Source organism: Miscanthus floridulus, chromosome 5 (assembly GCF_019320115.1).
Source record: "Miscanthus floridulus cultivar M001 chromosome 5, ASM1932011v1, whole genome shotgun sequence".
Taxonomy (NCBI): Eukaryota; Viridiplantae; Streptophyta; class Magnoliopsida; order Poales; family Poaceae; genus Miscanthus; species Miscanthus floridulus.
The window spans coordinates 12,938,260-13,010,348 of record NC_089584.1 but is presented as its reverse complement, the minus strand read 5'-3'; the positions used below and the strand labels follow the sequence as shown (position 1 = coordinate 13,010,348).

The window sequence follows — 72,089 nt, the reverse complement described above, 5'->3', positions numbered from 1 at the left end:
GTGGAGGAGTGCTAGCAGAATATAATATTCATAATAAAAGGCTGGCAACAGCATTTGATAAGTTGCCACAAATTATGCACCAAATGAAGTTGCACGCACCAAAGTATCTTTTGGAATTCCTACCATTTTCAAAATGACGCACAAAACAGCATTTTTCCTTAGGACAGGTGTAGTTCAGAATATTCAAAAACTAGGGGGTGAGGTGGGGTGGTGGTGGGGTGTGTGTGTGTGGGTGGGGGGTGGGGGGGGGGGGGGGGGGGGGGTTAGCAATACAGAATTATGACGACCTGACTGGTCTAGACTATATTACCTTATCTAGCTTGTCCTTCATCGGTTCAGGCACCACTATCTTCTGAACACAAAGCCGCTGGAGAACACGTTGCTCAAGCATAAACTGATACTGAACATCACTGTTGTCAGGTGACACGCTCGCTACGATCTTCTTCTCAATCCCCATCTCCTCTAAATAGCAGCAAACATATTAATCACATGGTGGTTGTTTTTTCCTTTTTGATTTGAGTTGACATACGAAAGAGAACAGGCAATTGGGGAATGAACGACGAACCTCCAATGAAAGGAGACTGGAACATAGCATTTAGTTTAGAATGATCTCCAACATCGTGAATCTTGTTTCTCGAATGCATTGTAGCATCGAAGCTAACACCAGGATTATCTCTAGTGATGGACAATGAGAGAAACTCCAGTAAATATATGAAACAAACAACACTTTAGAAGAATGACAATTGAGGGACACACTACTTACATCTTTTCCCTCTTTACAGGTATGACATGATTACGAACTTGGAACAATTCTGCTGAGGTTCCTTGAAGACAGCTTAAGTTTGCAGGAATTTGTGTTGCTGCTGCTGAAGTTTTCTTCTGTGCTTCAGAACAATTGAATGCTTCTGAGCCACCAGAACATGTTTCAGTCCCATTAATCTCATTCCTGTGATCTGCAGAGAGCCGACATGTTTCTGTCAATATCTTAGTATCTGGTTTCTCAGACGCCTCAATCTTGACTTCATTCTTATCACTATCGTTTCTTGCAAGCACACCACTGAACGCAAGACCAGCCTGAAAAGTGCCATTGCAAACATAGCTATCCGCCCAAAACGTGTTTGGTTCTGACTCCTGGAATTTGAAACCAGGACTGAACCTGTGCCTGAATGAATCCCTGCCAGAAGGCTGTGAGGATGTACTGTCTCGATCAACAGCTTGTCTTACAGAATTCGCTGCTTTCACTGCATGGAAGGTGTCTACACTTGGAAATTTATCTTCTTGATTCTTCTCCACCTTCTGTCCAAAGAAAGTGCTCATATCAATGTCACTGTGGAGATTCTTGGTCTGAAACGGGTTTGATAATTCAATTTTATCATGAAACATATCTGAAACAGGCTGCTGCATGTGAATTTCATCTTCAAAAATAGGCTTCTCAGGTCCATGATAAATAGAATGAACTTTTGAAGCAGGCCTCTTTTCAGTTGACTCCACAGTTTGATACATGTTCAAATCTGGAGCAGCATTGAAAGAAGATTTATCCTTACGCATCATGGTGCAACTCGATTGATCAGTCAGTCCAGTGGTACTCTTTAAATGGGAAGTAGGAGAATCCCAATCAGAAAATTTCTCGTTAAGTGATAAGCGACAGCTTGGTTCTCGAGTTCTTGGCTGCCCAGTAACACCTTGTGACCAATAATTTGTCTCAAGTTTGTTCTGAGGTGCTGTTTCTTTCCTATCCAACTTTTCTGGACTGTTAAATAGTGACCTCCCATGAAGAGGTGCATCCATGTTTGGAATATCCAGCTTATCGAATCTTATATGAAACTCATCATTCTCGTTCATCTCATTCTTCATTGATGGTGATGGTTTCTTGCACGTTCTATCCTTCATTGCTTTGATCCCAAAAAAGGGGGGAAAGATCAAGATATAGCTTTTGCATATATAATCGCTGGTCTGCTAGGAAATGCACCCTATAAAGACTAGAGTCTAGTCTTTGATGAGATAAAAGAAGTCAATAGTAAAAATGACTGACCTGCAGCAGATGTGCATGATTCTTCACTGCAAAGAACAATTTGGAAAGGATCAGCATCAAATTCCTAATAATTTTGCATGACATAAGAACAATAAGGAATCAGGAGCCTAGAACTCATTCAGACACAGTTACAAGTAGATCCTCTGATACCTTATTGGGCTCCGTCTTTTCTCTGAATCATCGGCCATGTCAAAAGACCAAGCAGAAGGACCAAAAGTGCTATTTGAGTTGGATATTTTCTTACTTGGTGGGTGCCTGACAAGAATGACAGAAAGATCAGAAGTATTGTATTGACAGGATATGCATGAGGCTTCATTAGTTCATTATGCTTTACCTTTCCCACTTGAAAAGGTCAGTGCCCTCATCATCCATCAATGAATGATCAGAAAAGAGATCGTGTGAGGACAGAATTCCTTCAATGAAAATTGAAACACAAAGATTTCAGACCAATGGATGAGGTTACCAGGAACATACAAGGGGATATCCCTTGGTGTATGTTGTTCGCTGATGATGTAGTGTTAGTGGACGAAAGCCAGACGGGAATAAATAGGAAACTAGAGTTATGACGGCAGACCCTTGAGTCTAAAGGTTTTAGACTGAGCAGAACTAAAACCGAATACATGAAATGTGACTTTGGTGGAGTTGTACAGGAGGAGGGAGATGTGAGTTTGGAAGGTCAAGTAGTGCCTAAGAAGGATACCTTTTGGTATCTGGGATCGATGCTAAAGAAGGATGGAGATATTGATGCGGACGTTAGCCATAGAATCAAAGCATGGTGGATCAAGTGGCGACAAGCTTCTGGCATTCTCTGTGACAAAAGGGTACCACAAAAGTTCTATAGAACGGCGATTAGACCGGCTATGTTGTATGGAGCAGAATGTTGGCCTACAAAGATTCGACATGTTCAACAACTGAGTGTTGCAGAAATGCGTATGTTGCGATGGATTTGCGGTCACACAAGAATGGACCGAGTTCGGAACGATGATATACGTGATCGCCTAGAGGTAGCACCAATTGAAGAAAAGCTTGCCCAACATCGGTTGAGGTGGTTTGGCCATGTCCAAAGGAGACCTCCAGAGGCACCAGTGCATTGTGGAGTCCTAAGCCAAGCTAATAATATGAGGAGAGGTAGAGGAAGACCGAAATTGACATGGGGGAGGCAATAAAAAGATATTTGAAAGCTTGGGATATACCTAGAGATCTATGTTTGAATAGGAGTACTTGGAAAGCAGCTATTGAAGTGCCTGAACCGTGTGGGTTTCAACACTAGCCTACCCCAACTTGCTTGGGACTGAAAGGCTATATTGTTGTTGTTGTTGTAAAGATTTCAGACCAGAAAAAGGCTAGTCATAAGTTAATAGCAGTAAGACAAGTATGCAATGCAATCATACTGCTAGGTTGACTTAGTCCACAACATAAAAAAAATACAAAGAGAATACACAACTAATTCCAAGAATCTCATAGATATCAGAACAAAAACCGAACGACATGAATTGAGAACACCATTTTACAAGTATGCTAGGTGGTGGACTAGTGGCTGACAAGCTAAGAACTGGTGACGCAAGTTTCAAACCCAAGTGTGGCACCTGGTGCACAAATCCAACGACTAATTCAGCTGCCAATATATTTCTGAAAAGCATTTCAGAGATATCACTAGAAAAGAAGAATTGCATGACTGTGGGACACTGTTTTACAGCCTACTTCAACCATGCTAGGGCCTGTTGCTGATGAACTAAAAAAAGGTAAGGCAAGTTTTCAGAAGTTTGGCAACATACCGGAGATAAGTAATGTTCTACTAGTATTGAGAACCTAGGAGAGATGAAATCTTGATTACTTCAGCATCACAGAATAAGTGCACACTAGCTAGAAATCAATTGATAAGGTTGAGCAAAAATAACAGGGAATGCCCACTTTTTTTCATTACAAGAATGTCACTGATCTGTGAGATATGGGAAACAAAGAACATAGACAAAACTCTAACCTGTATTCTCAAATACTGTGCTAGATCTTGTTGAGTTTCTGCAAGAAAAACTATATTATTTGTATCCCATGGAACATGTGAGGCCTATTAGTCAAGCCTATGTAAATGTGGAGGAGTTACCTTCGCTCTGGAGAGTATCCATCTTTAAATCCATAGCCACTTATATCAAAATGTTTCTCTCTTTGAGTAGGAAGATGATCCTCTGAATTAAATTGATCTATCCTCCAGAGTCCATCATAATTCTCATCAGCAAGATTGCCATCTGATCTACTATGCTTTGCTGTTCAGAACAAAAAAAAAAAGTAGAATCACGAACATATAGAGTAATATTTTCTTAGGCCACAAAACCTGTGTTGCAATGTTTTCAAGTCGTCCAGTCGAACCTAGTCGCCATGGGACCGATCAGGAGACTAATCACGATTAGTCGAGCCTAGTCGACCACTGGTCGTCCTATATATCAGGACATATATACCTACTATATATATACCTATATATACTATATAGTATACACAATAAAGCAAGCATCAAGACTACATTAGTGTTTAGCTGGTGACTTACTTGTGGGAGTTGTTTTCTTCTCTTTTCTGCCATGTCCAGAGGTCCATATTCCTGTCCCAAACTCCATTTCTTTGCTGACTTGCTGCTGGAAGCCTAAATACCAAAGAAGACCATAATTAGCAACACTAATGTAGTCTTGATCTTGACACAGCTCAACAGCAGCACTGCTGTATTAACAAGCACTGCTGCAGTAGCAAATAACTAGCATTTAGCAGTTAGCACATAGCAGACCATAGCAGCCACATAGCCACACAACCAGCATATTACATAACTAAACAAGTTCAGTACACATAAGCTAAAGTGTTCAACACAGAGTCACAAACATTGACATTTAACAGTCCAACAAAAATAAACAACTAGCCATCTAATTAAGCAAATCAACATTAAAATTGAAGCCTCCATCTCCATCTCCAGTTGGTCCATCTCCAGTTTCAGTTGGTGCAGATTCTTCATCCTCCTCCATTGCTATTGCTGAATCTACATGCTGATCTTGGTCTTCATCATCAACTTCATCAATATCTTGAGTCACTGTGTTCCTTGGACGCTTCCTGTTCCAAGCATAAGTACGCCTCACAGGGGCAGCAACAGCAGCATGAGTAGTAGCAGCCCTAGGCAAGTTACGTCCCTCTAGACCCTGAGTTGCACCAATAGCCTCATCCACAACAGCCCAAGTCATAGCATCGCCACCACCTTCCTAAACTGGTTCTGGTTCACAATTTTCATTGACCCATTCATTTTCCCAATGAATTCATCAAGCAAGAGTGGATTGCATCTCTTTTCTTTGGAACCTAGCTCTCTAATTTTTTTAAATCTGTTTTCCATCTTGCGGTTGTAACTGACATATACCAACTTATTTAACCTTTGGTGCTCTAATCGGTTTGTCTTTTTTGTATGGACCTACACAAAATATAATGCAGAATCACATATCAATATTACTATCATACTTAATTACTCAGCAGTAGTACACTAGCACTTACAGCAGAAAAATCACTCCAACTACGCTCGCATCCAGATGCAGCGCAACAAAGGCTAACAATCCTTTTTGCTAAACATTCTAACCCTAACAGGCCAAACTGCAAGCCCAGTAGCCCACATGTCCGTCCAGTTAAACAGGCCCAAAAACAGAGTAACCAAACTGGTCGTCCCTGTCCTAGTTGGACGACTAATCGCGATTTCTCGTCGACTAATCGGATGACCAGCTTTCTGGTCGAGCTAATCGAGTCGGACCTCCTAATCGAACACCAGGGACCGATTAGGACGAGTAATAGCGATTAATCGGAGGACTTGAAAACATTGCTGTGTTGTCACTCATGAGACTTCGTAATAAGATGGTACAGCAGAACTTACATTGCCAATCTTTTTCAGCTTGAGGTTCATAAAACATGTCCTCGTCCTCAACATAGAGGTCAGCATTATGGCTCTTAGATGAATCCGGTAAATAACAGTTAAACTGTTCCCTCCTTTCATAGCCAGTTTCCTCCAATATGCTGCCCATTTTGGCTGATGGTCTTCGCTCCTTCAGCATCTTGATACTGGTAATCGAATCCTGTTAAAAGTGGTACACGAAAAGTATTTGCATTACTACATTGAAATGGTCCAATTCAATTAACATCTGGATTCCATAAGAAATTGGTTCTGAATTTGTCATATAGTCTAATGAGAAATGACAATCGTATAAGCTCTATAAGGAGAACTTTCTTCCAAGAAGCTTGGATCCACCTTAATTACCAAGACTACATTTTTTCCACAGGCATTAAGGGCTTGCTTGGATCACCTTTGGGTTATTAGAATCTGGATTGCTAATGGGATTATAATAATCTAGATTACAGATTATAATAATCTAGGTTGTTTGGATCCCTGGATTAAGATTTGGTCTTTCGAGCACCTATAATCTCCTATCAGAAGGTTTGAGATGGATTATAGGATTCCAAAAATCTGTTGGTTGGATCACCTACAGATTATGTTATCTGATTACTACAATCCGAAGGTGATCCAAACAGGCCTCAAACATCTCTTAAGATTCTTGCCTGCCTAAACTCCCCCCCCCCCCCCCCCCCAACCCACAAAAAAAAAAGATATGATTTCAAGGAGTAAGGCATTTGAAGCCTCACCAATGCCTTTGTGACATCAAATGGGATAGACCGCTTTGCTTTATGTAGGAACCGCGTGGGCTTTGGAGGTGAAGGTAAAACCCTGTGTAACCACATTAAATGCAAAATAGTTTAGATTTGGATATAGCACTGCACCTGTGTGAAAGCCATGAGCATGACTTGTATCACATGATAAAAATGTTTGTTGTTCTTGAATGTCGAGACATTGTGGTTTACCTTAGCTATAACCAATGTGGACAAACTAGACCATTTAGACAAAAAAAAAACAATCTGAACTGGACCAGTTGATTGTTATTGTCTGCCTTAAGGGTAAGATATGAATACTGATGGGCTTGATTTCAGCGACACAAATGAGCCTGTGAGGATAATATCTTTAATTGCAAGAAATTTGTTCCTTGAGGCAAATAAAATAGGACTTGTCACATGATTATGGCACTGTTTGCACCTATGGTTACTTTGTTTTGGAGAAGTCTCAAACCAACCATTGAGACATATCCACAAACAGAAACCATTTTCTGTAAAACTAAACACTGCTTATTATTTCAACTTCATCCCACCAGATTAACTTTATATAGCTGAAATATTCATATTAGGCATGTACTACTTAATAGTTTAAGTTTTATCACTCAACCTTTTGGCTGGTTGCGGTGAATGTGGAGGTGTTTCCATCTTGATATGACCAAGGCCTGAAACAGAAGTAGATGGATGTCTAATGAACCATTACAATATGTTGTTAAAAGAGAAAAAAGGCAGTGAACTAAGGTTGATCAGGGACAATAATAACAACAGGTGGACCACACAACTCATACAAACTTCACAACCAAAAACATTGGCTATCAAATCCTACTATGATGAATGAAACAAATGTCAACATAAGGATGCAGTTTAGGTGCAAATCCTTGCAGAATAAACATGTAACAATACATCAGTATATTAAAAGATATACAAGCCCACCAGAATTTGAACTTTAACTGTGAAGTGACCTGCAAGCCTGCACAATATTTCTTCCAGTAAGCACAGCAAACTGTTCATTTTCATTTCACAACCACTAACAATGATAGGAAGTAAGCAGTTAAACAAATAACGATTGTTCTTGAATCCAGACAATATGTCATTGAGACATGCACCTTTAACAGAAAATGAAACATGAGGCTCATGGACAGGTCGTGCGGTAGACGTATTCTTTGATCCCTCGTAACTGACCAAATCAATAAGTGAAATTTCTGCAAGTACAAATCAAAGTCAAACCTGAGTTTCAATGATATATAACAAGTTGATCAATCTCAGCAATGCAACTTACAAATCAATACAAAGCAAAAATGATGTTTACAGAGAACCGAGCGATAGCTCGGGTGGCAAAGGCTCGGTGGCTGGAACCTTGCCGGCCAGGGATCGAGCCCCAGTGGCTGCGATTTTCTGGTGTCTCACCGGGGTTCGCCCCCAAATAACTATGTTGCCTCTCACGCGTGGAACCACACAGGGAATGCGACGCACCTCGTCGTCTACGGATCCATGGACCCGGTGATCTCACAAAGGACGCGATCTTAGAATCTAGGTGTAGTTGTAGGATCTGTTTGTGTACTTGTGGTGTGAGTGAGTGTGGTGTGTGTGGCGTTGGTGTGTCTGTTCACGAACAGATACTACAATTGTACCTAGATGAGAGGCGCAAAAAAAAATGATGTTTACAAATAAACTCTTCAATTCCACAGCTACAAACATGATCAACTGCTCCATTCTCCACTAGTTCCAAGCAATAACTGCTAGCAAAACTAGGATTTCTACCGGACAAACTTTTATAACTTTGACCACGAATACATAAAGACTTACGCAAATTCATGACGCACAATAGATTCATCATGAAAACTGATTTTATAATATATAATCATTATTTTTTTTAAGATTCATATTCTTATAGAAATTCCTAGTCAAAGTGTTGTCTCGTAGACCATGCCAATGTCCTAAATGTAATACATTTGTGATTGGATGGACTACTATTTAAAGATTTTTTTTCAAAAAGTTGGACAGACTTAAGCGGTAATTAAATCAGTAGGAACAATACAGATGATTTGTAATAGTGAAGGAAACATCACCACTTTGGAGTTCCAGATTTTGATTTTTCTGCCTAGTGCTATAGTTTATGGATGGGGACATTTTACAACCAAGAGGATCTTCATGATAATTAACAGCTGCTGCAACATCTTGATGACCAAAGGGTGAAGACAATCTGCCAATCCACAATACTGACATTTCATAAAACAGGCCAAATGCAGGCACATTCTTACCATACTGTGTGGAGATACTGACCTTGGCTGAGAGCCTGCAGAATAGAAGAGAATTAATAATTTATGATAACTTTAATGTAACCAAAGGGCTCGTTACACACTTCACAAACTAATATTATCATAAAAGCTCAATCTTCTTTTAGCAGCTAAAGATTCAACAGAGGAAGACATATATCTATAATTACCTCCAGTACAAATTAGATGCCATCCTATAAACTGTCTAGCCAACCTTTTAAAATTTAGGCTATGAACTATTTTGGGGAAGAAAAAGTTCATCAACATTTTTAGTACCTTTTGCTACCTTGTTAAATACAGAGATAGGAAAAATTGTTGATCAAAATTACTTTCTGAAAACCACAACAGATTCCTATTCAACATGTAGAAGAGACTGGAGGGACCGAGGGAGTAACTAGTCTGTTAATTTTATGGATGCATATGTTGTTGCCAAAGTGCCTACGTCGAAAATTTGAAATACCGTATGCACAAGAAAGTAGTATATTCTTAATTAGTTTACTTGACTATTTCTACAGAAATGGCACCCTCACCTGCTTCCGTCATGTTGATATTGCATAAAGAAGTGATCTTCATCGCCTCTTTAGCAGAAGCATCTGAAAGAGTGCAATCCACTTGTGGAATAGCTCCTTCTATATCTGATATGGTAATAAAACAATTATACAAAAAAATCTGTCGAGTGAATGAGTGATATTACTTGTTCTACTTAGCCAGACATTACAGATATTATGCTAGAAGGGTAAAGTGATGAACCACGAAAATAAAGTGCTCCACTGAGACCTAAAAAGTTCAAAAGGATATAGGAAACTTACTTGTGGATCCATTATGATGATTATCTGGAGTTGCCAGATCATTGATGTTTAGAACATCAAGTGATCGATACTGTTGACCATGTGAAGCTTGACCCCCTGCTACGCCATCCTGGTACTGCAGCTCTGGCCGCTGCTGTTGCCGTCGCTTTTGTTCGAAGTATTGCCTTTGTCTGCCACACATTTGTTTGATCAAGGATGATGCTCAGTTCCATCGATGTAAAAAAATGAGTAACACCACAGTATGAACTTTTACTAACTGAAATCAGTGAAAGTACCAAAATTACCTGCTCTGTGTTGACTTCCTGGACTGCTCAATTTCAGAGCCAGGCCAAACAAGCAGAACGCAAAACCACCCAAACATAACCAAATGTTAGCAGCATGTTACAGATTGTTAAAAACACAGCTCCACGTAATGACCATTCTAGAGTTTGAATGCCAACCATCAACCGCCAGTTACAAAATTGAAGCACAAAATAATCGAAATCGTGCTGTTTGCCCAAATTAAGTGTCGTGAACCGTAAATTATAACACAAATTTAAGGTAGAAATGTGGATACTCACAGCGTACACCTTCCTCCTCGAACCGCCCGTCCATTGCAGCATCGCGAGCAAGCGGTGAGAAATCCCACATCTGCGAAATCAGAACGGGGAACAAACTCAGAACGCGAAATCTCAGCGGTTAAATGATCCAAAGGCAGGGGCGGGCCCAGTAAAGGGCGTGTACATGTAAACCCGATAACTTTTGCAAAAAAAAACAATAATCGAAGCATACGCTTGTAATTAGTTCAGATTCGAATGCAAATAGCCAAATAGCTTAGGTTAGGGTTTGTGTGCTCGGTTTCGCACAGCAGGAAGGGAAAATAAGGGATGGGCATACCTGGTGGATGCTCGTCGCCGGCAAAGGGCCCGACGAAGACCTCGGCACCTGGCGTAGGGAGGCGCGGCGGTCTCCCACGACCCCAGTCGTCGCCACTAGAGAGAGTGAGCGCGCGCGCGCGCGCGCAGAGTGAAAGGGAGAAGAAAGGGCAGTGGTGAACGCGGTCCAGTCCTGTACAAATTTGACGGGGCCTGAATGCTGCTTTGGTTCTGATCCGGGCAGCCTGTCCAGGCCCAGCCGTCCAAAAACACGTTGCCTGCCTCGCGCTTCAGTTTTTTTCCTTATTTAATTTTTTTGAAAATTAAAAAATACGGCTGTTGCTTGCTAAAAATATTTCAATTTTATAGAATTTGAATATATTGAAAAAAATATAAATAAAACATTTGAGTAGTCAACAAATTAGATGTACAATCATGAAAAATCATAAATAGTAATAATATTGTGATTTTTCTATCATGGGCATTCTCAAACCGAGGTACTAATAATAAGATCCCTCTACAAGGAATAAATCCCTGGGTCCTCCGCGCTTCATCTATTGTACCATACACGGTTCTACGCTATTTGCCACTGTACAGCCATTGTGGCATGCTGTGTCCTACTGTCCACTTGCTGTTGACACATCTTCTAACCGGCGCAGCGGGGCGCGCCTGCTCGTGCTAGTAGACATAACTTTTCTATGGTTGTCTGGTCAGAAAAATCATCAACTTCACAAGCGTTTTTTCATGCGTAATGTCTAGGACACCAACCAAATAAGCTCTAGAACTAGAGGACAAGCATAGGGCTGATTTTTTATGAGCTAATTTCACAAAATTGTAGCTACTTGCGAGATGTGACACTATAAGTTGGTACTACTAGTACAACTCGTAGCGACTATTTCGCAAGACTTAAATTAAGTTTGGGCCTGCTAACAAGAGACTATTACGTCAACAATACTTGTCACATCTAACTCCTGCGATGTATAACCACTAATATATTCTAGACTTTTGTTTCAACTAGAATAACCCGCTTGCCGCACTTTATTGACTTGGATACATAATTTCCCTAGGACCTTTAGATGTCTCTTTACCTATTCTACCATTCACTTGTAACTCAAACTCATTGCACAAGTAGAATTAGGCCTTAATCCTAAAAGTCATTGCTCACAAGAAATCCAAAAAAGCAAAAAGGAGCAAGCGCAAGTTGCTCACAGATGGCGTTGGGTTAACCGAAATCGATCGGTTCGGTTCTTCGGTTCTTCAGCTAATTCGGTTACCTGAGAAGAAGAGACCGATCGGTTACTTTGAAAATGCGGAACCGAGGAATTTCGGTTAATTCGGTTCGGTTTCGGTTCTAACCGATGGAACCGAATTTTTCAGGAACCAAGAAACAACACATTCAATTGCAAATTTCGGCAACATTTTGCCTGATTTTCATGCAGTCAAAAGGGACAATTTAAACAGCAATGCAGCATAAAACAACAGTACAACACATATATGTTATTGTTCTCTCAAATATTTAAGCATAGAGCAATATTCAAGCCTGCAGTAAAAAAACAAGAGGTCCAACAACTTAGTTCGGTTATTTTAGGTCAATTCGGTTAACCGAGTGCTGGAACTGAATTAACCGTAATAATTTCGGTTCCTGGGAACCTGGAACCGAACCTGGGACCGAATATTTCGGTTTCGATTACTTCGATTTCGATTCAGATTAGCTCGGTTCAGTTCTCGGTTCTCGGGTTTTCGTGCCCAGGCTTACTCACAGATATATCCCAGGGATCCGGTAACACCACCAAGGAATATGCCTACATCCTCATTGTTGAGGAGGCCACCTCTTCCAACCTTATCATCTTGTCAACTGACCACAAAACTCGGGTTTGAGCTTTCCACGGCGTGAATTCCGTAGACGTGGGTGGACGACGAGCGGGGCGATTAGCTGGGCAGATGACGACAACAATTCGTATTTCTTTATTTAGGTGTAGAGATACCGCTTGTGGTCTTTTGGGCCATAGTCCAATCCAAGCAGTTTTTTTTGGCCCACTACAACAAACTTGTGACCACATGACAAAACTAGCTCGATGTTCAGAACGAATGCCTAAGTGAGAAGTATCTACGGATGCCATCTTGGCTCTGCAACAAATGGCGCCTTCAAATTTGGGAAGGACAGGATTTGGAATAAGGATGGATGGAGCCGTGCTTGTCATCTGGCGGCAAGAAAGTGCTCATCAAATTCGTCGCTCAAGCAATACCCACCTATTCAATGTCATGTTTTAAATTGACTAGAGACCTATGCAAATATATCAATGGCCTCTTGACGAATTTCTGGTAGGGAAGTAAGGAAGGAAAGAGGAAGACATGCTGGGTTGCATGGAACGATATGATCATGCCAAAGTTCCTTGGTGGAATGGGTTTCCGAGATATAGAGCTCTTTAATCTTGCTTTGTTGGTGAAGCAGGCTTGATGGATCCTCTAGGAACCGGCATCCCTAAGTGCCCAGATTTTAAAGGCGGTTTATTTTCCATAAGGTGAGTTCTTGGGGGGCAATCTTGGCTCCGCCCCTTCTAAGATTTGGCGATCAGTGTTGGATGGTAGGGAAGCGCTTTGGCTCGGCCTAATTAGGAGAATCGACACAGGTTCGATTACATCGTATGGAGTATGGACTAGCTACCAACCGACAGTATGTGGCGGCCAGTCCCTAGCCCAACCCCACATCCACCACAGTTTATGAGCGTGATCGATCACACATCGACAGCTTGGGACAGGGCAAAGCTTCAGGAGTTCTTCACGCAAGTTAATATAGATGTGATGCTCAATATCCCTTGTTTGATTTAGTTGGACCTATCCCATTTTTATTCAACAATTAAATAAAAGAATAATTCCAAGAATATGGTTAATGCTAGGTGTAATACGCATGGTCCTTTATGCCGCTGGTGTAACTGACGGCTTGATGAGTGTCAAGTGCATGATGACCATTATATGCTAGCAAGTCATGATGTCTTAGTGGTTTCCGTTAATAGTAGCAGACAATTGATTTCTCAGTTTCATAAGTTACTGATAACGAACGTGCTATGATGACCACTATCTCTTCATGTGTCTGGCTCTTTATCTTCATCTGTGTTGCATAAAAAGGGGACTGCTTCTCTTGTTCACGAGGGAAGAACACAGAGCCAAGAGCAGCATCACGATGCTGTTGTGTTTCTCTCTGCCATCCCCGTCTCGGTTCCTGCGCGCATGGGAATAGGGAGACCAAGCTTTTGAAACTGGCGCCGATCGTGAGTTCATCTGCTCGGGAGAAGACCGATAATCAGATTTTTGGAGAGCGTCTTTCACGTGACTTCTCGTTCGTTGTTCTTCCTGTTACTTCTCGACAACTTGGACTCTTCTTACGACGGAGGAGGTGATCGGCACTGCAACCTTACTGCATGACATCGAGTGGGACGACTACATCGACAAATGCTATGTCAACTAGCGTTGGCTCTGGTGCCGCTGGGTATGCTATTGTTGCAACCCATCTTTTATTTTCTATGATTAAAATCATGATCAGTATCATGTTTATTGCGCTTAGATCACACATGCATATGTCTGATGTCACAAACAAGGTGTTAATAATTTTTTTGATTAAATTGGTACTGAATTTGCCTAAATTTCTAATAATTCAAAAGCCTGATAGGCATTTTTCGATAGCTGGCTTTGCGCATGCACTGAAACCAAATGTTTTTAGGGCACACATTACAAGAGGTGGCGTCGGAGATGCATATTGTGGTTGACCAGTATGCATTGCTATTTTGTTGTCGAACGTAGATCAATAGGACCACATACCCCTGATGAGGAGCGTGTGTTCTAGGAGGCTGATACTACGTTTGACGGGGCAATAATCAGCATTCTAGGGGACACCATAGTTGATGCATACATGACTCCCTCCACTGGAAAAAATGTGGGATGCATTCAGGCAAAATATGGAGTTTCTGATGCTAATAGTGAGTTGTATGTCATGGCGTAGTTTCATGACTATTGGATGGTTGATGGTCGTTCTATAGTAGAACATGCTCATGAGATACAAACACTATTGAAAATTGAAAGAACTCGAGAATTTTGGTTGTGTGCCGCCGCCGAAGTCTGTAGTGGGCTGCGCCACAGAATTGGACCGAGTTTGCTACTTCTCTAAAACATAGAGACAAGAGTTTGGCATTGCTGATCTCATTGGATCTTTGGATATTGAAGAGGAGGCAGAGCAAAGATGTCCATGGTAAGAAAGTTGTTGAGGGAATTCTAGCATCCATGTGGTGCAGAAAAATCCTCAAAATTACCACAAGAAGAAATTCAGGCGAGATCTTAAACAAAAGACCACTACTCCTTTCAAGAAGAAGAATAAGGAGAAAGGCAATTGCTACACCAGTGGCAAACTTGGGCATTATGCTAAGGATTGCAAGGAGAGCAAATGGAGTCCTAAGAAAAGTCTGCAAATGTGATTGAGGCTGATGAAGGAACATAGAGGTAATTTCTTACTTTCTGTTTGTCGTTTACCTGATTGATGGGTTGACACATGCACTAATATTCATGTGTGTGCTAACATTTTCTTGTTTTCATATTATTAGGTCAGGCGGACTTTCTCCTTGCTGATGGGGAATGGAGCGGGTGCAGTTGTTTGTGGTGCTGGTATGGTTGATCTGAAGCTTACTTCGGAAAAGATTGTGCAATTAAAGAACGTGCATCATGTCTTCTCAACAAGGAAGAATTTAATTAGTGGCTCATTGCTAAGTTGAGATGGCTATAAACTTGTGTTTGAGTCCAATAAGTGTATATTTTCAAATTATGGAACCTTTGTGTGTAAATGCTATGAGAGCGGAGGCTTGTTCCACTTGTCTTTAACCGATGCTTGTTTTCATTCTATGAACCATGTGAGACATGATAATGAGACAAATGTTTGGCATTCACATCTCTATCATATAAATTTTGGTTGTATGACTCGCTTAGCTAGTATGGATTTAATCGCAAAATTTGATTTGGCCAAAGGTTCTAAATGCCACGTATGCGTGCAATCGAAGCAACCTCACAAGTCTCACAAGGTTGCTGCGGTGAGGGACTTAGCACCTTTAGAACTAATTCATTCCAATTCGTGCGAAATGAATTGTGAGTTCACCAAAGGTGACAAAAAGATATTTCATGACATTCATAGATGACTGTACTAGATTTTGCTATGTGTATCTGTTAAAATCAAAAGATGAAGCGTTACATTATTTTAAGATCTATAAAATTGAGGTAGAAAACGAACTTGAGAAGAAAATTAAACAGTTGGGATCTGATTGCGGGGAGAATATTTCTCAAATGAATTTCCTGAGTTTTGTGTGGAGCATGGTATTATTCATGAGAGGACACTGCCATACTCACCATAATTCAATGGGATTGTCGAGAGAAAGAACCACACTCTAAGTAAGTTGGTTAACGCCATGTTAGAGACAACGGGACTATCTAGGGAATCATAGGGAGACCAAGCTTCTAAAACTGGCGCCGATTGTGAGTTCAACTGCTCGGGAGAAGACCGATAATCAGGTTTTTGGAGAGCGTCTTTCACGTAACTTCTCGTTCGTTGTTCTTCCTGTTACTTCTCGACAACTTGGACTCTTCTTACAACAGAGGAGGTGATCGGCACTGCAACCTTACTACATGACATTGAGTGGGACGACTACATCGACAAATGCTATGTCAACTAGCGTTGGCTCTGGTGCCGCTGGGTATGCTATTGTTGCAACCCATCTTTTATTTTCTATGATTAAAATCATGATCAGTATCATGTTTATTGCGCTTAGATCACACATGCATATGTCTAATGTCACAAACAAGGTGTTAATAATTTTTTTGATTAAATTGGTACTGAATTTGCCTAAATTTCTAATAATTCAAAAGTCTGATAGGCATTTTTCGGTAGCTGGCTTTGCGCATGCACTGAAACCAAATGTTTTTAGGGCACACATTACAAGAGGTGGTGTCGGAGATGCATATTGTGGTTGACCAGTATGCATTGCTATTTTGTTGTCGAACGTAGATCAATAGGACCGCATACCCCTGATGAGGAGCGTGTGTTCTAAGAGGCTGATACTATGTTTGACGGGGCAATAATCAGCATTCTAGGGGACACCATAGTTGATGCATACATGACTCCCTCCACTAGAAAAAATGTGGGATGCATTCAGCCAAAATATGGAGTTTCTGATGTTAATAGTGAGTTGTATGTCATGGCGTAGTTTCATGACTATTGGATGGTTGATGGTCGTTCTATAGTAGAACATGCTCATGAGATACAAACACTATTGAAAATTGAAAGAACTCGAGAATTTTGGTTGTGTGCCGCCGCCGAAGTCTGTAGTGGGCTGCGCCACAGAATTGGACCGAGTTTGCTACTTCTCTAAAACATAGAGACAAGAGTTTGGCATTGCTGATCTCATTGGATCTTTGGATATTGAAGAGGAGGCAGAGCAAAGATGTCCATGGTAAGAAAGTTGTTGAGAGAATTCTAGCATCCATGTGGTGCAGAAAAATCCTCAAAATTACCACAAGAAGAAATTCAGGCAAGATCTTAAACAAAAGACCACTACTCCTTTCAAGAAGAAGAATAAGGAGAAAGGCAATTGCTACACCAGTGGCAAACTTGGGCATTATGCTAAGGATTGCAAGGAGAGCAAATGGAGTCCTAAGAAAAGTCTGCAAACGTGATTGAGGCTGATGAAGGAACATAGAGGTAATTTCTTACTTTCTGTTTGTCGTTTACCTGATTGATGGGTTGACACATGCACTAATATTCATGTGTGTGCTAACATTTTCTTGTTTTCATATTATTAGGTCAGGTGGACTTTCTCCTTGCTGATGGGGAATGGAGTAGGTGCAGTTGTTTGTGGTGCTGGTACGGTTGATCTGAAGCTTACTTCGGGAAAGATCGTGCAATTAAAGAACGTGCATCATGTCTCCTCAACAAGGAATAATTTAATTAGTGGCTCATTGCTAAGTTGAGATGGCTATAAACTTGTGTTTGAGTCCAATAAGTGTATATTTTCAAATTATGGAACCTTTGTGTGTAAATGCTATGAGAGCGGAGGCTTGTTCCGCTTGTCTTTAACCGATGCTTGTTTTCATTCTATGAACCATGTGAGACATGATAATGAGACAAATGTTTGGCATTCACATCTCTATCATATAAATTTCGGTTGCATGACTCGCTTAGCTAGTATGGATTTAATCGCAAAGTTTGATTTGGCCAAAGGTTCTAAATGCCACGTATGCGTGCAATCGAAGCAACCTCACAAGTCTCACAAGGTTGCTATGGCGAGGGACTTAGCACCTTTAGAACTAATTCATTCCAATTCGTGCGAAATGAATTGTGAGTTCACCAAAGGTGACAAAAAAGATATTTCATGACATTCATAGATGATTGTACTAGATTTTGCTATGTGTATCTGTTAAAATCAAAAGATGAAGCGTTACATTATTTTAAGATCTATAAAATTGAGGTAGAAAACAAACTTGAGAAGAAAATTAAACAGTTGGGATCTGATTGCGGGGAGAATATTTCTCAAATGAATTTCCTGAGTTTTGTGTGGAGCATGGTATTATTCATGAGAGGACACTGCCATACTCACCATAATTCAATAGGATTGTCGAGAGAAAGAACCACACTCTAAGTAAGTTGGTTAACGCCATGTTAGAGACAACGGGACTATCTAAGGAATCATAGGCTGATGCAATTTTGATGGCGTGTCATGTCCTGAATAGAGTGCCCACAAAGAACAAAAAAATTATACCATTCGAGGAATGAGAGAAGAAGAGATCAAATCTTTCTTATCTGTGACATGGAGTTGTTTGGCAAAAGTGAATATGCCAATTATCAAGAAGCGAAAGCTTGGACAAAAAATTGTTGATTGTGTCTTTCTCGGTTATGCTATTCACAGCGTGGGTTATAGATTTATAATAATAAATTCTGGAGTACCTAGCATGAATATTGGTATAATTATGGAATCTAGCAATGCTACATTTTTAGAGTGAATTTTCTATGAAAATACACCTAGCACTTCTAGTGATCATTTTATAACACTTCCACAGCTGCATGAACCGATAGAACACGCTGATGTTGAAACCCATGTGGAAAATCATGAGGATAATAATATAGTCACTAGAAAGAGTAAGAGATAGAAGACTGTAAAGTCTTTTGGTGAAGACTATATTATATACCTCATGGATGACACTCCTAAAACCATAGAAGAGGAATATTCATCTCTTGATGCTAACTTATGGAAGGAAGCTATTCAGAGTGAGATGGACTCTATTATTTCTAATGGAACTTGGGAGGTTGTTGATCGTCCTTATGGGTGTAAACCTGTAGGATATAAATGGGTGTTCAAGAAAAAGCTTAGGCCTGATGGTACTATTAAGAAGTATAAGGCGAGGCTTGTGTCTATACCCAGAGAGAAGGCAAAAGATTATTTTGATACTTATTCGTCAGTTGCCCATTTGATGATTATACAAGTGTTACTTTCCTTGGCTGCCTCACATGGTCTTCTTGTTTATCCGATGGATGTTAAGACAACTTTCTTAAATTTGGAGCTTGAGGAGGAGATCTATATGGACCAGCCTGATAGATTTGTAGCAAATGGTCAAGAGAGAAAGGTGATGTAAATCTTATGGCCTAAAGCAAGCACCTAAGCAATGGCATAAAAAGTTTGACAGAATTTTAATATCAGCCCGCTTTAGTGTGAATGAAGCTGATACATATGTTTACTATCGGTATGGTGGGGAGAATGTGTGATCTTGTGCTTATAAGTTGATGATATACCAATATTTGGAAATAATATTAATGTGATTAATGAAGTGAAAGACTTTTTGTATAGAACTTTGAAATGAAAGACTTGTGAGAGCCTGATGTTATTCTTAACATAAAGCTACTTAGAGTAGGAAATGGTGGGGGTAATACTCGTGCAATCCCACTATGTGGAAAAGGTGCTAAGTCGCTTTGGATATAGTGACTGCGCACCTACTCCAACTCCTTATGACCCAAGCGTGCTATTAAAGAAAACCCATAGAATAGCACGGGATTAATTGAGATACTCTTAAATTATTGGTCCAATTATGTGTTTAGCCAGTGCAACAAGGCATGACATCTCGTTTGCTATGAGCAAACTTAGCCAATTTATTTCAAATCCGGGAGATGATCATGGGCGTGCTCTCAAGAGAGTACCGTGCTATCTAAAAGGGACTGTGAGCTATGGCATCCACTATACCAGGTATCCGAGGGCACTAGAGTGGTATTGTGATGCAAACTGGATATCTGATGCTGATGGGATTTACGCATAAGTGGATATGTGTTCTCACTTGGAGGTGGTGTTGTTTTATGGAAGTCTTGCAAGTAGACCATCTTAATGAGGTCAACAATGGAAGCAAAACTCACAGCATTAGATACCGTCATAGTTGAAGCTAAGTGGCTTCGTGAACTCCTTATTGATTTACTGGTAGTTGAAAAACCAATAGCGTCTATTTCTATGAACTATGATAATCAAAGTGAACAATTCTAAGGATAACATGAAGTCAAAAAGACATGTAAAGAGGTAGTTAAAATCTGTTAGTAAATTGAGAAACTCTAGAGTAACAGCGTTGGACTATGTCCATACATCTATGAATCTGGTAGATCAGTTCACAAAAGGGTCTATCACGTAATATGATAGATGGTGCATCGAGAGAGATGGTCTTGAGATCCATGTGAAGTCATTTAATCATAGTAACATGTACTATGTGATCAGAGATCCTGTAAAGTAGGATGGTGAAATAAGCTAGTGGTTGACTGTGATGGAGAGATCCTTTATAATAAGGTCCATATGTTTACAATATGGCAGGTTAGTTTATACCTTAATGTGATCCGAGTGGCTTATTTAAGTAGAGATACGTCGACCTACAGGACATCTTAGTAGAAACACACCTATATGAGTTCCACTACTAGTCATAGTCTATGAGATGTGGGTAATCTCTAGGTACTCATGAAAGGCCCAGGAGTTAACTCATATGCTCCAACCAAAGGGGATGCTTTAGGCAACTTTGTATCAGTAAAGGACTTAGGTGAAAATTATTTCGCACAAAACTATCAATTCATGGCATAGTCCACTGTTTAGTTGTGAAAAAACTGTAACCTCTATTCTAGATGGATGTTCAACTTAATAATCTCCATTGAAAAACTAGTATATCAAACATCAGCAGAACTGAGAGCAGTTTTCTATGTCTTGGAATTTGGTGGGGATTGTTGGATTTAATTAGACCTTCCCATTTTTATTGAATAATTAAATAAAAGAATAATTCCAAGAATATGGTTAATGCTAGGTGTAATAAGCATGGTCCTTTATGTTGCTGGTGTAACTGATGGCTTAACGAGTGCCAAGTGCATGATGACCATTATATGGTAGTGAGTCATGATGTCTTAGTGGTTTCTGTTACTAGTAACCAACAATTGATTTATCTGTTTCATAAGTTACTGGTAATAGATGCACTATGATGACTGCTATCTCTTCTGTGCCTAGCTCTTCTTCTTTGTCTGTTGTTGCATAAAAAGGGGACGGCTTCTCTTGTTTGCAAGGGAAGAACACATAGCCAAGATCACAACCACGCTGTTGTTGTGCTGCTCTCTGTCATCCCCATCCTGGTACCTATCTGCATAGGAGTGGGGAGAGCAGACCTCTGAAACCGGCACTGATCACAAGTTCATCTGCTTGGGCGGAGATCGACAATTAGGTTTTTAGGGAGTGTCTTCCACGTAATTGCTTGTTCGTTCTTCTTCTTCTTTCCCAACAATTTGGCCTCTTCTTCCGACAGAGGAGGTGATTGGCACTGCAACCTTACTGCATGGCATTGAGCGGGATGACTACATCACCAAATGCTATGTCAACTAGCACCGGCTCTGGTGCTGCTGGGTATGCTACTATTGCAACCCGTCTTTTATTTTCTATGATTAAAATCATGATCAGTATCATGTTTATTGCACTTAGGTCACACATGCACATGTCTGATGTCACAAACATGATGTTAATAATTTTTTGGATTAAATTGGTACTGAATTTGCCTAAATTTTGAACATCCCTTTGTGTAATCGAAGCCAACTGAATTCTTAGGCTTGGCATCATGACAAGATGGGAGTTTTCATGGTACATTCTGCATATAGGATTCTCATTATGAGGCGTGCTTTGTCGAAGAATGCATCAAGATCAAATAAAAGAGAGGAATAGAAGGAGTTGTCATCTTTGTGGTAAGTCAAGGTTCCTTCAAAGGTGCGAGTTTTTCTTTGGTGGCTTGCAAAGCACTCATTGTTGTTGGTAGACGTTCTTCACCATAGGAACATGGTGGACCATGGCTGGTGTGCTTTATGTGGAGCCCCTAATTCTTGGAAACACTCCTTGCTTGAGTGTAACAAGGCGAGATGTGTGTGGGCATTGGAGAGCGAGGAAATCGTTGCACACCTTAGTGAGATGCAAGAGGAGAACTCAAGAGGATGGTTGGCGAATCTAATAGCAAGAATGCCCCATGTTGATCTCATACAGGTGTTGGTGACTATGTGGGCAATTTGGTATGCAAGAAGGAAGGCAATCTATGAAAATATATTTCAAAGACCGCTATTGGCACATAGTTTTGTCAATAAATATATTGCTAAACTTCAAGTGTCGAGCTGACCCAAGCAGCAAAGGCAAAAGTTTAGACTCGAAGTCCTTAGTGGTTGCCACCACCAACATGATGCATGGAGGTGAATGTAGATGCAGCTATTTTCTAAGAACTTGAGAAGGGCATTAGTGGCAGCTATAGCTAGAGACTCGACCGGCAAGTTTCTAGGAGCACAGGGAGTGGTCCTTGATGGAATCACTAAACTAGAAATAACTGAGGCGTTGAAATCCCTAGTTTGGTTTTGGCTAATTGATGAAACCTATTGGACTAACCCTATGTCTAAGTGTGTAGATGAGATAGGTTTGTCCAAGTCCGGAGCTAGATGACACTCATGTGGTGGAGATGGCCAAAAGATTGAAATCAAGTGCTCCAACTTGATAAAGGAGAAAGAGAAAAACAAAATAGGCTCAAGGCAAAAGGTATATTTGATAGGACCATTTTGTTTTGCCAGTCAAGACGCAATAGTGTGCGTGACCGGGTTTAGGATAGATAGTCATACTATAAAGAGGGGAGAATTCATGGTTGATGCAGTTATCAAGTGCCACTAAGTGATCTAACTCGTTGCATTTGCATTTAGAACCCAGCGAGGTAACACGCCCTTGAAAATTGTTTTGAAAAATGCAAACACACGTGCACAAGTGTTTGGGACACTTTGGTGTTGACACATGAGAGCAAGGATGTTGAGATCGTGCTCGAATTTGAGGTAACAGGGGCGTCAGACTGGTTTGATGTAGGCATCAGACCAGTCCAACAACTAACCCTAGTTGCATGATAGAGAGAGAGAGAGAGAAAGAAGTGTCGGGCCAGTTGGTAGAAAGCATTGGACCAGATGCAATCACTACTCATACGAGCGAGTGCATGGGCTGATGAGATAGCCATGAGGGTCAGACCATGACCGGTTTGACAGGGGGGCGTCGGACCCATCTAATGTTGGAAAAACCTCTCTAGAACCTTAATGGAGTGCGTTAGACTGGCACGAACTATTCTGATGCTCACATTGTTGTAGTTCGATGATGGTGACTAACACAAGGGAAAGAGCTATTGCGCATGACAATGGTTGGATTCAAAGGTTGGGACATGTGGAGGCTCGACGTTGGACACGACAGGGCATTGGACTAGACCCCAAGTGGTCAAACAGTTCCGCTGCCTTGGTTCGACGACCGGTTTACAGAGTGTAATGGCTAAGAGCTCCTTGGGATGGCTATTAAGTGTGTTGGCAAGCTATGGGAGGTCACTCTTGGCACTTTGACACACTTTGCATACCATTGAGCTAAGCCAAACACCTCCCTCTCATCTATTTGATCTTTGCTTCATCAAAAGGGAGATTGGGAGTGTTCCAAGTGCATTTGCTTTGAGGTATTGCATCTAGTGGCACTTCGTGATTGTGTGAGCTGCAGATTCTCTTGTTACTCTTGTTGGTTGCTGCCACCTAGATGGCTTGGAGCAATGGTGATCGCTGAGTGGAGGGTGGTGATTGTCTCCAACTCTAATCGGTGATTTGTGAGGGGATCTTGTGCCTATTCCCTACAGGAGCCGCTAAAGGCAACTCTAGTAAATTGCTCATGGGTTGTGTTACCCTCTCTTGTGGGTGGTTCTTATGGCACCCTTGTGTAGGGCTAGGTGTGTAATGCCTATTAGTGCGTGAACCACCAAGTGAGTGTGTCACCACAATGTGGAGTAAGATGCAGGCAAGCAACCAAACCACAGGATAAATCTTGGTGTCATCTTGGTATTCATATGGATTGATTTATCTCTTGCCCGATTTGGTATACCTCACTACCTCTCCTTGTATTACTTTCTTTGATATATTTGTGTATTAGTAGCTCGCCTTCTTGTGTAGCTAGTTGGGTAGCTTATAGCCTTTTTGTTGTCTAACCAAGTTTGCTCTAGTGAGTTTGTAGATTTTTAATTAGGCTATTCATCCCCTCTAGCCATTTAGGACCTTTCAGGCATTCACCTGCAGAGAAGGCCTAGCTTTGGCTTTTGACCTCATGTTGATCTCCATCTATTTTGCATCTGATTGTGCCAATGTTATTAGAAGCATTGTAGGAACAGGCATGGGTCTGTATGGCCAAGTCATGGAGGAGATTAGGTGTAGGGCTCATGATTTTCTTTATGTTGATTTTGCTCATGAGAATAGAAAATCCAATGTTGATGCTAGGAGTTTCATTTCTTTTGATACAAGCAGGCATGTCTGGCTGTTAGAATTGCATTTTGTCTTTTGTAACTACTATGACCAACTCCATCAATAAAGAGTGTTGTTTTCCCTAAAAAACATGACAAAACTAGCCCAAGTGGCCATTGAAGCAGCCGAAAACAAAACAATCAATACATGCCTACATAGTACATCCACAATCTTTGAAAGCCTTGGATAAGAGCATCTCCAAGACTCTTTCTAAAATTTACTCTATAAATCATCATTTAGAGAGTCATTTGAGTAAAAATCACTTTGTATATCTTTGAAACTGCCAACAACTTTTTTATATCTTGTGCGCACTCTAGAGAGCCATTATTCTCACTCTGTCTTTAGCTAGCGAGATATCCAGAATAAATGATGCCTATATTTGAAAGATCCAAATAAAAAGACTATTGGAGGATATTTTTTCATCAAAAATTCTATTCCTGTAATTGGGAAGGATATAAAGAGTCTATTGGAGTTGTTGTAAAGTGAGATAGGGTGCATCTTCATTTGGTACGCCCAATCGATATAGTGAGTCCTACCAAAACAAGGTGCTTTACCGAAAGCTCCATGTTTGGTTTTGGCTAATTGAGACAACCTAGTGGACTAACCTTCTGCTCTAAGTGCTTTGATGGAGATAGGTTGGTTCACAACAAGGTGGAGCTAGATGGCATTCATGGTGATGGAGATGGCCACAAGATGGTGATAAAGTGCTCCGACTTGGAAAAGAAAAAGAGAAAAACAAAACCCTATGGAGTTCAAGGCAAAGGTATAAATAGAGATTTTGTTTTGTCAATAAAGATGCAATAGAGTGCGTGATCGGATTTAGGATAGATAGAGTACTATTAAGAGGGGAACTCTCATGGTGAATACGGTTATCAAGTGCCACTAGGTGATCTAACTCCTTGCATGTGCATTAGTACCTAGTGAGTGCTAACATCCCTTGAAAATTGGTTTGAAAAAATGATAACTCACATGCACAAGTATATGACATACTTTGGAGCTAGCGTTTTTCACAAGGGATGAAGGAAAGAAGAGAAGAAGCTGCTCAACCCGCATCAGAGAGAGTCATGAGCATCAGACAAATGGATGTTTTGTTCGATGGCTTCATGCTAAGTCAGGTGCGGCATCCGAACTTGCATCAGACGCTAGCTACGTGTGCATTAGATGAAATTGAGTTACTATTCACATGAAGACTATGGTCTGTGGAGTCAACGCCATTATTGACGGTAATTATCACCCATCATGAACCGTCAACGTAACTTGAATAAATGGATGAAAATGATCACCAACATAGACTTAGGGGTTTAAATTGATAATTTTACACGAGCTTTGGTGAATCTGTGTTTTCAATAGGGTTTATCCAGAAAACCATCAAGGTGGACCCAATCATCAGAATTAAACTATATTTATCCATGATGAAAATATCACCAGAAGGTTCCAAAGAACACTAGAAGGCATCCCCCCGAAGCAGACCTCAAGAGGATGACAGGTGGGGCTGGCTGGCCCCTTGGCCCCACAAGTCAGCCCCAGCTTCAAACGTCGGTTCGCCACTGCCTTAGGGTTTGCATCTCCATCGTTCTTTCAAGTTGATGTGATCAAGGGTCCAGAATTGGCACTACCCCCTATATATCTGCCCCTACCCCCTCCCATAGGCATTTATCTTCAATTCAATTATCAGATCAGAAATTAGGGTTTCCACAGAGAAGAGAATGGATCTCCAATTTCTCAAAGTTCTAGTATGGGCTAGCTAGCAAGATTCAAGTAGAGTTGGGCAATTGCTCAGGATTCTGGATCCACCGTTTGGAGGCTGGTAAAGCCATTGTATCTTCTATATTTTGACTTTATGCTATTTCAATACTATGTTTCTATTTATTATGCTCCTAGTTTGCTTTGGTAGTATACTTGATATAGTCATGATTGATAATGAATTTATGCATATGTTTTCAAAGCGCTTAGCTCAGTACTCGAGTGAGTTAAGTGGTCGACATTTATGTAAGCGTTGTGCTTAAATATTGTTTACCTACAGATGCACTCTACATTCCGGGCCATGTTGTAGATTGCGAGTGTGATACTCTCGTTGAGTCCTTTGTAGTACACTCCCCGGTTGTAGAATAAGTAGAACCCGGTTGCGAAGGAAATCAAGCTCTGTCCTTGATCTTCCTTAGTAATGTTCCTTATGCCTAGATACAAAGTTAGTTATGCTATAGATAAAAGTATATATACTAGAGTGTATGAAAGACTTAGTAAATAAGAAATGACTTTGGAATCTTTTCTCTTAATTAATCTCCTGCCTAGCCATACTACATTTATGAGTATCTAATTCTATCTTTGGATTACTATCAATGCCTTACACTTATCATTTATTTATCATTTGGCTTACCCCAGTTAAAGCATGAGAGTTGATGATCTAATCATAAGTATTCATATTTGTCAATATCTCTAGCCACCCATCGCTCCTCCCTGTGGTAAAATATAAATAACGATACCTGGTATACTCCCGGATGAAATGCTACAATGGTATATTATCTGTGCGCTTGCGGATTACTTTAACATAAATGGTTTTCTCTGAGTTTACAAGTGTCATTAATAATTACCAACAATGCATTTCTGGCATCATTGCTAGGGATGACAACCTAGTAAAAGGTGATGCTAAGATATGCCAACAAGCATTTTTGGTATCGTTGCCGAGGAGGGGCACAAGGCAAAGAGAATTGATCAAACAAATACTTATTGATGAAATCATAACTAAGCACCTCTACTTTAGTAGGCTTACCCTTTTTTGTCTTTGTTCATATCTTATACAGGGTATTGCAGGATTGGTTTTGTTCCACCAATAAATTCCTTCAATCACAATCAAACCAATCAAGAGGCAGCTCAACACTAGTTTCTGAAAGCTATGACTGACAAGACTCTGCGTGAGTTCTCTGCTCCAAGCACTAAGAACATTCAGCACTGGACCAACACTTAAAACCAATAACCTTGAGTTTGAGCTCAAGCCAAGCCTCATCAACATGGTGCAAGGTACCCCATTTAGCGAAAAGGCACACGAAGATGCTAGTGCTCATCTTCAGAATTTTCTAGAGATAAGCAGCATAATCGTCATCAAGGACGTTGCTCAAGACATCATACTACTCCACCTATTTCCATTCTCATTAGTGGGAAGGGCGAAGCAGTGGTTTTACACCAACAAAGATAACATCAACACATGGGCAAGATGTTCAAAGGCCTTTCTAGCAATGTTTTTCCCTATAGGCAAGACCAATGCCTTAAGAGAAAAAATTTCCAACTTCCAACAGTAGAAAGGAGAAACCATTCCAGAAGCATGGGAACATTTTCAAGAATACATTTTAGATTGTCCTCATCATGGGATGGAAGATTGGTTGCTCATGCAAGGCTTCTACCATGGATTAATTTAGAAAACTCATGAACAACTTGACGCAACTGTTGGAGGAGCATTTATGTCACTCACCCTTGGAAAAGCTGAAACTCTCATGGAAAATATAGCCTCTAATCAAAGTTGGTCTCAATGCAATATTCAAGCATGTAATAAGAGTGAAGAAGTACCAAAAGAGGTGTGTGCACTTTCAACTAAGATGGACGTACTATTGAAATAGCTCGAACAGCGAGCCAATTATAAGAAAGATTGTCAGGCCATTCAAGATGCTTATAATTCCCAAAACATATGTGGAGAATATTTAGGGGTTGATTTCCCTGAATCTTAAGAGGATGTAAGCATTGTCATCAACAATTCTATTCCACAACAACAAAGGCAAAACAACAGTCAAATTACCAAGGTAAGTACCCAGGTAATTACTATAATTCTTCTAATAAAAAACAACCATCCTTGAGAGACCTGATCTTAGAGAAAGCTAAGATTAATGAGAATATTTCTAAAAGGCTTGCTTTTAATGATAAGGTCCTAGAAAACATAAATACTAAAATGGATAGTTTTTCTTCTGCCATAGAAGACCAACTTAGCTATAATAAAAACATAGAATCATAATTAGCCCAGTTGGCCGCTGCTTCTGCCTTTTGCCACTAACCTTGAAAAGGTCAACGCCATAACTACAAGAGGTGGCAAGTCTACTCGTGATCCACCGTATCTGACAAGGACGAGTAAGACACCAGTAGCAATACAAGAAGAAGAAAAAGAAGCCGAAGAATCTAGACCACAAGAATAGGAGATGATGTAAGATTTTCATGACACCAGCCTCCTACCGTTTCCACGTAGAAATCAAAAGGCTAAAATGGATGAGTAGTTTGATAAGTTTGTAGAGGTAATTCAAAAGTTATATACCAATATCCCTCTACTACATGCCATATATGTACCTATGTATGTGAAGTACCTCAAAGACATTCTAAATAACAAAAGACCACTGCCCACCACTAAAGTAATCAAGTTAACATAGGAGTGTAGTGCAGCTATCCTGAACACATCACCTGTGAAGAAGAAGGATCCAAGATGTCCCACTATCGATTGTTCGATCGAAACCAAAATTTTGAGAATGCGCTATGTGACCTAGGCGCTAGCGTCAGTGTCATGCCCAAGATGGTCTTTGACAAGCTCAACTATTCAACACTCACGCCAACATCGATGTGCCTACAACTAGCCGACCAATCGGTTCGCTACCCTGTAGGAATCGCCGAAAATATTCCGGTAAAAATAAGAAACTTCTTTGTTCCAATAGATTTTGTAGTACTTGACATGCAGGAAGACATGAAGACACCCCTCATACTTGGGAGGCCATTCCTGAGCACTACAAATGCACAGAGCTGGAGAAATCTGATTCCACATCAATGGGAAGGAACAACAATTCGCCTTCAAGCCAAGACTGGAACAATGCTCTCAATTGGATTGTCAAGAGAAGCAGGTGCAACTATCAAGGTCTCCATCTCCGGGACCGACTGATGCACCCGAAGAATGAAGGACTTCTCCCATCAAGTCTGATTCGGTGGACTTAAAATTTCGAACCCTCGCCGTGAGGTAAAATCGGTAGTTATCCATATTTACTTTTTCGATTGCATTATTACTGTGGCATTTTTACTTTTCATCATTGCATCGGAAAATATTTTCAAGCCCCACGTAAATAATTTTTACAGTGTGCAAAAACCTGTAAGAAAGATATACCAGTGGAGGCGTAAAAATTTAAAAATACCATCAACGCATACTTATATTTCATAATATCATTTTGCATTGCATATATATACATGTGTATACAGTAGAAATATAGGAAACCAGGACCCACAAGAGACACCGGAGACCCACTCAACTACCACCAAGCACCATGCACTGAATTTTCAGATCGTATCCACCAAAAGCAAAGAGATATTGCTTAAGCACGAAGCATTGCACCATCTGGAGAGCCAACTCAAGTGGGCCCAAGGGGGGCAGCAGGCCCCACCACTAGGTCGGCTGGCCTGCTGCTGCGCCGCCTATAAAAGGGCACCATTCCTAATTGTTTATTCATCCACACACACTCACAATCTAGCATCTAAGTTCAAAATTCCAAACTCCAAGTTCGTAGTTTAGAAAGCCACTTAGAATGAAGTATTGTTGGAATTAGGAAGAGTGAGAAAGATTAAGCATAGAAGTGCTGCCAAAATTAGTAAGAAAAATTAAAGAGATTAAGGGTACAAGTTTTGTCCAAATTCTGATTAGAAAAATCATTAGGCAATCAAGAACGACTAACCCTCGGACGACTGACTTTTGGACGGTTAACCGCTGATATTTTATTTTCTAACTCATTCCATGAGTTTTGTTGTTTGTTGATTTTTGCAGGAAGATGAGCAAGCTATTGGGCAAGCTCGAGCGTGCAGGATCGTCCCGTTCTACAAGAAGCTCTTCTTCCAGGGCTGAGCACCGACATGCAAATCTACGTTCCATCCTCCACTGTCGGAGCGCCGCCTTCGATCGTCATCAACTAAGAGGAACATTCTGCTAGAGGAGAAGCACCTCAAGTTGCGGAACAAGATAGAGAAAGATGCCTTCAAGCAGTTGAAAATCTGAAGGTTCATTCGTAATTCTGCCTATGATCCAGCCATTCAGCACGCCACAGGTATGGATGTTGAATTTGACTTTATATTTAGAGCTGTTGGATGGGAAAATGTTTGGAATATTCATGAGCAAGGGTCTAAACTCTTAACGGCGGAATTTCTATGCACTTTGCAAATCACTGACACTGAAGTTAAATTTAGACTCTTTGGGAAAGAATATTCTATCCCCTGGAAGGAGTTTAGTTTGCTTCTAGGTTTTAATGCACAATGCGTAGTTGACATAGACTCTGCTCTGCAAGATTTTGATAAGATGAAATTCTGGAAAGTAATTTCCAGAAAACCTCACATTTACCATTCTCGTACTAATGATATCCATCACCCTACACTGCAGTTTATGCACAAGTGGATAGGATTTTCTTTGTTTCCCAGACCTGACTTTCGCACCGTAAGGGTAGATGATCTTAAGTTACTTTATGCTAGGGTGAAGAGGAGGAAAGTTTCACCTGTTAAATTTATGATGAATCAATGGAAGGAAGTTTTCGAGCTCAAGGGTGATGTTGAGTGTATCTCTTTGATCACTCACATTGCCTAGAATTTGGGTCCGTTCTTTTCCCTTCTTTGCGGGGTACCCGGGGACTATGTCCCACAGCAACATGCGTTTTTCACCATTCTTCCATACAAGGCAGTGCAAGCAGGGGATGGACAGGCGGAGGGTAGCACTATTGCGGCCCCTTCTGGAGGTGAGTGGAGGGGGTGGCGGGGACAGGCCGCCAGCGAGCTTTGGCTAGGATGCAGGCTGCCGCCGTCGCAGGTGGGAGGAAGGGAAGGCGGGGACAGGCCAGCAGGCAGCGGGCTCTGGCCGGGAGGAAAGGACAGGCCGCAGGCACAGGTGGCTGCCGACGAACTCTGGCCGAGTGGGGTTGGGAAGAAGGGGCCGACAGATAGCTTTGGTTGGGCAGGGGACGGGAAGAAGGGGCCGGTGGCGGGCTGAGGCGCTGCGAGGGACGCGCGGGGAATGAAGAGCGGATGAGGATTTGTTTTAAGGGAGCATGTCCAGACGGGAGTCACGGGACGGACGTCCTCGTCGTATCATTATCGGAAAAAAGATGAGCAAAATTATAGAGAGTGTACAGAACTTTGCACAACTACCAGTTCTCGATTGCTCCTACAGTTTGTAATGTCACAACATTATTTTTGGTCACATAAACAAGAACACGGATTCGATAGACTCGTAAACGTGATTCCACGCCAAATGCACTGGACGAGCAATATATGTATACAGTTATGAAGCACCGTCTGGCAGCAGTTGTCTAGTAGGCGAGGTAAGTGGGGAAGAAAGAAGCCGAAGGAAGAAGAGGAAGAAAGGTTCTGTTCTAAATTATAACCTATTTTGACTTTTGCACATACAGCGATTTTATATGTATCTAGATATAGTGTTTATCTAAATATTTAATAAAAATATATAGAAAAATTAAAACGTCTTATAATTTAAAATATGAGTAATAAACAGTGACCACTAGATAATTATCTAGCGGTTGACCACCGTGTAGCCTGCCCCCTGAAAAGACCTCTCTCGTGTATGCGGGATAACGAACTCGGAGAAAATCGATCTCTGTTTTTTTTTTTACTTTCTAACTTTTGGCTCCTGTTACAAACTAACGCATGGATATTTTTTTTTTGCGACGCAGACGCTCAACACTTACACACACTCATCTCTCTGAACATAAGTACACAGACTCTACCTCTATGAGCATCTCCGAAAGATTTATATATATATGCATGGTAATGAAAATCTAAGCTACTCTCTCTGTCCTAAATTATCTATCGGTTTTGGTTTCCGTGCCACAAGTTTAACTCCATTCGTACAAAATACGTGCAACATTTATATTTCTAAATAAATTTATTAAAAAACTAGATTCAAAGATCTTTCATACGATACTAATTATATCATAAATATTAATATTTTAATATATATTTTATTAAAGTTATTTCTCGAAAAATAAAAACGATAAATATTTTGAGACGAAGCGACTAGCTAAATAAGCTGATGGATGATCTCTGCTAGCTAGGTGTAGGCGCGAACAAGGCAGACCCAGAGCGCAATGACAGCAGTGAAGAGAACAGCGAAGACGAGAGCCAGGACGACGCACATCCAGGTGTGGCCACCAACGCATGCCGCCAGGATGACGATCCACCACAGTGGTACGCCGACGCAGCCCACGCCGACATTGACGATAGCGTCCCGCAGGGCGACGGGCGCGCGGGGCAGGAATAGGGACATGAAAAAGAACAGCTCCATCACCAGCGCCATGTAGACGCCCCACGCGACGACGGCGGGCGGCCGCCACGGCGCGCTTCTGGGGAAGATGTGGTCGTTCCTGTGGAAATCGTAGGCCAGGAACGAGGCGACGCCGATGCAGAGAGGCAGCATGTAGACGGCACAGAACCAGAACCCGGCGCGGCGCATCCCCGGCTTCCTGTTCGCCTCCTCGATCGTCAGTGCCGGCGGCGACGACGAGGACGCCGCCATTATCCACTGAAACGCACGGGGAAAAAATAATCTGCTTGTTCCTCTTCTCCTCCTCGTCGACCTGCGGCTTCAACTTCATCGTCGCTTCTTCTTCGATCGATGATGCCCGCCGGCCCTGCTGCTGCCACGGCTAGTCGTCCACCGTACGTGTTGTCGTGTACTCAGATGCTGTAGATCAGATGGATCCTAGTCCTAGTCCTAGCTAATATATAATTGGCCTCTGCTCCGCTCTTTATATACGGAGTAGTAGCTTGCTTCTCCTTCCTTCATCGATCGGCACACGATCGAATAAAAGGCAATTAATCTTCTCGATCAAAATGTCGAACATTTGCTACCCGCAAAATGCCATATATATAACAATCAATTCCTATCCACGGAACGCCATATAAACAAAACTATCTGTATTTCTATATATACTCTTGTCTTGGTAAAAGATGCGGATCACTAGGGATCCATCACCAAGCAGAAAAGGAAAATGCTCCATTTACTAGAGAAAGGATCCGTGCAACATCACGACCAGCAATAGGAAGTCCAACAATCATTGCAACATCCTGTAGTGTGATTGTGACCTCACCACAGGGCATGTGAAAGGTGTGAGTCTCGGGTCTCCACCTATCAAATAGTGCAGAGACAAGTGCAGGATCAATGGAGGGCAGTCCAGCCTTACAGAAGTTCACCAGCCACATTAGCCCACTGGCCTAAGGTAACATTCATACCTTTTGTCAAACCAAAGAGGCTCACGAGTACGAGGATTGAGCTCAGTTAGATTCTGTGTCAAACAACCGAAGATAGAAATCAGTGGTTTGTTATTATTTATTAGATGACAATAACATACAGTACAACAAAAATGCTATAGATTCTCTTTGATCAACCTGGCCTGATGCTAAAGCACGAGCACGATGATCTGCATCATACAACCCAATCAAAGGATAAGGAGTTGTGTCAATGGTCTCTGAAGCTCCATTCTGATCTTGACCAGACTGAACTTCTGCACTTCCAAACTGACCAACATTGTTTGCATAGGTCCTGGTGCTCCTTCTAGGCTTTTTCAGTCGAGCACAATGAGAATGCTCATTTGGTGGACTGACCGTTGCCATCGAAGGAACAGCAAAAGAACCCTGTTCTGGATGTTGAGGTTGGGCATTTTGGTATTGAAAATCTGCTGGTTCAGTAGCCACTAGTGCCAGCTCTAAGGAAATGGCCTCTGCAAAGCAACGCCTTTCTGCTTGAACATAAATCTCCAAGATAATTCCACTCAGTCCCATTGAAAACTGCCTTGACATAGCTACTCCAGGACATGTCGTCGTTGATAGGAACCATGATGAAGTGCCGGTGAGTGTTAGCATCCAAGGGGAAGGATTGGGGAAGAAGAAAGGGAGCAGAGAGGAAACTCGTCAGATAACTGGAGAAGGAAGCTTCGTATTGTTTTTGGTTCAGATATGTCTGTCCTCTCCTCTGTCTCTCTCTGTTCGTATTTATACAGGGCCCTGACCCATGGCGTGAATCACACAGGCACAGTTGTGTCTAGTCTATGATTCACGCCCACTCGTGTCCACCGAACCGCACACTGGCGCGTCGGACTCGGCCGCTTCTCCTTGGTTCAGGTTTGGTCTGGTTCGAGGAGCCCATGACGTGTTCAGGTCCCGCGTTGTCCTCTTGGCTGGTGGCTGACTCAGGTTCCGCTCCCCTGGCGATGTTGACATTCCCTCCTCGACGAAGACCTTTGCCGGAGAGCTTCAGTGTCTTCCCAGGTGGCTAGTGAACGCGGTAGATTTGACCATTGCACAAGCACCTGTGGCAGGACGTCGTGGTCGGTGGTGTGGATGCGCTGCTGGAGGACCTTCACTGGTATCTACAGCCCGTCGAGAGTGTGGGGAAGATCAGCCACCGAATGAGATGTACGCACCGCCGTCTTGAGCTGGGACACATGAAAGACGGGGTGAATAGCTGAATTCTCCGGAAGCTTGAGCTTGTACGCGACGTCGCCCACATGTCCGATGACCTGAAACGGGGCAAAGAATTTGAAAGCTAGCTTTTGATTAGCGCGTGGAGCCAAAGATGTTTGGACATATGGCTGCAACTTGAGGTACACCCAGTCGCCGACTGTGAATTGGCGTTCAGAGCAAGATTTGTCAGCTTGTGTCTTCATGCGCTTCTGAGCCCGAACAAGGTGCTGCTGAATGAGTGTGTTCATCATGGACTTTTCCTTCATCCAATCATCAAGAGGAACCGAGAAAACTGTACTGTCTTCAGAGATCTCGAAGTGTTGAGGGTGATGACCATAGAGAACAAAAAATGGTGAATAGCTCAGTGAAGAATGCCATGTGGTGTTGTACCAATATTCAGCCAGATAAATCCAATCGAGCCACTTAGCTGGACAGGAACTGACAAAGTAACGCAAGAATGTTTCCATGCATTAATTCACGCGCTCCGTTTGCCCGTCGGTTTGAGGATGGTAAGCTGAAGACATCCTGAGAGTGACACCGGCCAAACAGAAGAGCTCTTGCCATAGCTGACTGGTGAAGACCTTGTCTCAGTCAGAAACAATGGACAATGGTAGACCATGGAGAGGTACACATTGGTGATAAATGTCTTGGCCACTGTAAGAGCAGTAAATGGATGAGCCATTGGGATGAAGTGTGCATACTTGAAAAAACGATCCACAATCACCAGAATACAATTATTGCCCCCAAACGGTGGAAGTCCCTCCACAAAGTCCATCGAAATGCTTTGCCACGCCATAGTGGGAACCGGTAAAGGCTGAAGTAGACCCGGGTACCTGGCGTGATCAGGCTTGGCCTGTTGACAAGTAGGACATGCAGCCACAAACTGGTGAACTGAGGATTTCAGACCCGTCCAGGCAAAGAGAGGCTTGATGCGTCGGTAGGTTGCAAGAAATCCCGAGTGACCACCCACTGGTGAAGAATGGAAAGCCTCAATAATCTTGTGTTGGAGAATCACATCAGTCCCAACCCAAATACGTCCCTTGTACCAAAGTAGCCCTTGGTGCATAGAGAAGTGAGGTTCAGAGTTTTCAGAGACAGCTAACTTAGTCATCAGTTCCTGAGCCCGAGCATCAGAGGTATAACTATGGATGATGGCGTTGAGCCAGGAGGGCACTGGAGCTGACACGACAGATAGCTCCTCTGGATGGCCAGGGCGAGAAAGTGCATCTGCAACTCGATTGTTAGTGCCTGGTTTATATACTATTCTGTATTGCAACCCCAACAATTTAGTGAAAACTTTTTGTTGCCATGCAGTGTGAAGGCGCTGATCAGTCAAATGGATGAGGCTCTTGTGATCGGTAAAAATGACAAACTCACCCAGCTGCAAATATGAACGCCACTAATCAACAGCAATGATGATGGCCATGTACTCTTTCTCATAGGCTAACAACCCTTGATTCTTGGGTTCGAGAGCTCGACTAAGGAAAGCGAGTGGATGCCTGTCGATACGGGACCCACAGGATATCCCGCAAGGGAGAGAGAAGATCTAGTTCAACTAGGATTCTTCCCATGTAAATCTTAGTAGTAGAACTATCAAGTAATCCTACTAGGAAATCTCATTGTAAACCGACTAGGACTCTGGCCTCCTGACTATATAAAGGAGGGCAATGCTCCTGTCAAAAGAGAGAATAGAGCAGATCATAATCAATCCAACGCAAAGGCTAAGGCCGACTGGACGTAAGGTTATTACTCGATCTACGATCGAGGGCCTGAACCAGGATAAATCGGCTGTCTCTTGCGTAAACCATCGAGTTCGGCATATGTCGAAGCCCGAACATACTGCCCCGGGTACCCCCGTGGCAGGCTATCAGTGGTAAAACATCGACAGCTGGCGCGCCAGGTAGGGGCTTTCGGCGACTTTGCTTCCGAGAGCTCGATGGACCTCGACAACATAATTTTCCCGACGGGATCAACTTTCATCTTTGGCTCATGGATCTGCGAGGCAGACAACAACGGCAAGCTTCAAAGCCATCTCCTCGAAGATCCAGATCATCTAAAAGAAGTTCCTATTTCAACAACTGCAACGGATCAGCTCACCAGAAGATTCACGCAGCTCATAGTATCCGAGTCAAATCGGATTTCACAACCACTCGTATCCGATCCGAATTCAAGCTCCAAGGCGAAGTTTTATCCGAGTGCTTTCAAGAAACCGAGTTCTTTTTTGGCAAGATTCCAGAGCACAACCCAAAACAACTCGGATTACCCCCAGAATTCTCTCAAGAAGTCGAGTTCTTTTCCATTTGGGCTCGACAACATGACAAAATCCTATCAGGGACAGGTCGAAAGATTTTTCAATCCAAGATTCGGGATACCACTGACAGGAGCTCAGGAGGGTCTCGTGCTAACGATAACATCGCAGGACTGTATCATCCACTGGCCGAATTCCGTTCCTAAGGGTAGCGGAACCCAACTAGTCGGCACAACAACAACAGCTATTTTACCTTACCAAGAAGGAGACTCGATCTACGACACCGAGGCATCCACTAAAGTTATTAGCGACTCCGACAGCATGAAAACTAACGCCAATAACAGAACGACTCATGCACGAGAAGTGCTCATGGTTCGACGACCGCGGTCACCATTAAATCCCCCAGAAGCACCCGATGTCAGATCATCAGATGAATCAGAATCCAACATATCACCCTTTGCCCAGGGCTACGACGGAGAAACAGATAGTTAGAAACAAGCTAGAGAAAGAAAAAACAAGTTGAAGCAAGGGCGCCAACACCGTGCTAGGCAGCGCAGGGAAGCTTGGATCAGATACGAGTCAGAATTGGCTGAGTACGACAAAAGAAAATCGCAACGAGAAGTCGAAGGAAGACGCACGGCGAATACGCCTTACAATAAGATTCGAGAAGCATTAGAAGAACTCGGAGCAACTTCGCATCCTGGTGAGAAGTATAAACAGCTCCAGGACTTGCTCCGATCGACAATCCCGAGAACGCATGAAGAGAAAGCTCGATCAAAACTACCCGCCAAATCGACAACCCACCGGCAAGAAGATCAAAATCAAAGGAAATCCGCTTTCGAAAGACTTGGGCCGGGTGGAAGCCATGACGGAGGAAGTAGGAAGGAACATAATCAATGCCACCGATTTGAACAACTAAGGAAGACTAGGAGCAGGGTACCTACCCAGACAACCTCGCAAGATTGTTCCCATCAGAACAACAGTTGGCCAGAGGAAGGCGCCGAATCTGAATTCAAAGAAACCAAGGCACACAACAGGTTCCCCTGCTTCACGAACAGGCTCGCATTGGTGCGATTACCTCACAAATTCAAACCGTCTAATCACTCCAAGTATGATGGCAAAACTAAACCAAAGCAATGGCTCAGAATATATTCACAATCAATTGAACTAGCCGGAGGAGACGACGATATCAAAACCCTTTTCTTCCCCATGGCACTGGAGGCCATGCCCCTCCAATGGTTCGATAAACTAAATCCAGGATCTATCAGAAATTAGGAGGATTTGCAAAGAGCTTTTTGTGAGAATTTCGTAGGAATCATTACACACCCAATCACTCATGCAGAACTAAAAGGACTCAAGCAAAAGGGAGGTGAAAGTCTTAGAAACTACTATCGACGATTCGGCGAACTACGAGCTCAAGTGCATGACATAATCGAACGAGAAGTAATTGAAGCTTTCTCTCACGGAATCATGGCTAGATGGCAATTTCAAGACTTCTGCAAAGAAAATCCGAGAAACAATGAAGAATTCAGACGTACAGTAGAAAAGATGATTACTGCAGAAGAAAAAACACGAGAGAGGTTCCCGGACAGAAGCAACCAAGACAACCCGGACAAGCAAAATCACCGAAATAGCAGACATCAAGAAAGAAAACGTAGACCAGACAATACTGTGGCAATGGCCGACAAATCAAAGAAGTTTCCCAAACCCAGAAGATATGATGACATTGAAAACATACGTTGCCCATTGCACCCTAGTGGGAGGCACACCATCGGAAATTTCTACACTTTCAATGATCAATACACAAGAAAAGATAGTAAGGAAAACACCAAAGAGGACAATCAGAAAAGAGAAGAATACAACCACGAGGACAAAGGATTCCAAAAACCCAGGGGAACGGTAGCAGTGATTTTCTCAGGGGCTCCGGATTGCAGAAGCAAACATCAAGAAAAACTAGCACTGCGGACCATTATGACAGCAGAACCGGCTACACCAAGATACCTCAATTAGTCACAGTATCCTATCTAATTTACCAGAGAAGACCAATAGACTAGCGTGGGAAACGCAGGCCATTATCCATTGGTTCTAGATCTGACTATTGCTGGTATGACCGTCACCAAAGTACTAATCGATGGAGGAGCTAGACTTAACATCATCTTTTCAGAAACTCTAAGGAAAATGGGACTACAACTCGCCGGGATGATTACGCCAACAAGCACACCTTTTTATAGAATAGTACTCGGCAAAGCAGCCATGCCACTCGGACAAATTACTTTACCTGTTACCTTTGGAACTCCTTCAAACTACCGAACAGAGTTTATCAAATTTGAAGTCGCCGACTTCGATTCATCATATCATGCAATCCTCGGACATCCAGCACTGGCCAAATTCATGGCAATACCACATTATCCGTACTTACTGCTTAAGATGCCAGGACCCAATGGTATCCTTTCTCTTCGAAGCGATTTAAAGCGCGCTTTTGACTGCGACGTTCAGGCGATCCAAATTGCAGCTAAAGTGCAAGCCGACAATGGAAGAAAAGAAATAGCCGCAATCGCTGCAGAAACAAGCCAAGAAGAATTAGAAATACCGGCTAAAAAGCCCAGCATCATCGCACCACCAAAAGAAGCCGACGTCAGGCAAATCGACTTAGGCACAGGCGATACCTCCAAGACAGCAACTATCAGTGCTCACCTCTCGGCAAAATAGGAACTCGCGCTCACCAACTTTCTTCGGGACAACAAAGATATCTTCGCTTGGAAGCCAGCCGACATGCCAGGAGTCCCAAGGGAGTTGGCTGAGCACAGAATTGATGTTAACAAAAGCTCCAAACCTGTAAAACAACGGCTACGACGATTCTCACCCGACAAGAAGGCAGCAATTAAAAAGGAAATAACAAAACTGATGGCAGCCGGATTCATCAAGGAGATCCTTCATCCAGATTGGCTAGCAAACCCGGTCCTTGTACAGAAGAAAAACACGGACAAGTGGCGTATGTGCGTCGATTACACAGATCTCAACAAACATTGCCCAAAAGATTCGTTCGGGCTACCATGCATTGACCAGATAGTTGACTCGACAGCAGGATCTGCGCTATTATCTTTTCTCGATTGCTATTCAAGATATCACCAGATCACACTAAAAGAAGAAGACCAGAGCAAGACATCTTTCATCACCCCATTTGGTGCCTACTGCTACAAGACCATGTCGTTTGGACTAAAGAACGCTGGCGCCACGTACCAAAGAGCTATCCAGACTTGCCTTGGGAATCAAATCGGTGAAAATGTGGAGGCATATGTGGACGATGTGGTGGTGAAAACAAAGAACCCAGACACTCTAATTGAAGATTTAAAGCAAACCTTCGAAAACTTGAAGAAATGGAGATGGAAATTGAACCCAAATAAATGTGTATTTGGAGTTCCCTCAGGACAACTACTCGGATTTTTGGTTAGTCAGCGCAGGATCGAAGCCAGCACCAAGCAAATTCGAGCTATAACAGAAATGGGCCCACCTAGAAGTGTCAAAGATGTGCAGAAACTAACAGGATGCATGGCGTCCCTCAACCGTTTCATATCAAGACTCGGCGAAAAGGGGTTACCTTTCTTTAAACTACTAAAGAAGACAGACAAGTTCGAGTGGACAATAGAGGCCGACGAAGCTTTCAAAAAACTTAAAGAATACCTCACTTCATCGCCTATCCTAACACCTCCAAAGAAAGATGAAGATATGATGCTATATATTACGGCAACTCCTACCGTAATCAGCACAACAATAGTCATAGAAAGAGAAGAACAAGGGCGCGTGTATAAAGTGCAACGTCCCGTATACTACATTAGCGAAGTACTGTCAGAATCCAAAATCCGGTACCCGTATGTACAAAAACTACTCTACGCTCTACTCATTACCTCACGGAAGCTTCGCCACTATTTCGAAAGCCACAAGATTACCGTGGTGACAGATTTTCCACTCGGAGACATCCTACACAATAAAGATGCCACGGGGCGCATATCCAAGTGGGCAGTTGAAATTGGAGCTCTTGACATCAATTTCACCCCACGGAAAGCCATCAAATCTCAAGCCCTCGCCGATTTCGTGGCCGAATGGATAGAGATTCAACAGCCTTTATCAGATACAATCCTTGACCACTGGAAGATGTACTTTGACAGATCACTCAAACTAGGCGGGGCCGGTGCAGGCGTTCTCCTCATTTCTCCAGAAGGAAAACAACTCAAGTACGTCCTTAAGATATTATGGCAAGCTACAAATAACGAAGCAGAATATGAAGCCCTCATCCACGGGCTACGAGTGGCGATTACCCTCGGAATAAAAAGATTACTCGTATACGGCGATTCAGCAGTGGTCATCAACCAAGTCAACAAAGATTGGGATTGCACCAAAGAAAACATGGGTGCTTATTGTGCTAAAATACGGAAACTTGAAAAACATTTCCAAGGATTAGAAATTTTACACGTCCTACGCGATTCCAACAATGCAGCAGATGTCCTTGCCAAGCTCGGATCAGACAGAGCAAAAGTTCCACCCGGCGTATTCATAGAAGAGCTATCAGTTCCCTCTATCAAACAACCCGGTGAAACAACACATGAAATTTAGGCTAAAGGCATTCAGATCTTGATAATCAACACTTCATGGACCCAAGTTTTCATTGACTATATCAAAGAAAATAAACTGCCAGCAGATAAAGCAGAGGCCACACAAGTTGTTCGCAGAAGCAAAAACTACGTTCTAGTAGGGGATAAACTCTACAGAAGAGCAGCTTCATCAGGAGTACTACTAAAATGTGTCTCATTTGAAGAAGGCAAAGAAATCCTAGATGAAATACACTTAGGTTGCTATGAAAATCATGCCGCTTCAAGGACACTGGTTGGCAAAGCATTTCGCACCGGATTCTACTGGCCAACCGCTTTGAAAGACGCAGAAGAGCTTGTCAAAAAATGCAAAGGTTGCCAAATGTTTGCAAGACAAGCCCACGTACCAGCTCACAATCTTATCTGCATCCCACCCGCTTGGCCTTTTTCCTGCTGGGGGCTAGATCAAGTAGGACCCCTGAAAAAAGCAAAAGGCGGCTTCGAGTACATCTTCGTAGCAATCGACAAATTCACCAAGTGGATTGAATACAAACCACTCATGAAGTACAGCGCAACCAAAGCGGTCGAGTTCATCCAAGACATTATGCACCGCTTCGGCATGCCCAATCGAATCATCACAGATCTAGGCTCCCCTTTCACAGCTACAGAATTCAAGGGCTGGGCACAAGACTGTGGTTTCAATATAGACTATGCGTCTGTTGCACATCCAGAGGCCAACAGACAAGTAGAAAGGGCTAATGGACTCATACTAGCCGGATTAAAGCCAAGATTATACGAAGAACTAGTGGACTATGGGTCCAAATGGATTGAAGAATTACCGAAAGTAGTATGGGGACTACGAACTCAAATAAGCAGAGCAACAGGCTACTCACCTTTCTTCCTAGTTTACGGGTCAGAGGCCGTACTGCCCGCCGACTTGATCTGGACATCCCCAAAGATAGAGCAATACGATGAAGGAGAAGCGAAACACACAAGAAGATTAAAACTCGACAGCTCAAAAGAAATCAGAGTAAACGCTACCCTCCAATCAGCCAGATACCTACAAGGTTTAAGACGGCATTACAACAAGAGTACCCAACCTCGATCACTACAAGTCGGAGACTTAATACTAAGAAGGATACAGAAGACTGACGGATGACATAAGCTACTCAGTCCATGGGAAGGTCCCTTCATTGTCACAAAAGTCACCGGACCAGGCACATACAAGTTAATAACCGAAGATGGAAAAGAAGTCAGCAATACATGGCACATCAGCCAGCTAAGAAGATTCTACGCGTAGAAACAACTCAAGAAAAAACAGATATGCAAGCCACAAGGGACCAACGTTCACAATCGACGAAAAGCAATACTCTTCAACAACATATGTAGTAGTTTATACTCATGATCAATAAAGATGGCATTCATCCACAGCATGTCTTGTCATGACCTTCAACGAGTTGTTTTCACGAAACAAAAAGCAAAATGGCTGAAAACATGCCTGAGCATCCCGGCCGAGAGCAAAATAGCTGAAAAAACGCTTGAGCCCGCCGATGAGGGTAGCTAAAAGCTAACACCTGAAACAAAAAAGCAAAATGGCTGAAAACATGCCTGAGCATCCCGGTCGAGAGCAAAATAGCTGAAAAAACGCTTGAGCCCACCAATGAGGGTAGCTAAAAGCTAACACCCGAAACAAAAAAGCAAAATGCCTAAAAACATGCCTGAGCATCCCGGCCGAGAGCAAAATAGCTGAAAAAATGCTTGAGCCCGCCGATGAGGGTAGCTAAAAGCTAACACCCGAAACAAAAAAGCAAAATGGCTGAAAACATGCCTGAGCATCCCGACCGAGAGCAAAATAGCTGAAAAAACGCTTAAGCCCGCCGATGAGGGTAGCTAAAAGCTAACACCCGAAACAAAAAAGCAAAATGGCTGAAAACATGCCTGAGCATCCCAGCCGAGAGCAAAATAGCTGAAAAAACGCTTGAGCCCGCCGATGAGGGTAGCTAAAAGCTAACACCCGAAACAAAAAAGCAAAATGGCTGAAAACATGCCTGAGCATCCCGGCCGAGAGCAAAATAGCTGAAAAACGCTTGAGCTCGCCGATGAGGGTAGCTAAAAGCTAACACCCAAAACAAAAAGCAAAATGGCTGAGTCGACCAAAATTTAACTTCAAAAGACCCTCTAGCACTTCGTCATCCAGATAGGAATACTTTTTCCTCGGAAAAGCACAAGCGTCACTCAAGAAAGCACTCGGATGCCGAAGTTTGCCAAGGCAACATTCTATACCGAGTCGTTTTACATAGCACAGGCGAAAGGTTGTTAACGCAAAGATCTACATCTAACAAGTCATAGCACGGACAAAGCACTCGACGGATCACAAAGGAGGAAGAAAAGAAAAGTACTCGACAAATTGAGGGGTCTCGTCAGAATAACGCACAGAGTTGTTTTGCGGAGCAGAGACGGGAATAGGACAAAGTACTCAGCAAGTCAAGTAACTTCAACCGCACCCAAGCAAAGAATACATCAACAAAAATAAAGAATCTTCATTTAAAAAGGAGTGTAATATTACAAGGGGATGCTCAATCGAGTCAGGCGTTGTCATCAGAAAGGGAAATGTCAATATTTAGACTGTCTACAACCCTACTGGCTAGACCTTTGACCTCAGACTCCATCCTCTCAACGGCGTCAAGATATTCTTGGCTTTCAGCTTCTTCTGCTATCTTGGAGAGAGGCGCCTCTGGAGCAAGGACCCGGACCTAGGCCAGCACATTCTTGGTACATACTTGGGCACACCTCTTCACGAACTCTTGGAAACGAGTCGGAATCCGGGGAATGAACTGCGCCCAAGATTGCCCGTCATCCGCTGAAGTCCGGAGGACATCGGCTACTGAACGAAAAGATTTCCACAAAACATTCCAATTCTCAGTAGCCGTCGCCAGCTTCCCGGACAAGCCTTCAATAGTTTTTTGGGCCTGCACAAGATCTCTGTCAGCTCCGCGCCTAATCAGCTTAGCAAGGGCGAGTTCTTCCTCAGCATGAGTAATTACCTCCTCAGCTCTATTATGACTAGAACGGACAAGGGCCTTTATTTCATCAATACTCTCCGAGAGCTTCTGCTTCTCAACTCGGAGAGCTAGACAGGACACCCAAGAACAAGTCAGCGGAAAAAGAAGTCAAAATACAAGAAGAAACAGGCAGAACCCGCGGCACCTTTGCATTCATTCTTCGCAGACTCCACCGCAGCATCTCTCTGTTTCTCTGTCTCCATTACCCGGGCGCGAAGGGCTTTCTCCTCCTTTTGGTGCATTTGATGCTCCGTCTCCAACTCAGCCCGGAGGAGGTCAAGATTGGCTTTCAGAGCGTCCACCTCCGAAGACAACTTCCTCTCATTTTCAGATGAGAAAAAGAAGCCAGAATGATCACGAGAGAAAGACTAAGCAAAAAGAGGCAAAGAGAAACAAGGCGTAAGGATAGAAGAAAAACAAGCATGCAAAAGAGGAGTGGCAGTAAAACCTACCTGGAGCTTTTCACCAAAAGAAGTCGCGAGGGCCGACAAGCTCCCCCAGGCTGCGGTCAGCTCCGATAACCGATGAGTGGCATCGAACTGTTGCACCACGTCACCGGAAAAGGAGGGGCCGCCAGAAGCAAGAGAAGGGGAAGGAGAGGCCAGCTGGGGCAAAGAAGGAACGACCAAAGCAACCTCCAGGGAAGCCGGAGCCAAACCCTTAGAAGGACCCGGTGCGACGGCCACAGTTACCTCCGGAGCGACCAAGTCCGCAACTCCACCAGGTAGCTCTGAAGCCCCCACGGCGACTTCATCAACAGAATGTTGTGAGTCTCGAGGTTCAGAACTCGTTGGCACGGCAGGAGGCAGAGAAGAAGTCGATGAAGAAATTAGAGAAGACGAAACACTAAAAAGTGATAAAAGGAAGCACCAATAAAAACCAGAGGAAGGAAGATAAAAGCCAAAAAGATAAAGCTAGAATCTACTCACCCGACTACTTTTTTCTTCGCGAAGCCAAGAGAAAGCCTCGCAGGGGGAACCACGACGGCGAAGACGTCCCCGCCACCCGGCGATGGGAGCGGGACAGCCGACAACGGAGCCGTGGAAGAAGCCGAGGCTAGAGCCATGGAAGAACTCCGCACCGGAGGAGCGGTATAGCTCGGGACAGAGGCAACCAAAGAACTCGACACCGGAGCTTCAGAAGAAGTCGACGCGGGAGCCTCGAAAGAACTCACACCCGACCTCCGATTACTTCAAAAAGTTCAAGACTAAAATTCAAAACAAAGATGAGAAATTCAATGCAACAAGAATATGAAAAACAACTCACCGCCGCATGATGAGGGGGACTTCATCATCCTCTTCTTCCTCAGCCAACGAAACTAGAGCACCTGCTGAAAAGGAGATGAAAAGTACTCGGTTCAAGAGAGAAACATGAAAATAAAAGAACAAAGAGTATTAAATGTGCTCACCTAAGAGCATGCTACCAACAACTGGAGTACCTAAGGGAGTACTTGGTTTGCGAGGCTTCTTAGAGACAGGCAAGCCAGATGAAGACCCATCCATTCGCCCCCTCTTCGGGACACTGTGAGGACCGCGAGGGACTAGACGAGGAACATATTCTTCATATACATCAACAAATCTGAAAGAAACCCCAGGAAGGGCTGTAAAGGTTTGAGACTTACTAATTACAGAAGTACCAGCTAGATGATCCCCAGTCTCCGCCACGGCAGGGAGAACATCAAGGGGGATCAGATCGACAAAGTTCCACCCAAGCTCCTGCGAAAAAAGATAAAACACCGAGATAAGGAAAAGCTAAGCAAGAACGGATGCAGCAAGAGTACATAAAAAACTCAAACAAAAAGATAGACAACTCACAGCTGGGGGCGGGTTGATGGCCGAGAACTCAGAGACGGCAGGAGGAATGATGCTCACTCCTTTCAGCATCTTCTGGAGGCGCTCGAGTACCTCCTCACCGGTCAGCTCAAGAGCTGGGACCATGCGTGAAGGATCCTTGGCCCCAGAATACTCAAAGCCGAGATGCTCCCGCTCTTTCAAAGGCTGAACCCGGCGACGAAGGAAGCTTGAAACAATACCAAAGCCGGTCAAACCCTGCTGTTTTAGCATGCTAATCCTATCAAGGAGTGGCTGGATCGCTTGAATCTCAGCAGGTGACTCAAGCTTCTTTTCCCATCGGTTATTCACCATAGGACCAGATCCAGAGTGAACGACAAGAGAAGGGATCAAATTGGCAGCGTAGAACCACTCGGCACGCCAATCTTTGACAGAATAAACCAGGTCATAATAAAAAAACTTAATTTTGAGACCCTGGCGAAACTGAATCCTGCAACCGCCGAGGGCGCTGGTTTCTTCACGGCGGGGTTGAGGTTTCAGATGAAAGAAAAAGCGAAAAAGAGATAGAGAAGGAGGGATCCCAAGGAAGGCTTCACAAAGGTGAACAAAAACAGAAAGATGGAGAACGGCATTGGGGGTTAGATGGTTTAGACTAACCCCGAAATAACCAAGAAACTGATGAAGGAAGGCGGAAGCAGGAAGACAAAGTCCAGCGCGGACAAAGGAAACAAAAAGGACAATCTCACCAGGACCCGGAGCCAGAACCCGATGCTCGCCTGGAACTCTCCATTCAGCGATGACTTTGCTTTGGATCAAGCCGTCGCTAACGAGCTCGCGCAGCTGGTCTTCGCTTGTTGTTGGAGCCGGCCAAACCTTCTGAGCTGCCCTCATGGCCACAAACTCCTGGTTTTCAATCAAAGATAGGGATGACTCCTCATCCACGAAGGTCGCCTGAGACTTGCTTGCGGTTTTCTTCTTTCCCATGAACTGGCGGAAGCAAAAAAGGCACTAAGGAATATGAAGCTAGAATGATGGTGCTCGGGTGATGGCGACAATGACGGCGTCGGATTTCTAAGAGCTAGGGTTTAAAGGCAAGAGCTGGGCGACAAGGGAAAGGAAGATAAAAGGTCTTTAAATAGATTTTTTAGTGATACAAACGGCCCACAAAGCCCGTTAAAACACAATGTGGGAACGCAACGGTCCATTTACCGACGCAGCTAAAACGACGGAGGGCACGAATCCTCACAACGGTACAAACCAACGGGCAGATTTCAGACTTATCCGTCCAACGCCACGGCAGGGTTATCAGATTGATACAAGAACAACCCGTCAAACCAAGAAGAAAGAAAGAAGAAAGAAAGGGCTACCTCACGAGGAACAAAAGAACCCGGTTATGTAAGAAAGAACTCGGTAGTCTCATGAACGACAGGGATCACAACAGAAAAGTCAAAGACAACTCAGAAGACAAGATTCGTTACATTACAAGCGACTTCAAAAATAGAAGATTACAAATCTTACAAGACCCAACGAACTCGGCACCACGAAAAGCAAAGTAGCAAAGAGGAACACGGACACGACTAGGCTCTGGAACGACTACGTGTCCCAAATTGCTACTTGGAAGGACAAACCGCCATCAGTTACACTATTTTCTTCAAAGGACGGACGCAGTGCATCCAAGGTGGAAATCGACAGCACGGTAGGGCAACATGGAGCATAGAAGGCCAGTAGGCATCTGTCTACCCAAGACTGATGTGATACTGGATATGGTGTTGATCTGCACCGGACGATCTCAAGACAGGCGACGAGGATCAACCCAGAACTGCCGGATGAAGGAACGAAGCCCACATCACAAGACTTCCTCCAACTACCACCACGTACATCCTAACACAATGCTGTCGCGGGATTAGCCTACCTCTAATCCCTATCACAAGACTTCCTCCAGCTACGACAAGACACATAGGAACTACAAAACATGCCCGAGGGCTGCTCTACTTCACAAACTACCATGTTCATGACCACCAAGGTTTCAACAGAATATCCAATGAATGAAAACAAGCACTCCGGGACAGTATTTATAGACCAAAGGATCGGCGCACATGGACTAGGAGTACCAATGAAATAAGCCTAACAAAGGACATAGTGAAAAGATAGGACTCAATAATAGATGACTCAGGCGAGAGGAAGCAGTACTCGAAGACGGGCATATTCGGAAGAATATACCAGCACAGTACAACCCATGAACAAAAGGCATTTACACTCAACCACCACCATACAACTACATTTGGCAACAGCAGACCATCAAAGAATACGCCAGGACCTCGCATCCGATTTCTTCCTGAACAAAACAACACGGATATACGCTCGGAGGCTCGACCAGCACCATAGCCTAATCAACACTAAGCTAGGGAACCCGGTTTTCATTTCAACTAATTCCGGAGGCTCGGAACCAAAGACAAAGGACCAAGAATACAAGAAACTCAAGACTACAACGACGACGATACATCAAGACTCTTCATCCGACTTCTTTTCTAAAGAGAAGAACTCGGAGAAAACGCGGAGCTGCGGGATAAACCCAAAAGCACGAGGCTCGTACACTCAGTGAGTGCAATTTCACCAAAAAGGAACCCGGACATAAGCTCGGAGGCTGCATGCCGCAAAACTACTCAGATGATGGTTTAATCCAAGACTAAAAGGCCGCTTCGGAAGGATGCCGCGAGACTACTCGGACAATGGTTTAATCCAAGTCTTGGGAACTACTTCAGAACACAAATTTTCAAACAACATAAAGGATCAAGACCCTCCAACTTTTTGTTCCAAATAACAAGAGGCTCGGGGGCTACACTCAGTGAGTGCACTTTTTCTTCAAAAAAAGCGCACGTCACCAAAAGACTTCCTCAACACAGACCATTTCAAGACATTACGACAAAAAGAACCCGGAACGAGCCATATTCGAGTTCTTTTTGATAAAACTTCAACGAACAATCGGAACAACTTCAAGACAAGATCCTCCAGCTCCTTGTTCCAAATAGCAAGAGGCTCGGGGGCTACAACCAGATGGATGTATTTTTTCTTCAGAAAAGCACTCACCACTCAAAGATCCTAAGAAGCGCTACAAGGTTTCACTCCAGAAAGCACTCGGATGACATCTTATTCCTACTCAACAAGACTTGAAGGGGCAGAGCGAGACTTTCAGAGCTCAACCATGAAGTGCTCGGGGGCTTGTCGATACGGGACCCACAGGATACCCCGCAAGGGAGAGAGAAGATCTAGTTCAACTAGGATTCTTCCCATGTAAATCTTAGTAGTAGAACTATCAAGTAATCCTACTAGGAAATCTCATTGTAAACCGACTAGGACTCTGGCCTCCTGACTATATAAAGGAGGGCAATGCTCCTGTCAAAAGAGAGAACAGAGCAGATCATAATCAATCCAACGCAAAGGCTAAGGCCGACTGGACGTAAGGTTATTACTCGATCTACGATCGAGGGCCTGAACCAGGATAAATCGGCTGTCTCTTGCATAAACCATCGAGTTCGGCATACGCCGAAGCTCGAACATACTGCCCTGGGTACCCCCGTGGCAGGCTATCGGTGGTAAAACATCGACAATGCCCCTCCTAAAGGAGCACCGCACCGACCCCATAGTGAGAAGCATCAGTCTCAATACAGAACTGCTGTTTGAAATCAGGCAGTGCCAGCACGGGAGCTGAGCTCAAACACATCTTCAGGGTTTGGAATGCCGTCTCATGTTCAGTAGACCAAACGAATAGAGAGTGCTTCTTCAACAACGATGTTAGTGGCTTTGAGATTACTGCATAATGGCGAACGAAACGGCGGTAGAAGCCGGCAAAGCCGAGAAAGCTACGAAGTTCCTTGACTGTAGTCGGCGTTGGCCAGGAAACCACTGCCTCAATCTTAGTAGGATCTGTGCCACACCTTTGGCACTGATGACATGACCCAAATAAGAGATCTCAGTTTGCGCGAACTTGCACTTGGATAATTTGATGTGCCACTGATCTTGGGTTAGCAAGGAAAAAACCAGACGCAGATGGTCGATATGCTCCTCAAAGGACTTGCTGTAAATGAGTATATCATCAAAGAAGACAATAGCACACCGGCGGAGGCAAGGTTTGAGAGTACTGTTCATGGCACCTTGGAAAGTGCCGGGCACACCAGAAAGCCCAAAGGCAACGACCTTGAATTAATAATGGCCCACATGAGTGGAGAACGTAGTTTTATGCTCTTCACCTTCACGTAACCGTATTTGGTGATAGCCTGACAGGAGGTCCAGAGTGGAGAAATACCGAGCACCTGCTAGCTCATCCATCAGTTGTTCAAACACTAGAATAGGAAATGCAGTCTTGATAGTGAGGGCATTGAGGTAGCGATAGTCCACACAAAATCTCCAGGAGCCATCCTTTTTACGTACCAGCAACATAGGCGAGTTGAATGGCGAAGTGCTAGGTTGGATTATTCCCTGTTGCAGCATAGATTCAACCTGAGATTCAATTTCATCCTTGAGGGCTGGTGGGTAATGGTATGGTCGCACTGTGATAGGCCTAGCATCTTCAATCAACGGTATCACATGATCACAGTCCCTCTTAGGTGGTAGTTGGTCAGGTGGACAAACCACTGAAGGAAACTCATTCAGTAAGGCATGGATGGCCTAAGGTAATTGAACCCCAGTAACAGTGGATTGCTGAGTGATACTGAATATCTGCACCAACAGTTCATCATCCCTAGTAACTCCCAATGGTAGATTGCCCTGTAACCTGACAGTTCTACCCTTGTAAGGAGTGACCAACCAGCGATGCAACCAATCCACCTTCATTGGACTAAAAAGCTACAACCAATCCATGCCAAGGATTATGTCATAGTGTGTGATGGGCAAAACCTTGAAATCATGAGTAAACTGATACTGCTGCTGGCAATTGAGCAGAACATAACATCATCTCACCATTGGCTACTTTAACAGCTATTGAAGGACACTGAACTGGATTGACTGACAGTTGAGACAGTAACTGCTGACTGATAAATGATGTGGAGCTACCTGAGTCTAGTAGGATGAAGACCGGCTGCTGCTGAAACATGCCTTGGAATTGCAATGCCTTTACCCCCGGTTGTGCTATAGTGTCAGAAGATAGGCAGCAACAAGTTTCTTCTGGCTCTGGTCCCTCATTGCCATCTGTTGTCGGACCATCTACCGTTTCGTAAGAGAAAAGAGCGTAGAGCTCATCCACGACATGGAGTCCCACTTGCTGCGCACACTTGTGGTCATGATTCCACTTCTCTCCGTAGTGATCACATAAGCCACGGGCACGCCGGTAAGCCTTGAGATCAGCCAGCTTCTTGTCCAGCAGTTTCTGATTCAAAACAGACTTGTCCGCTGTCCCAGCTTGCACACGATCTTGTCGGGGAGGAAGGGGATAGCCAGCCTTCTGATTCCACGACTTGAAATCACGTTTCCTTGATGACTCCACAGCCTCTTCCTGCAACAACGCCAAAGTATACGCAGTATCTAGAGAATCGGGGCGCTGAACAAGAATGACAGTATGAATTTCTGAATGTAAGCCATCTAGGAAACGAGTGATGTAATGCAGAGCATTGGTGGAGGAATCATAGGCTGTGAGCTGGTCAACAAGTTCAGAAAAGTGATCAACATAATCTTGCACAGAGGAAGTTTGGCGAATGCGGTTCATCTTGCGAAGGAGAAATTCATGTTGACCGTGATCAAAGCGGGTATGCAAGGCTTGACAAAATTCAGACCAGGTCATGGTTTTCAGTTTGTTAGTAACTGATTGGATCCAGCGTTTGGCAGGGTCAAGGAATTGCATGCGCGAGCACTGAATCCAGACTGAGGGATCAATAGAGTACATCTCAAAGTAATCTTCAGCGCAAGTAATCCATAGTTTAAGGTCAGTGCCATGAAAGGTTGGGAAGGTCATTTTTGGGAGCTTGCCGGTGGGGTTATGGTGGTGCTCGGGTGGGTGGTTGCGGGATAACACTAAGTCATATGCAGTGCCATGAAACTTAGGGGGATTCGCAGAGGAGTTGTCCATACCCGTGACCGGGGAATGAGTATAGGTTGTGACAACCCCAAACTCATTCTCCCGGTGGTGAGGATCGACGCCGTGCCTGTTGGGCCGAGCAGCCTTGTAGCCAGCAGATGCAGATGCGGCGTGCTGCTCCGACTTGATCGGTGGCTCGATGAGGATGGCCGGCTCGATGTGAGCGGCGGCGGACTCAATCATGGACCGGTTCCAGTACTTGTCGAGCTTGCCGATGCGAAGACGGAGGTCATCGACGATGCCTTCGTGCTCCTGGCGCCATGAGGTGAGGTCAGAGGCGGTCTTCTCAATGGTGCTGAGGCGTGCGTCCTGGCGAAGCTCGGAGTCGATGATCCTTTGCTCGACCGCCGCGTTCGCCTCCCAGAAGCGCTTGTCTAGGACTTCATCAGCTTCGCTGAATCGCAGTTCAAGGAGATCCTTCTGCTCAGCGAGTTGCTTCTGGGTAGCGGCTTGCACGGTGGCGAGTTTTTGGATCTCCGCCAACAGGAGCTGGGCATCCGGATTCATTGTGCCCAGACGTTTGGCGGAGCGAGTATAGTGGAATCGGATCGGGGGCTTTGGTGGTGGTGGCGGTGGTGATCGATCTAGGTCGCGTGTTCTCGACTCGATTCGCGGATCTGGGGATTTACAGGAACTCAATCGCACTACAGCAGCTCACTGTGGCGCGACGAAATCAACCAACCATGGCAAATTACGAATCAAAGTAGAGGAAGGGAACGCGAAGGAGAATCGGAAGGCTCTAGATACCAATTGTTAGCATCCAAGGGGAAGGATTGGGGAAGAAGAAAGGGAGCAAAGAAGAAACTCATCAGATAACTGGAGAAGGAAGCTTCGTATTGTTTTTGGTTCAGATATGTCTGTCCTCTCCTCTGTCTCTCTCTGTTCGTATGTATACAGAGCCCTGGCCCACGGCGTGAATCACACAGGCGCAGCTGTGTCTAGTCTATGATTCACGCCCACTTGTGTCCACCGAACCGCACACTGGCGCGTCGGACTCGGCCGCTTCTCCTTGGTTCAGGTTCGGTCTGGTTCGAGGAGCCCATGACGCGTTCAGGTCCCCCGTTGTCCTCCTGGCTAGTGGCTGACTCAGGTTCCGCTCCCCTGGCGATGCTGACAGTGAGCACCCCCACCAACATTCATCCTCCCCTGCACACGAATGATGTGCGCCTCAGGTCTCCACCGGAGCTTCTTTGAACATTTGAAGCGCCCTTAGGAATAAACAGTGGTTTCCAAACAATACGAACAGTAGCAGTAATTGGACTGAACGTGCATTGAGACAGAACTTTTAGACGCACCATGGGAATTTTATTGCCGTGGAGTACGGTTCAGTATAATATCTCATATATTGCCAGTACATCACCACCATCCAATATCCATCACGTCTAAGTAAAGATCCAGCAAGGAAATGGGAAGTACATTGACATATCTTAATTTCGCAAGATGGTATGCGTATGAGAAAATAAAATAAAATGTTGCTAGCTTGCTAAATTCTAGCTACTGATGTTTTGGATAAAAACTTGGTTACTCGGCAAAAATGCTCCTTCCTCGCCCCACAACTTGCTCCAGGTCCTCAAACCATGATTTAAGCAGGGATTTCTCTCGAGCAAGGCTCCCGATTCTGGATTTCAGGTCTTCAATGTTCTGCCGCATCGTGAGAATCTCAGCTTCATGCCTGAACTTCTCCTCTGAAAGCTTCTCAGCTACTTGGGTTAGTTCGTGACCGTACTTATCAGCTTCAGCATTTGTTGCCTCCAACTCCTTAACCTTGTTCTCAACCAGTAGTTTCTCTTCAGAAACTCTCTCTAGTTTGGACCTGATGTATTCAACTGATTGTTGCAGCTCAGATAACTGCAAGCCATTAGCGTGCTTCTCTTGCAGCAACTTTTCAGAAGCATCAACAAGCTCTTGTTTTAACTTGCTGATTTCTCCATCTCTTTCAGACAATGCCTCTTCAAATCGCCTTCTTGCTGAATCCACTTGCTCCTGGAGATTGACAATTTCAGCTTCCAGCTCCCTCTCTTTGTCTGAAACTTCTGTAGTTTTCTCAGCACCATTTCCATTCACTTTATAGTCACAATGGCACCTCAAGCTCTTCTCCTCCAAAACCTCAAGCTTCTCATTTGCATCTTGTAGTTTCTGGTTTGTCGTATTGAGTTCGTCCTCTAGTTCAAGAACTCTCTGATGCAGCGTGTAGGCAATGCTATCATCCTCACCATCTTCAGACTTCGCATCAGACTCTGACTGTGAGGCCATGTCCTCAGGTTCCTTCCTGGAGGCAAGTGAGTCATTGTTCCTGTTGCTCAGGAAGAAGTCAAAGCCAGCAGCTCTAGGACTCTGCTCCCTTGTCCATGACCTCTGTAATGGCTCAGGAGATGGTGAGGGTGACCTCTGCAGCTCAGAACCATACTCTGAACTGGTTAAAGATCCCGTCGATTGCAGCCTTGTAGGGATGTTCTTGCGCAATTCACCGGTTACATTGTCATAGCGCTCAGCTAGAGCACGATACATACGATAGAAATTCTCGACATGGGTGATGAGCATTGGACGCCTCTGGTAATACATTTGTGCTTTCATAGCGAAGGAATCGCCATCTTCCTCGATCAGCTGGAGCATTTCCTTCACTTGCTTGTCCATTTCTGCATGTTTGAGTTCAGGGAAGAATGGATAAAGCATAAAAAAACAGTATCATACAGTAGGAAATACACAATTTCTTATATGCACGTACTCAAAAACAGCATTACTTTCACTCCACTGCCAGTTTCTGTTAAAATTAAACGTGTACTCCTGTTTTCTTTTTATTATGTTACCAGTTACCAGGAACACTCACAAAAGGCTATACACATTTACCAATACAAACCGAACAACAACTAGCAATGGAAAGTATGTACACATCATTTACATGACATCCCATTCTTGGCCATGGGTTCAGATCAGAAGACCCTACTGTAACTAAGATATTTTGTATGTACATATGAAAACAGAGTACTATGGGAAGTATAAATATTGCACTCCCTTTGGTTTATTATTCATTTATGCTCATCTCTGTGACTCTGTGAAATAGGCAATCAGAAAATGGTACTGTACCTATGCATGCATTGACATAATTTGACTAGTACCAAGTACCAGGAATAACAAATGTAGCAAATTTAAATCTAAAAATAGCACGTATCAAATCTGTTGGCTGTTGTTTCGCTTACCTTCGAGATTTTCTGCAAGCCATTTCGAGTTCTTAGGGCTAATGTGACTGTCCCACCACCAAGAGTGGCGCTTCTTAGTAGGGTTCCTCTCCAAAGGCGGCTTCATCGTTCACAAATCTTTGAGGGAAGCTAGAAGTGGTATCGGTTGAAGAAACTCTCTGAAAATTGAGAATGTGCAGCACCAGGAACAGTAATTGTAGCAGTCACAAATATTACAGAAAAAAAATACGGCAATATTTGAGGTGAACTCAGCATTAAGTAATCAAGGCTAGAATAGTGCGGCATCAGCATGTAATAGACAATAATGTCAGCAGCCTACTATTGAAGGTAATCCGAATCAAGAGATTAATGTACAAATCCTTGGAAGGTAGCTAGTCCTGTTAGTTGGATTAATAACAATATGATATAATGACTTCCAATTCAAACAAAGGTACATGTTGCAATGGTACAGGAGATCAGTTATCCAGTTCATCAGAGCAATGGACTCGGTAAACATATGCAGCAAAAGAAAACCAGTCACATGTATCCGTCTTTCCAAGATGATTTCTGCTTGTATTACCTATATCCTTTTTTTTTAGCAAAGACAGAGAAAACTGGATGCTTCACCAGGATAGTTATGTTACGGTGGTAACAGGTGCATTCAGAAAGAAATAGAGGTCGCTACTAAACCAAGCAAGACCAGATCAAAAGGAGAACCAATCAACCATGGTCTCATAAATGCCGCAGGATCTAGCTAGGAAAGAAACCTCATCTCCAAACTTCAACTGGATCCATCAATCAACAAACTGAAACATATTACGAACTAGAAACAAATAGAGCAGATTCAGCACAAGCAAGGAAGCAGCAGCACCAAAAGCCCAAACTCACCTTATTATAGGATTAAAAACAGGGTGGCGGGCGGCGTCTTCAGAAACAGAGTCCAGCCCAGGATCCCGCACGCACCCAAGATCTCCGGCGCCGGTCACGGCCGCCACCGCCACACCCGCGCGCTCAAGGCTCAAACCGCAAGCTCCTGCAGAGACAGGTGGGGAAGATGACGGGAAGGGGTCAAGAACAGGCAGGTGGAATTTGATCGTTTCTGCGGTTATAAGCTGGCTGATGCTGTTTGGTTGGAAGAGAAAAACACTGTATAAATACGATCAAGCGAACAGGCGATGGATTCGGTCCCCGGTCAATGCTTGAAGCAAACGCGTGGGAGAGCTGTGAAACATGCAGGGCACCACGAGGAGGTTGCTCCCTGCTGCCCACCTACTCCTGCTGCTACGTGCGTTTATTACTCCTGATGAAGTTATGAGACGAATCCAAGATCTAGGCCTCGTTTAGATCGTGAAAAGATTTCAACCCGATGAATAGTAGCACTTTCGTCTTATTTGATAAATATTGTCCAATTGTGGACCAACTAAGCTCAAAAGATTCATCTCGTGATTTCCAACTAAACTGTGCAATTAGTTATTTTTTTTACCTACATTTAATGCTCCATGCAAACAGCTAAAAATTGATGTGATGGAGAGAGAGTGAAAAAACTTGGAATTTTGAGTGTATCTAAACAAGGCCCTACTTGCTACTGTTGCTTTTACATGGCTGGGCTGGGCGGAAAAGAAAGCGAAAGGGGGGAGAAGCATGGACCTTTTTGTTCACACTTGAGTAGTGTGGCCGCAGCCGCCAGCCAGCCGCAGCATGTTCTTGGTGGTAGGCCAGACCGCCGGCCAGAGGAGGGAGCGATGGGCAGGGCCCCGGCGGAGGCGGAGAGGGATATGTGGGGGAGAAATAGACAGGGAATAAATAGTCGCATATGGTGACGTGTCGCCGCTCGCCAGGCGCCAGCCGTGTGGTGTTGTGGTCAAGATTGCATTTTTTTTTCTGCTAGAAAAAACGGGCAAAATGATAAAGAAAGTCGCTGCAAGATGGCAGGCGGACTACCGGAGATGATGAGTTGTCTGTGAACAGCTTGCGTTGAGCTGAATTGGATTGTTCCCGTGGAATGGAAATATGGAATTCGTACGAATGAATGGGTAAAACGCGATGAGCTTTGCTTCTAGATACGGTACCTTGTTCAAATGATGTTCTTGGAGCTTCTGGGCTTGGAGTTGCCAAATGAAAAGGGGAACAGAACAGGCAAATCTCCAAATGCTCTGTAAGAAGGATGGACATGGGCACAAGGCGTGACTCTTATAGGCCGAATAGTGCTGCTCCAAACTGATGCCTGAAACGTAACCGGTAACCCTGTTGCCAATTTCTCATTTACAAGGATGGGAGTTGGGCAAATTGAATGGGCAAGAAAAGAAACTGAAGCCTGAAACGTGTAATAATGAAAAAATTGCATGTTTGAGACTCCAAACAATGCGTTTCGCAGATTTAGGACTCCAAACATCGACTTCGTAAAAATAGTCCTCCAAACGTTGAACTCTTGATTTTCCTGACATTAGATGTATTTCATCTCTTTTTTAAATCTTTGTACATGTATTTGTGACCTAGATGGATGATTTTGCCCCTGTGGCCTCACGGGCTGGCCGCTGCCTGGGCATGCCTGGCCATGTTCGCTGGACTTAAAATACAGTAAAAATTCACAAAAATAGAGTAGTGGGCATGGCTTTTGCCAGTGCGTCCAGGCCCTGCCGCACGTGTCCAAGCCTTCAGGTAGCTCGGCCAGGCCAGAGGCCGCAAGGGTTGCGGCTGCTTGGCCATCCATGGCGAGCGGGCGGCCATCCTCTTCGTCGGGTGGTGCTCCATCCATGGGCGTCGTGGTTGGGGAGGGAACGGCGGCATCGGGGATTAGGGTGTAGGGGGATAGAACGACAAAGGAGAGATGGACGTCGTGCAGATGAAACGCTCAATCAATGATACGTAAGGCTAGAAGGGCAAAATGGTCCGATTAGAAGAGAAATACATGTATTAGGAATAAAAAAAAGATGAAATACATCTAATGTTATGGAAATCAAGAGTCCCACGTTTGGAGGGCTATTTTTACGAAGTCAATGTTTGGAGTCTTAAATCTGCAAAGCGCATTGTTTGGAGTCCCAAACATGCAATTTTCTCTCTAATAACCATTTGATTTCTTCAGAGCTACTGATCCCTGCGGTGTTAGTAGTAGTGTTCTAAACACCGATGGGTCATCTGATACGGCCTGTGAATCCCGGTGATTATTATAATAGATAGAGTACTCCAGACCAGGCACAGATCTCCTTGTAATTTAGCAGATGCCTGCCTACTTGTGCTTGCTCTGAACCAACCAGCACCATGTGCCCCCGTGTCATGGTCATGGAATGAGCATTATCACATTACTCATTACCTTGTGCTTAGCCCTTAGTTGCTACCCAATTTCCAAAAAGTTGCTACAGTATCTGTCACATCGAATGTTTGCGGCCTATGCATGGAGCATTAAATGTAGACGAAAAGAAAAACTAATTACACAGTTTGGTGAGAAATTACGAGACGAACGTTTTAAGCCTAATTAGTCAATGTTTGGACACTATTTGTCAAATAAAAACGAATGTGCTACAGTAGACCCAAAATCCAAATTTCGCGAACTAAACAAGGCTTTAGTTGCGATCACAAATACTACGTATTTGTCCTTGAGACGCAAAAACACTGAGTCACTGACCGAGTCGAGAGAGCAAATCATGGAGGAAAAGCGTGGACGAGTCTGTGTCAGAGACAGGGATAGCAGCAGCCGGCGGCATCTCCGTCAGTTGTGTCGTAATCTCTGTAAGACTGAAACCATTCTTCAGTGTTCGTTTTCTTTTTTTAAAACATACCAGTAGAAATGCACGTGCGACATGCACGTGTTTATAAAAATATTTCTTTTACCATTGAAGCAAAAAAATATATGTTTTGAAAAGTTAGATTAGATGTTTTGTCAACTAATAAAAGGATAAAATTGCATTATAAAGAAAAAATATTATTCTTAAATAAAAAGAACCAACAAGTAACACGTAATGTCTCTGGTCATAAGAAAATAGCATCAAATTAGTCACCGTGAGGATAGCAGCATTTGGCAAGAGCACCGTGTCTATATAGCGCCAATTGCGCGCGCGCGCGAGAGAGAGGCTGCTGCTTCGTTTTCAGCCGCTTCAATTGCCACTTGGGCCAGTTTTGTCATCTTTCCTTTTTTGATAGGTCCAGTTTTGTCATCTGGGCCGCTGAGCACGAGCTTGTTGTAATGGCCCAAAAGGTTCCTGGTGCTTTCCATGCTCCGAGGCCCGAGCGGTTTCAAATGGCGCTTTTTTTTTTGGGGTAAATAGAACTTTATTTAACCAAGCTAAACATTACAATCATCGTTCAAAAGATCTAAGACACACACAGGTGCCTGTCTCAACCAAGTTGCCGTATAACTGTTTCGCTGAGCTAATTGACGCAGCTCGTGAGCCACCGAATTGCACTCTCTCATTATATTTTGGAATTTCCAATCCACCAACACTGCAAATATTCCTTCGCTTTGAGGATGATCTACCGGAGTTCAGACCCCTCCAGGCTATTTGATTTCATCGCTGTCAAAATCCTGGTGCTATCTAGTTCCACAATCATCGGGTCCAGACATCATTGGGAAGCCAGCCTAATAAAGATGACAACAGGTACGTACCCGCTTGGTATAACCAACCCATACCCGTCCCCGCGAAGAGAAAACATGCCCGTTAAAAACCCATACCCGCAGACGGGTACAGATATACACCCATACCCGTGCCCGAGGGGGTAACGGGTACCCGCGATTGCCTGTGCTCGACAAACTGCAGGCTTCAATGCAGCATCTAGCGGAGGAGTAGGCGACCCAGGGATCTCAACCTCGGGATCCGCGGTCGCATGAGGGTTGGCGATGGCGTCCCTTCGGGACGACAGGAGGGGGTGAGAGGGGCGGATGGGGGCGTTGGCGCCGTCGGTGGTCACCGTTATCACCATGGCCGACTATAGCCTAACAGCGGACGCCCGGAGCTTGGAAGTTGGGACAGGAACCGCGGACACGTGTACTCGAGTCGCTGGGAGTTGGGGTCGGGAAGTTGGGGGAGAACGGGCACTGGGCGCGGATTTGTGGCGGCGACCACCAGAGCCAATTGGGGAAGGGAGCAAGTGAGGTGGTCTAGGTTCCAAACTTCCAATCCTATTTATATATAGGCTGTTATTGGGTCTAGGTTGAGTGATAATAACTGGGCTAGAATACATAGGATACATTATGGAGCCCGGTAAAATTTACCCATAGGTTTGCGGGTATGGGTACACCAGGAACGTACCCATACCCGCATACCCGATGGGTATGAGTTTTTTCCCATTAACAAACCCATGGGTATAAATAGTGACCCATGTCTATGCCCTAATGGAGTAAAAACCCATCGGGTTTAGGGGAGTGGGTATCCATTGCCATCTTTACAGCCTAAGCCCCTCTACATAGGCTTGGGCTTCGTCTGCTGATGCGCAACGGAACAGGACTTGCCGAGCCGAGCTGCTTCAAATGACGCTTCAATTGGTATACTTGGGTCACTTGTATCATCTTACACAAGTTTGTTGTACGGAAAAAACGGTACTGTTAGCGCCGGACGTCTGGACGGATGTCAGTGCATGCAGTCCCCTGCATCGGCGTCTGCAGAAAACTGCGCCTCACTTCGCCCCTCTGTCCAGATGCCCACTCCCTCTCTGTTTGCTGCACCCGCATGTCGCGTGGGGACCGCCTGCGCTCCTGCCGTCATCGCCCTCCTTTTCCCGCGTCCGCTGCCGAGCAGCACTCTGTCCCCTATGCTCCGCCATGCGCATGCACGGCACCCAAGCAGCTGCAGTAGGCACTTGTGGCAGGGTAAGTCACAATGCAATATGTGCAACATCCCGATATACTTTTGAAACATCTAGATGAAACACTTGCAATACGCGTTTGAAACACTTGCAAAACACTTGAAAACTCTTAAAAACCATTGCAAACATATGCAACATCCAGTAAAACACTTGCAACATACGTGTGAAACATATGCAACATCCAGATGAAACACTTGCAACGCATGTCTAAAAAATAGATTAAACATTTAGAACATGCACTTCAAACATACACGTATAGCCATTGCAACATGTACAAAATCATGATCTAGTTTTGTAACATCAAGATGAAACACTTGCAACATCCAGATGAAACATCTAAAACACTTGAAGCATAAGCTTGCAACATGCATTGCACAAATGTCACCTTGCTGCTCGGACGAGGTACCCGAGTAGCGCGGGCACGCTGCAAAGGAGAGTGCCATGATGGCCTGGAGCTTTCACACGCCGAGGTCGAGGTCCTTGCCAGGGAGGTCGAGGTCGGTGTTGATGAGCGAGGTTGTCGTTGTCGTCCCCCACGCCACTGAAGATATCCGACTCGTCGACGAGGTTCTGGAGGAGTGGGCGCGACGTGGCGATAGATGTGGCGGCGAGGCGGAGTGGGGCTGGTGCCTGATGCGATGAAGCCGATTTCTGTCGATGGGGTTCTGTCGTGGGTTAGAGATGGAGGAGAGAATGTAGAGAGAAGCAGGTCGATTGGGCCTGATCGGTGCGTAGGCCCACACTCGGACGGACACCCTAATCATAGTATTACCAGAAAAAAAAACTGCCTGAGTTTTTTTATAATTATTAAAAACTGACAATATTCTGTTTTGTATCAGGTCGTTTGTAGCCCAAGATTTGTCACTTGTTTATGAGTAACGGAGATATCTTCCATGTTAAAAAAAACTGCCTGAGCCGCGGTGCAGAATACCACGAGCTCATCGGCACTCTGCATCGCCGCTGCCACCGTCGAACGAGCCGGTTCACGGCGACTGATCGCCCCGCCTTCATCATCACCGTGTAATCCGCCCTGTTTCAGGCACCTGCACGGATCCGGAGCGAACTCGAGTCCAGGTCCGTTACAGAATCTCTCGTATTATTTAACATGGATTGAGATTTGCCCTCCGACTCGGATCAGTTCCCTAATCTGATCCTTTAAAAGAGAGAAGGGGCGAGGCGTGGTGTTGCAGAGTCCAAACAGCAATCAAACAGCAAAACCTACGAGGCGAGCAGATTCGCGGCGCTGTGTTTGTCGTGTTTCCCGCCGGTGCGTGCGAGATGGAATCGAAGCTCACCGACGATGTTATCGGCCCGCTAGTGGCGGCGGCCTCGTCTTCCTCCTCTAATCCTCTAATCCTTCTTGAACATGTACTTCATCATCCAAAACATTTGTGGTGCCGCCACCAGACCAAATGGTCCTAATATCTACAGTCCACCAACACCCATTGATATAATCGTAGTGCTAAAGTATTTTTATATTAAATTACGCTAATTACAAGTTTGCAACATGTACCTCTTGTTTGGCATTACCCTTTCCCGTGTCCTTTCGTTTTGGTTCCAAAAATTTGAACAAATAACAATCGACAAAAGCGGGGGGCGGAATCAGGTTTCAGATGCCCTACTGTGCGTCCGTGCGACGGTGCGGAGCTGCGGTCTGAGTGGAGTTGCGGAGGGCTGCAACTGCAAGTCACAATTCACAAGTTGGACCAGGCCATCAGGGCAGTTTGGCCGAAGTTGCGGAAGTCTGCACCTTCTTGCAGGAGCAGAGCGAAGTCATCGCCCGTACCAGTTCGACGGCTTGCTGCGTCGGTACGGAGAACGAACTGACAGACTGTAGTCCGTAGAAAACAAACGAGCCGACTTGTACAGACACAGGTGTAGTGTAAACTCTAAGGCCTCATCTTGGCATGGCTCTACCACAAGCTCCGAGAGCTGTTTGGAGCGGTTTTTATCAAATGGGGGTAAAACGAAACAGTTTCATCGGATGAGTCTCTAAAAACCTGCTGAGACAAAGAACCGGTGGAGGGTGGAGCTGGAAGTAGTAGCTTCACCCAACTCCACCTTGCGTAGTGGCCACAACACCTGTTTTCGAGCACCACCGCATCCCACAAGGCCCAAAGGCCATAACAGATTCATCTTTGACTGTTTGAATCGTAGCTACCTATCCGGGACCAATACCAAGATACCCGAAGAGGAGGAGCTAATAACCATCAACATTGATTCGTCCGAGCAGTCAAAAGCGCGACTATAGCTCCGACCGACCCCCAGGTGCGCAAGCTCCGTTTCGCTCGACCCCTAAGGGTTGGCTCCGCCTCGCCCGACACCGAGGCCACGGGCTCCTCCTCGCCCGATCCCTGAGGGTTGGCTCCGCCTTGCCCAACACCAAGGCTGCGGGCCGCCTCGCCTGACCCCTAAGGGTGGCTTCGCCTCGCCCGACCCCCGAGGGTGGCTCCGCCTCGCCTGACCCCCGAGGGTGGCTCCGCCTTGTCCGACACCGAGGCCGCGGGCTCCGCCTCGCCCGACCCTTGGGTTTGTGCTCCGCCTCGTCAAAGCCTTGGGTTTGTGCTCCGCCTCGCCCGGCCTCTAGGGAGGAACTCCGCCTCGCCCGACCCCGAGGCCAGGGGCTCCGTCTCGCCCGACAGAGATCTATACCACCGCCAACCACTTCAGGTCCAAGCGTATGAGCCTGGGTCAAAGCTCTGACACCAGGGAGGTGACCGGCATGTCCTGATATAACTCGTGGCCGTGACAGGCCATACCTGAGGATTCACTTCAGGAACAACGCCGGGCGAACTGGTACTGTTCTGCCTAACCCTCGTACGAGCACTGACAGGCGCATCAGTTCACCACGACGTTCGTCAGGACGGAGTGGGGTGCCACGACCAGGAGACAACGCCTGCGCATGACGCCAGTGATGGACAGGGCCACGACGTGAAGCTGTTCCTGTCGACGTCTACAGGGTTGGCAGGACACGCATAGAAGAGAAGAAGGACCCAGCGATTCTGGAGGACTTCTTCTCCTTCTCGCTCTCCCCTTTTCCCTCCGTTGTAACCCCTGCTTTCCCTTGGCCTATAAAAGGGAAAGCGGGGTGTCCCATTAGGGGGCATCAAACAAACGATCGAAACTCATCGCAACACACCACAGGAGACTCGAATCCGATCGATCCATCAAACCCCGAACACGCAGCCAAGCAGCGATTGAGCTCTCAACACCCATTCATCCTTTCTATCAGAGACTTAGGACATGTCCCTCTCTCGCCCGTTTGTAACCCCAACTACGAACTTTCAGTGCTAGTAACACGAGCAGCAGCAACGAACTGGACGTAGGAACATTCTTCCCGAACCAGTATAAACCTCGTGTCCTCTTAGCACACCATCCGAGCCAGACACACAATATTAGAAATTTACTTGTTGGTGACAACTCGAAACACCGACACTACCTTCTTCTTCAAACGGACCTTCATTCATATTCAGAGTTCTAGATCCAGCGACCTTATGCAGTTCTACACTTCCGCCCATGGCTGCGAGGGGCGATTTGCCAATTTGGTGTGGGGATTTGTGGCGGACTCAAGGTATGGCGACTGCCCTACTAGGTTTTCTGCCCCTGATTTTTAGCAACTTCTTTTTTTAATAGTGGAGCTCAATCGACGGCTGTCCCTACAAAAAGAATCTATGAGGCGCCTCTAAAAATGCATTACAAATGTCCTATCTTTAGAGACGTCTCTATTTTCAGTCGACTCTAAAAATAATTTGTAGAGACGGCTAGATCTAAAGCTGCCTCTAAAAATCAATTTGTGGAGGTGGCTAGATCTAGAGCCGTCTCTAAAAATAGAAGGAGCACAGCTAATTTGAATTTTTTAAATGACCTCCAATGTAGAAACAATCAAAATTAAAGTTAAAGAACTGGAAGAGTTATACAACTTTGTAGTTGACAACCTTTTCATTTGAAATCATATATCCAAAGAAAATGACATTTGAATTTCTAACATTTGAAATTCAAAATTTTAAAACGACCTCAAATGTAGAAATTGCCGAGATCAAAGTTATAGATCTTGATGTGTCTACAAACTTTGCGGTTGAAAACTTTTTCATTTGAATTCATTTAGGGTGACTTATGGGTGGAGTGGTTAGATGATATATATGTGAGGCTGCAGGTCGTGGGTTTGATTGCCCGTAGCCATAAACCACGCGTTTTTTTAGTCGGGTCTCTGATTACTCCCTCCGTCCAAGAAAGAATGCAATTCTAGCGCAGTATCATAGTTTAGTATCCTAAGTTCGATCAATTATACATAAAAAATATCAATATTTATGATATCAAATAAATATCATTCAATTAATTATGAAATGTATTTTCATAATAAATTATTTTGGAGCCATAAATGTGAATAGTATTCACTAGAAATTTGGTCAAATATGAATCACTTTTGCTGGCACACAATCTGTAGTTGCATTCTTTTATGGATAGAGGGACTAGTTTTTTTTCTATTTTTTAGGGGTGGAAACATATAGAGGCTTCTCAGCCGTCTCTAAAGATCCCAACTGCAGTAGTGTTCACTAGTGAATAATTTTTGTTATTTTCCATGTCTTCATTACTTTGAATCGTTTTTCTTATTATTTTCTACTTTCCGGTTTCACATAACTGATGACATGCTTATGTAATTGGATGTGTTTGAGTTTTCTTTAAATGATATCCATAAATGTAATTTATTACTTCATACCATAAGCATAGTAGACAAATAGGGCAAAAGGTTCCCTAATCGAACATTTGGCCTTGGAGTGCTAGTTGCATACTGTTGTCTAGACTGCTTGGTGAGTCTATCTCGACTTTGTTGGCATCTCTATATCTTGATGACATTGTCTACAAACTCCCGTGGTGAGTCTATCCTTCAAAAACCTGCATGGACAAGAGAGGCTAGTGGATGTTCCTGACCTGCTTTTACACATCAATTTCATTACTCCCTTTGTCCCAAAATAGATAATCTTATAGGATTCAAATTTTCTCCGAGGATACTTCACCTTCTCACTTTCTAATGCATCTTTCTATTTTCCCCAATACATGTTTCTCTTGTCCCAATACATCACTCTCTCTATCTTAAGAAAACCACGCGTGCAAACTAATTTACATTTGCGGTTTCCTTAAGAAAACCGTCAGCGTAAATATTTATAGTGGCGGTTCTTAGGTCATAGGCTTGTGGGTATGTGAGCTTGTGGGTCCACTTCAAGGTCGGTTCACCTCACAAGTGGGCCATTCAATCCATGGGCTGTAATCTTCCACCATTGAGAGAAACACAAGCTTCATCCAAGGGTGGAGAGTGATTTGAGAGTGCTTCACATGGATCATGGCATGCTTAGGAGGCTTGTGGGCCCATAGGGGTGGTCGCCCGACCCCCCTATGATGGGCCCACATGCTCATCTTGCTCCATTTAGCTTGAAACCGCATAAAAATACTCATGGACATGTGAAACTTGTTAATTGCTAAAATATGCTCATGATATGCTTATCTTTCTTTTATTCTGAGGATGCTGACGATGTTTTGAGTATGTAAAAGTATGACATTTTCACCATCAACAATCCGCTGCATCGAGTTTAAGTTTTTACGGGCCTATTGAGCCCCTCTAGGCCTTAATGGCATAATTGTGAGCCAAGGCGTATCTGTAAATCATAGGGGCTCATTTTGTGATTACAAACCCCACCAAGGGAATATATGAAAATAACCACCTCTCTCCTCCCTATAAAAGGGAGGATAAGAAAGGTTTTTAGCACCTTACCTAGCTCATTTAGAGCATCTCCAAGAGATTAGCCAAAAAGAGTAGCCAAATTTACTGATTTAGCTACTCTGTAAAATAGATTTGACAAAAAAAATACTAGAGTACTCCAAAAGACTGTAAAACCAAGAGGCTAGATGACTAGTGAGGTAGGCTATCTAAAAGTAGAGAGCAAATATGGTGGGATGGAGAGCTACTAAATTTGGAGAGATTTACAGAGTCTGTTGGAGATGTTTTTCCTTTAATAATAGCCAAATTTACCTTTAGAAAATGATTTGCCTAATCTTTTGGAGATGCTCTTACTAGTAGAAGCTCCTTCTCATCCTCTGTAATGTCCACATATATATATATATATATCACGACCTGGAATGAAATGATAAAATGTAAGTATAGGTTACTTTGTAAACCAATAATAGATTCTAAACTACCTAGGAAATATTCCTTACCTTTAATATCATCAGGGTAATGATTTCTAAGAAGCTGAATAGAATACCAAGTTTCGAAACAATATGAGAAAATAAACAATTTACAGCCACAGGTGAGGTAGTCGTCCTAGACGCGAACGCGTGCGTAGCTCGCAGATGGCAATGGGGATGCAGCAAGCTCTCTCAGTCCGCGCAGAGCCTGGTCCATATCGATGGCGCGCCTGGCCCGTGGCCTGCCTCTCCTCTGTCTCTGTCACCTCCGCTTCCCCTGCTCCAGCTGCGGCTGTAGCCACAGGCAGCCAACCTAGGACCACCCCGGTTGGTGCATGATATCCTCTAACCGGTCGTACCCATAGTCCTTGCAAATGGTGTAGTACATAGACACCCCTTTCTTGACCCGCTTCGGGTAGGAAGGGTTCGTCGATACATGGTGTCGTGGGGGTAGGAAGGGTTCGTCTATACATGGTGTCGTTGCGCGGTGGTGGCGGTTGTGGTGGTCGGGCCAGGGGTGAGGAGGAGGAAGGCTTGGATAGATGGTGTTCATCTTACAAGGTGCTTTGGCGTTTGGCAACATCCGCCTATCCACGGCAATTTATAGGAGGCGCGCTTGTAGGTGTGCTTGTATGTGGATTTGGGGTGGTGCAGTGTGGAACCTTCTAGAAGCAGCTGTGGCTTGCAACACCTAAGCAGTGAGACCGCAACCGCATATGTTTTTTCCTAGAGTTTTATGACTCCATGGATAGAATATTACTCCATCCATTTCAACTTATAGATGTTTTACTATATTTTAGATTTAATGTATATCTAAGTGCATAGTAAGAGTGATGTATAAAAAAACCCAAAGCATCTTATAATTTGAAATAGCGTGAATCCGAGGAACGTCATCACTATTTTCCTGAAATACACGACATTAATTCTACGCCTGATATGGCTTGAGCCTAGCTTCAAGGAGGTGGAGTTTTGTGTAGACCAAAATAATCTCATAGTCTTCTTATATCTCTTTCTTTCCCTTCGCCCTCTCCCCCTTTCTCTTTCTTCCTCCTTCGCCCCTCCCTCCATGGTGGGAGAGCTACTTTCTTCGCCCCTCCCTCCATGGCTACAAGGCAAAGGTCCATGGTGCGCTGTGAAGGGATCGTCACGTCTAAGAGGAGGGGTGAATTAGACAACTTAAAAACTACTTCTAAAACTATGGCCTCTAATTTTCACCAAGACAAAACCTACGAAATAAAAAAACTATCTAGATGTGCAATTAAGGTTTTGCTAGGTGTGTTGCTATCTCTACCGCAAAAGAGTTATGCAACCTAGATTCAAATCATATCAACTAGTCTACCAACTAAGCTAGGAAGTTAAAGCACAGAAACTAAGTACATAATATAAATGCGAAAGTTTAATTAAGATAGAGATGCAAACTCCCGTCAATGACTCTAATACTTTTACTGAGGTATCCAGAAGCTCCTCGTTCCCCCCAGTCCTTGTTGCATAGCCCCTCGCAAGGAAGCCCTCGCAAGGGCCAAGCTCTGGATTGGGTAACTCTATGGATAGCCCCTAGGCCTTCCCCACGCGCAAGTGGGTATCTGAGATGGTCTCTCTCAGGCCGCTCCCCACCATCTTAACTATCGAGCTTCTGGCCGAAAAGTCACGGGCCTCGCTCCCTTCGATACATGGTGGCAGCCACACCACAATCGCAGTTGGTGTGGTCTCGCATGACTACAAATCCCTCCGTGTACAACAATGGTGCGCGCAAGCACCGAGTCATAACAGGTGTGCAAATCTCACTAAACAGTAGGCCTACACCTAGAGCAAGTGCATAAATGGTGGTCTAACTAACCTAAGCATTTCGCAAAGCACCTATGCTAATCATCGAGTGAAACACTAAGCACTTTGGACAACCTACTAGCAAATTTTCCTGCAATTTCGTGAAACCATGTCATTGACTATTTAACTCAGTATCCTCCTCCCCGTTCACATAGAAAACTCAGGCGTCATTAATGGTTGCGTCCCTTCGCTTCACCTCCTGCACTCCCCACTCACTGCTCCACATTAGGACTTGAAACCGGCGATCCAATCTCCCCTATAAAATAAAAAGTTCACACCTAGATTAGTCATTCCATAGCTATCTTTCTCTTCATGCCGCTGTCCCTCTCCACCACCTCCATAGTTGCCGCCAAGGCACCTTGGCACGCGACGACCAACTCCACTGTCTAAGTGATAAAGAGAGGTAACAAAATGAAATTTTGATTCTTCAATATTAAATATAGTGATAGATATAAATTTTGTTCTTAGACATATTGTTAGATGATCCTTTTATCTAGTAATAACCTATGATCCTCGTTTGTACAAATACATATGCAGCATCTAGTAGCGGCCACAGAGTTTATCAGACGATGAGCGCGCTAAGCTGTGATTGGATTCGTGTCTAAGGTTTCCATTTTACATGCAACAAAAGGACCAGCACTCTACATGGTCAACGGCAGCGGTGCCTCGTTGTGCCCGGAATCCGCCTGGCTTCCACGCTCCGTGGCCCGAGCTGCTTCAAATGGCGCTTCATCACCATCTAATGCAGCTCCGCCGCAGCTCCTCCATCACCATGTAATGCACTATGTTTCGCACACCTGCACGCCATCCACATTTATATATTTTTGGTATTAGTATACAAATTATCGTCACCAAGTAGTATTCAGATTTTACGTTGCCATTTTGTTGATGTTCATCATATTCTGTTATGTGTCTTTTGGAAGCGCTCATGGTCGTGGCAGCTCTGGTTCCCTAGTAAAACCAGAAAAAAAAACAGGCTTATCAACTCCCTCATTTAATTAGGAGAAGAGAGAAAAAAAACTTCTATAGTACTTGTTACATATCAGAAGATGGCCCTAAGAGCATCTCTAGGAGTTTCATATAGCTTACTTGCTAAACCAATAGATCTACCAAGTTAACAGAAGAAGTAACAACCTTAAATTATCCTTCACAACACTCTCCTATAATAGCATTCTAAACAATTTTGCATTGAAACACAAACTATTTCTAACCAACCAAATCATGTTTAACGATTTCTTTGTCTCTTACGTACCTCTTTCTTATCTTGAACCTTTTATTTTATTAATTTACTCATGCGTCCAATTTACTTCAATCTCCTGAGAAAAACATTGGACAGGGAGCGGATGCGGAGTTCCTTTCAACTGTAGAAACTTACGAGTTATAAAGGATATTTGATAACTTTTTATTTTTAAGAAGCTCTTTTACCAAACAATTAGAGAGAACTTTTTCCTTTTTACTTAAAAATCAAATAGGGAATTATTTTTAAGAAATTCTAATAAGCCGTACCAAACTCGCCTAACTCCTTCAGCTTTTCGTACATGCCTCCACCAACATCGCCATGGGCCACAACCAAACTAGGGTTGTTAGAACCATTGCCCTTCATTGCAGCGGATACTAATAATGGTATAAGGACATTGTCCCCATCGTCGGCCAAGTGATCTCCTATGTGATTTCTCTATGGTCATGTTTGAGAGAAAAAAATAACTAGAGCTCTTTTACCAAGCTATCATAGGAAACTTTTTCCCTTTTTGCTAAAAAACAAATTAGAGAATTGTTTTACAAAACTCTTAGAAATGCTCTAATAAGTCGCACCGAACTCAGGTACCTCCTAGCTTCAGATTTCACACATGCCTCCACCAACATCACCATGAGCCACAACCAAACTAGGATTGTTAGAGAAGTTGCCCTTCATTGCAGGGGATACTAACGGTATAAGGGCAGTGCCCCTGTTGCCTGTCAGTGATCTCCTATGTGATTTCTCTATGATCATGTTTGAGAGAAAACTAAATAGAGGATTTTAATCTTTTGCTATGAAGAAAATGAATGATCATGTGTGTTTGGTTCGCTACCGTAGCCCGCCACACCACACCACATCTATTGCGCCTAAGCTTAGGTGCCCGTTTGGTTCGCTGCCGATCTTGAGGTGTGAGCGGCGCAGACACAATGCCTTAGTTTATTTTTATGCCACTGGCAGCCAAATGTTTGTCGGACGATTCATTCGCCACATTTTTAGAGCCGCAATCACTACTATAGATTGACTTATCACCAACGCCTCTTTCACTGCCGGTATCATTAAAACTATTGGTGATAGTTATCACCAATGGTTCATCATTGATGATGAGAGTATGACCGCCGCTTCGTCTTACCAACCGGCGGTGATAGTCCAT

The 72,089-nt window shown here is 43.9% G+C and overlaps 2 protein-coding genes, 1 non-coding gene and 1 pseudogene across 5 annotated transcripts in view; all 4 read right to left on the bottom strand.

Moving 5' to 3' along the window:
- The window catches only part of LOC136449528 (uncharacterized), an 11,636-nt gene extending 831 nt beyond the window's left edge, over window positions 1-10,805 (bottom strand). The window contains exons 1-20 of one of the 3 annotated variants that reach the window (XM_066449568.1): window positions 10,665-10,805; window positions 10,349-10,418; window positions 10,073-10,095; window positions 9,789-9,958; window positions 9,510-9,614; window positions 8,987-8,999; window positions 8,773-8,906; window positions 7,810-7,905; window positions 7,637-7,673; window positions 7,314-7,368; window positions 5,919-6,117; window positions 4,572-4,664; window positions 4,134-4,293; window positions 4,014-4,051; window positions 2,367-2,445; window positions 2,183-2,287; window positions 2,033-2,058; window positions 764-1,892; window positions 566-675; window positions 311-462 (exon numbers count right to left, since the gene is read on the bottom strand). In XM_066449568.1, coding sequence (XP_066305665.1) covers window positions 311-462; window positions 566-675; window positions 764-1,892; window positions 2,033-2,058; window positions 2,183-2,287; window positions 2,367-2,445; window positions 4,014-4,051; window positions 4,134-4,293; window positions 4,572-4,664; window positions 5,919-6,117; window positions 7,314-7,368; window positions 7,637-7,673; window positions 7,810-7,905; window positions 8,773-8,906; window positions 8,987-8,999; window positions 9,510-9,614; window positions 9,789-9,958; window positions 10,073-10,095; window positions 10,349-10,390 — 2,766 coding nt within the window. In that variant the 5' untranslated portion in view covers window positions 10,391-10,418; window positions 10,665-10,805. Of the gene's footprint in view, window positions 1-310; window positions 463-565; window positions 676-763; window positions 1,893-2,032; window positions 2,059-2,182; window positions 2,288-2,366; window positions 2,446-4,013; window positions 4,052-4,133; window positions 4,294-4,571; window positions 4,665-5,918; window positions 6,118-6,682; window positions 6,765-7,313; window positions 7,369-7,636; window positions 7,674-7,809; window positions 7,906-8,772; window positions 8,907-8,986; window positions 9,000-9,509; window positions 9,615-9,788; window positions 9,959-10,072; window positions 10,096-10,348; window positions 10,419-10,664 lie in introns of all 3 variants that reach the window. The other 2 variants (XM_066449567.1, XM_066449569.1) reach the window with 2 other exon arrangements.
- Window positions 10,806-27,766: 16,961 nt separating this feature from the next.
- LOC136455738 (small nucleolar RNA R71) lies at window positions 27,767-27,873 on the bottom strand. The gene has a single exon (XR_010759211.1). It is a non-coding gene; the product is annotated as a small nucleolar RNA R71 (small nucleolar RNA).
- A 6,826-nt stretch (window positions 27,874-34,699) lies between these two features.
- LOC136454247 (uncharacterized) lies at window positions 34,700-53,233 on the bottom strand (annotated as a pseudogene).
- A 769-nt stretch (window positions 53,234-54,002) lies between these two features.
- LOC136451549 (protein NETWORKED 4A-like) lies at window positions 54,003-57,659 on the bottom strand. The gene is made up of 4 exons (XM_066452248.1): window positions 57,550-57,659; window positions 56,791-56,935; window positions 55,924-56,081; window positions 54,003-55,362 (listed from the first exon to the last, which is right to left on the bottom strand). The coding sequence occupies exons 3-4, from the start codon at window positions 56,027-56,029 to the stop codon at window positions 54,248-54,250; spliced, it is 1,221 nt and encodes a 406-aa protein (XP_066308345.1). The 5' UTR covers window positions 56,030-56,081; window positions 56,791-56,935; window positions 57,550-57,659; the 3' UTR covers window positions 54,003-54,247.
- Window positions 57,660-72,089: the final 14,430 nt, after the last annotated feature.

Bases quoted from the DNA above. Each gene is read 5' to 3' on its own strand.
- LOC136451549 (XM_066452248.1), bottom strand. From the start codon at position 56,029: ATGAAGCCGCCTTTGGAGAGGAACCCTACTAAGAAGCGCCACTCTTGG. The intron at 55,363-55,923 runs GTAAGCGAAACA...TCAAACATGCAG, and splicing joins GCTTGCAGAAAATCTCGAAG to AAATGGACAAGCAAGTGAAG.